General features: G+C 45.5%; 1 protein-coding gene, 4 long non-coding RNA genes and 1 pseudogene across 21 annotated transcripts; all 6 read right to left on the bottom strand.

Annotated features, from left to right (window-relative positions):
- Positions 1-20037: 20037 nt before the first annotated feature.
- LOC119301986 lies at positions 20038-47723 on the bottom strand (annotated as a pseudogene).
- Positions 22004-24313, bottom strand: LOC119301988. The gene is made up of 6 exons (XR_005147292.1): positions 24182-24313; positions 24033-24080; positions 23797-23914; positions 23544-23618; positions 22401-22622; positions 22004-22312 (listed from the first exon to the last, which is right to left on the bottom strand). It is a non-coding gene; the product is annotated as an uncharacterized LOC119301988 (long non-coding RNA).
- Positions 24475-29182, bottom strand: LOC119301987. 10 transcript variants are annotated; one of them, XR_005147283.1, is made up of 10 exons: positions 28953-29084; positions 28804-28851; positions 28568-28685; positions 28315-28389; positions 27172-27393; positions 26316-27083; positions 26024-26246; positions 25208-25357; positions 24806-25090; positions 24475-24724 (listed from the first exon to the last, which is right to left on the bottom strand). It is a non-coding gene; the product is annotated as an uncharacterized LOC119301987 (long non-coding RNA). The 10 variants fall into 10 exon arrangements; XR_005147289.1 differs by lacking the exon at positions 26024-26246 and adding an exon at positions 25492-25574 and having other exon boundaries at positions 27000-27083; XR_005147287.1 differs by lacking the exon at positions 25208-25357 and having other exon boundaries at positions 24806-25176; positions 28804-28898; positions 29065-29182.
- On the bottom strand, positions 29246-32372 carry LOC119301990. Of its 4 annotated transcripts, none has more exons than XR_005147301.1 (6): positions 31830-32372; positions 31538-31760; positions 31086-31174; positions 30794-31016; positions 29577-29861; positions 29246-29495 (listed from the first exon to the last, which is right to left on the bottom strand). It is a non-coding gene; the product is annotated as an uncharacterized LOC119301990 (long non-coding RNA). The 4 variants fall into 4 exon arrangements; XR_005147299.1 differs by having other exon boundaries at positions 29577-29947; positions 31086-31179; positions 31830-32369; XR_005147298.1 differs by having other exon boundaries at positions 29577-29947; positions 31830-32368.
- Positions 32492-36034, bottom strand: LOC119301989. 5 transcript variants are annotated; one of them, XR_005147295.1, is made up of 5 exons: positions 34906-36034; positions 34679-34777; positions 33948-34014; positions 33276-33515; positions 32492-32767 (listed from the first exon to the last, which is right to left on the bottom strand). It is a non-coding gene; the product is annotated as an uncharacterized LOC119301989 (long non-coding RNA). The 5 variants fall into 5 exon arrangements; XR_005147296.1 differs by having other exon boundaries at positions 32492-32736; XR_005147297.1 differs by having other exon boundaries at positions 32492-33316; positions 33437-33515; positions 34906-36032.
- A 1543-nt stretch (positions 47724-49266) lies between the features above and the next one.
- LOC119297501 lies at positions 49267-49900 on the bottom strand. Its single transcript, XM_037575268.1, has one exon. The coding sequence runs from the start codon at positions 49819-49821 to the stop codon at positions 49456-49458; it is 366 nt and encodes a 121-aa protein (XP_037431165.1). The 5' UTR covers positions 49822-49900; the 3' UTR covers positions 49267-49455.
- Between the last annotated feature and the right edge of the window lie 22189 nt (positions 49901-72089).

Raw genomic sequence — 72089 nt, 5'->3', positions numbered from 1 at the left:
TCAAATGGGAGGTCATTATTGTGTACGGACCGGCGGACCACCGCCGCTCCCCGGCCTTCCTAGCAGAGCTGCAGCTGAAGATCTCTAACTCCCTCCTCCCAGTTCTCGTGGGCGGAGACTTTAATCTCATCCGATCCCCGGATGAGAAGAATAATATCGGATTAACTTCCCCCGGATGCAATTATTCAACGATTGGATCGTAGAGCTGGGGCTCCGCGAACTTGATCGGACGGGTGCCAGGTTCACCTGGACGAACCAACAGATTGTCCCGACACAATCCGTCCTGGATCGTGTCCTAGTTTCCCCTGAATGGGAATTACGCTGCCCCCTGGCATTGCTCCGGGCTGTCACCCGGATCGGGTCTGACCATGTCCCCCTCCTCCTCTCCATCGCCGACGAGCGGCCCTCCACCCTGCCGCGATTCTGGTTCGAGCCCTTCTGGCTCAATCAGGCCGGCTTCCAGGAGGTTGTCGTCGCTCGCTGGATTTTTGCTCGCTCTGCTCCCCATCGCTCCATGTCCGCTGTCGACTCGTGGCACTTCTGCGCCAAGCTTGCCCGCCAATTCATGAAGGATTGGGGGACCAACCTGGGCCGGGACCTTAGAGAGCGCAAAAAGGCCCTCTTGATGGCTATCCAAGCCCTGGACACCCGCGCCGACTCGACCGGGATCTCCCCTGATGCGTGGATGCTGCGATACGATCTGGAAGACCAACTCTCCACCATTTACACAAATGAAGAGGCCTACTGGCGCCTACGTGGTACCCATAGGTGGGTACTTCAGGGAGATGCCAACACCGCCTATTTTCAGGCGGTGGCGAACGGCCGGCGTTGTCGCAATTCCATCCACTGCCTTTGGAATGGAGACACGCCGATCGTTCTCCCCTCGGCCATCCATACCCACGTAGACGGCTTCTATAAAGCCCTATTTACTCCCACCCCGCGGGGTGGGGCTAGTCTCGCCCCCGACATTTGGTCGGGTGCGCAATTGGTCTTGGTAGAGGCCAATGCGGCATTAGTTGCCCCTTTTGACGAGGACGAGGTCCTCGCAGCCATTAAGGGGATGAACCCCTCCTCGGCCCCGGGTCCTAATGGCCTGCCTGTGATGTTCTTTAAAACGTTCTGGCCTACCATCAAGCCGGAGGTCATGGCTCTGTTCGAAGAATTTTATTCGGGCTCCATGGACCTTGGGCGCCTCAATTACGGGATTGTGACCCTCATCCCCAAGGTCCCGGGCGCCTCGGACATCTGCCAGTTCCGCCCAATCATAGTGATTAATGTGATTTTCCGGATCTTGGCCAAAGGGTGCGCCAATAGGGTGACCCTCCTTGCTGACACGATTACCCATCCGAACCAATCCGCCTTCATACAAGGTCCATTTATTCTCGATGGAGTGTTAGTATTCCACGAGGTCCTCCACGAGGTCCGTCTAAAACGCCTCCGCGCGGTCTTCCTAAAGCTAGACTTTCACAAAGCCTATGACACGATACAGTGGCCATTCCTGCGTGAAGTGTTGCTTCGCAAGGGCTTCGACAACCGTTGGGTGACCCGCGTCATGCAGCTTGTCTCTTGTGGCCGGACCGCCATGAACATCAACGGTTACGTTGGGCCCTACTTCCCCACCCTTTGTGGGGTCCGTCAGGGTGACCCCTTCTCATCGTTCTTGTTCAACATGGTGGTTGATGCCCTGGCATCCATCTTGGAAAAGGCCAAGGCTGCTGGTCATATCCGTGGCTTAGTCCCCCACCTAGTCGGAGGGTGAGGGGTCTCCCTCCTTCAATATGCGGATGATACCATTATAATGGTCGAGGGATCCGCCCTAGATATCACTAAATTGAACTTCCTCCTCCTGTGCTTCCAACAAATGTCAGGCCTAACCATCAACTTCGATAAGAGCAAAGTGATGGTCCTCGGGTACCCCTTGGAGGAAACACAGGCTATTGCTGACCGACTAAACTGTCGGTTGGGTTCTTTCCCCACGACCTATCTAGGGATCCCCATTAGTGACTCGCGCCTCACCGTGGCTGATCTTCGCCCCACGGTGACCCGTACGCAACATCGCGTTGAGCCCTGGAAAGGGCGCTGGCTGTCGAAGGCTGCTCGCGTGATCCTTATCAACTCTTCGCTTGCTAGCCTCCTTTGGTTCCTCATGAGCTTTTATAGCCTACATGAAACCCTACACCAGGAGATCGCCAAATACCAATCCAGATTCTTCTGGGCTGGGGAGGGGGGTAAGCAGAAGTACCACATGGTCAGCTGGCCAGATGTATGCAAACCCAAGGACCAGGGCGGTCTTGGGATTTTGTCCTCCCGGCGCATGAACATTGCCCTCCTAACTCGTTGGCTCTGGCGCATTGCCAATGGAGATGGAGGTATCTGGCTTACTATCATCCAGAACAAGTACCTGCGTGGGCAGCCTCTCGCATTTTGTCAGCGCTCAGGCGGCTCCCAGTTTTGGCAGGCCGTCGTCCAGCTGCTGCCTGTTCTGCGCATTGGCACATCCCTTTCGATGGGTACTGGGTCCTCGACCCTGTTCTGGCTTGATAGGTGGCTAGGCGACACCCCCCTAGCCGTGTGCTTCCCAGTTCTCTTCGACATCATTGTTGACCCTCGGGTCTCTGTCGAGACGGCCCTTATTGACTTAGGGCGCCTCGCTTTCCACCACCCCTTTGGTCCCCTTGAGGTTGCAGCTTGGGATGCCCTCCTCCAGGACATCGCACTCCTCCCTATAGACGTTGCCGACTCCCCGGACGTCATCTCTTGGCGACTGGAACCCTCCGGCTGTTTCTCCACCAAATCTCTCTACGCGGCTATCGCCCCATCGACGGCCCCCGAGCCCTTTAGTTTGATTTGGGACATCCGCCTGCCCCTGAAGATCAGGATCTTCCTGTGGTAATGGATCCACGGCCGCCTCCCGTCCGGAGTTGAGGTCCTTAAGCGTCATGGACCTGGAGATGGGATGTGCCCCATGTGCGGCACGATAGAGGATGCCAACCACATCTTCTTCTCGTGCTACACGGCACAGTTCCTCTAGTCATGTTTCCGCGAAACGGTTGGGGGCCAGTGGTGCAACACCAACTTCCCTGACCTGCTTGCGGAAATTCAGGCCTCACCCCCTCGCTACAGGCATATTAGATGGTTGTGCGTGGGGGTCCTTTCTTGGACGCTGTGGACTGTTCGCAATAAGCTTGTGATACAGAAGGTGCCTCTTCGGCGTGCTACTGACTCCATTTTTAAAATGTGTGGTTACTTGCAGCTCTGGCGGCAGTTTAGCCGCCCACAGGACCGGGACATCATCAGCACCCTCCTCGCCGACCTTCGATCTATGGCCTTCCGCTTGGCGCCCCTGCTCCCCCCGCCACCCCCGGAGCCCGACTAGATGTTGTGTCACTCCCGGCGCGTGTGCCTTTTTGTTTTTCAGGGCTTGTTGAGCTGTGCCCTCAGCATTAACCCTTCCACTACTTATCTGTCTGGATCTTGCGTGTGTGTGTGTGTTTGTGTGCTTGAACCTTGTTGGATGTTGGCTTGGGCATTTGCTTTATAATATAAAGCGGGGCGAAAGCCTTTTTCGGTAATATTGTGTCATGGGCCCACCTCCTAGGGATATTTATAGATTTTCTTGAACAAAGTACAGACGTAAGCGCTCATATATACACGCATACACTCATCCCTATGAACGTACACACACACACCCTACCCCTTTGAGCACCTCCGAGAGACTGAGCCGACATATCATTCTGAGATTTTACGAAGTCACTGTAGGCGCCTCGTAGTCGATGGAACGTCTCCTTTCACTGAACACGCATCTCCGGAATTTCTGAAATAAATCCCGGATAAATGCGAGCATCAGGACTTGAACCCTAATTGGCTGGGGATACCACTGTCCACCTAATGATCCAACCACAGGTTGGTTCGCAGGTATCTATATAGTTGAGGTCGTGACTCCTCTTGTACTCCCTCCGGTCCTTTTTAGTTCGCATATAAGATTTGACCGAAGTCAAGCCTCGTAAAGTTTGACCAACTTTATAGAAAAAAGTACCAACATTCACAGTCTGAAATCAATATCAATAGATGTGTCATGACTTAAAGTTTCATACTTCCTCTGTAAACTAATATAAGAGCGTTTAGATTACTAAAGTAGTGATCTAAACGCTCTTATATTAGTTTACGGAGGGAGTACTATATAACTTTAGCATGTCAGATGTTGATTTTTTTATATAAATACGGTCAAACTTTGTGAAGTTTGACTTTAGAGAATTCTAATATGCAGAGTAAAAAGGACCGGAGGGAGTACATGATATATACGTGCCTAGTGCACCCGATCAATGCATTGCATGTTGCACACCCTAAACCTAGTCTTCTACATGGTATCAATTTTGCTCACGATCCTACCCTAACCCTGGCCGCCACCGCCGCTTCCTACCGCCGACACACACCGTAGCCGCGCCGCTACTCTCATAGCTGCCGCCGGCCCCTGTCGCCGCCGCCTCCCTCCCCTCCATCGCTTCCGCCACCCCTTCCCCATCTATAGCTGCCGCCGCCGCTCTCCCCTACAACCGCAGTCGCCGCCCATCCCTCTCCACCCCTCCCTTCCCCAAGCCGCCCCTCCTCCCGTCGCCTCCCCACTGCCATGAACTCCTCGGGCTCCTCCATCTCCTCTGGCACCAACCACTTTGTCAGTCCGGATGTCACCCTCGTTCACGATCTCAACATCCACAAGCGCGTCCCGGTGGTCCTTGATCAATCCACCGCCTACTACTCCGCTTGGAAGTAGTACTTATCCTTGGTGTTTCGCGAGTATTTGCTCCACGGTTATGTCGATGGCACCGTGGACTCCAGCTGTTGGGGAACGTAGTAATTTCAAAAAAATTCCTATGCACACGCAAGATCATGGTGATGCATAGCAACGAGAGGGAGAGTGTTGTCTACGTACCCTCGTAGACCGCAATGGAAGCGTTGACACAACATAGAGGAAGTAGGCGTACGTCTTCCCGATCCGACCGATCCAAGTACCGAATGTACGACACCTCCGAGTACTGATCCAGCCGAGTGTTGAGGGAGAGTTTCGTCAGCACGACGGCGTGATGATGGTGATGATGTTCTACCGAAGCAGGGCTTCGCCTAAGCACCGCTACGATATGACCGAGGTGGAATATGGCGGAAGGAGGCACCGCACACGGCTAAGGAACGATCATGAAGATCAACTTGTGTGTCATGGGGTGCCCCCCTGCCCTTGTATATAAAGGAGGGAGGGGGAGGTGCGGCCGGCCCCTAGGCATGCGCCTGGAGGAGTCCTACTCCCACCGGGAGTAGGACTCCCCCATCTTGCCTTGTTGGAGAAGGAAAGGGGAAGCGGGAAAGAGGAAAGGGCCCCCCCTCCTTATCCTATTTGTACTAGGGGGGAGGGGGCGCGCGGCCTGCCATGGCCGGCCCTCCTCTTCTCCCTTAGGGCCCATGTAGGCCCATTAACCCCCGGGGGGGTTCCGGTAACCCTCCGGTACTCTGGTAAAATCCCGATTTCACCCGAAACGATTCCGATATCCAAATATAGGCTTCCAATATATCAATCTTTATGTATCGACCATTTCGAGACTCCTCGTCATGTCCGTGATCACATCCGGGATTCCTAACAACCTTCGGTACATCAAAACACAAAAACCCTAATTACAATCGTCACCGAACTTTAAGCGTGCGGACCCTACGGGTTCAAGAACTATGTAGACATGACCGAGACACATCTCCGGTCAATAACCAATATCGGAACCTGGATCCTCATATTGGTTCCTACATATTCTACGAAGATCTTTATCGGTCAAACCGCATAACAGCATACGTTGTTCCTTTGTCATCGGTATGTTACCTGCCCGAGATTCGATCCTCGGTATTCCAATACCTAGTTCAATCTCATTACTGGCAAGTCTCTTTACTCGTTCCGTAATACATCATTCCGCAACTAACCCATTAGTTTCTATGCTTGCAAGGCTTAAGTGATGTGCATTATCGAGAGGGCCTAGAGATACCTCTTCGACAATCGGAGTGACAAATCCTAATCTCGAAATACGCCAACCCAACAAGTACCTTCGGAGACACCTGCAGAGCACCTTTATAATCACCCAGTTATGTTGTGACGTTTGGTAGCACACAAAGTGTTCCTCCGGTAAACGGGAGTTGCATAATCTCATAGTCATAGGAACATGTATAAGTTATGAAGAAAGCAATAGCAACAAACTAAACGATCAAGTGCTAAGCTAACGGAATGGGTCAAGTCAATCACATCATTCTCCTAATGATGTGATCCCGTTAATCAAATGACAACTCATATCTATGGTTAGGAAACATAACCATCTTCGATCAACGAGCTAGTCAAGTAGAGGCATACTAGTGACACTCTGTTTGTCTATGTATTCACACATGTATTATGTTTCCGGTTAATACAATTCTAGCATGAATAATAAACATTTATCATGATATAAGGAAATAAATAATAACTTTATTATTGCCTCTAGGGCATATTTCCTTCACCAGCTTCATGGTGAACGATGAGGAGTGGATGATCCTCGACACCATCATCATCCGCTGGTTCTACCTCACCATCTCGCTCCAAGGACCTCTTCCACACGGTGGTGGACGACGACGACGATGCTCACAATGTCTGGACCAAGCTCAACAAACTCTTCACCAACAACCACCTCCAACGCAAGGTCCTCCCCCACGGCTAGTTTTATGGGTGGCAGCAGCTTGACTCGCCTCAAAAAGCTTGTTGATAAGCTCCATGATCTTGTCGAGACGGTCGGCAACGAGCTTCTTATCAGCACCCTCACTGTTGGCCTCAACGAGGACTTCAGGAACGCCGCCTCCAACCTAACCCTTATTCCAGACCCGACCTTCGCGAAGGTGGTGGCGTACCTGAAGCTGGAGGAGCACCGGATGAAGATGATGAGGTCCCGGGCGATACAGATTACCCTAGATGCCGTCACCTCTCGCGGCGCCCCCCGCCGCCCGCCTCGGCTCCTTCCAAGCCGCGGCCTGAAGGAAATATGCCCTGGAGGCAATAATAAAGTTATTATTTATTTTCTTATATCATGATAGATGTTTATTATTCATGCTAGAATTGTATTAACTGAAAACATAATACATGTGTGAATACATAGACAAACAGAGTGTCACTAGTATGCCTCTACTTGACTAGCTCGTTGATCAAAGATGGTTATGTTTCCTAACCATAGACATGAGTTGTCATTTGATTAACGGGATCACATCATTAGGAGAATGATGTGATTGACTTGACCCATTCCGGTAGCATAGCACTTGATCGTTTAGTTTGTTGCTATTGCTTTCTTCATGACTTATACATGTTCCTATGACTATGAGATTATGCAACTCCCGTTTATCGGAGGAACACTTTGTGTGCCACCAAACGTCACAACGTAACTGGGTGATTATAAAGGTGCTCTACAGGTGTCTCCGAAGGTACTTGTTGGGTTGGAGTATTTCGAGATTAGGATTTGTCACTCGGATTGTCGGAGAGGTATCTCTGGGCCCTCTCGGTAAAGCACATCACTTAAGCCTTGCAAGCATTGCAACTAATGAGTTAGTTGCAGGATGATGTATTATGGAACGAGTAAAGAGACTTTCCGGTAACGAGATTGAACTAGGTATTGAGATACCGACGATTGGATCTTGGGCAAGTAACATACCGATGACAAAGGAAACAACGTATGTTGTTATGCGGTCTGACCGATAAAGATCTTCGTAGAATATGTGGGAGCCAATATGAGCATCCAGGTTCCGCTATTGGTTATTGACCAGAGACGTGTCTCAGTCATGTCTACATTGTTCTCGAACCCATAGGGTCCGCACGCTTAAGGTTTCGATGATAGTTATATTATGAGTTTATGAGTTTTGATGTACCGAAGGAGTTCGGAGTCCCGGATGAGATCGCGGACATGACGAGGAGTCTCGAAATGGTCGGGACGTAAAGATCGATATATTGGACGACTATATTCGGACATTGGAAAGGTTCCGACTGATTCGGGTATTTTTCGGAGTAACGGAGAGTTACGGGAATACATATTTGGCCTTATTGGGCCATACGGGAAAGAAGGAAAAGGGCCTCAAGGGTGGCCGCACCCCTCCCCTTGGTCTGGTCCGAATTGTACTAGGGAAGGGGGGCGCCCCCTTCCTTCCTTCTCCTTTTTCCTTCCTCTTTTCCTATTTCATATGGGAGGTGGAATCCTACTAGGACTAGGGAGTCCTAGTAGGACTCCACACTTGGCGCGCCCCCTCCTAGGGCCGGCCTCCTCCTCCCTTGCTCCTTTATATACGGGTGCAAGGGGTCACCCCAAAGACACAACAATTGATCCTTGAGATCTTTTAGCCGTGTGCGGTGCCCTCCTCCACCATAATCCTCGATAATATTGTAGCGGTGCTTAGGCGAAGCCCTGCGATGGTAGAACATCAAGATCGTCACCACTCCATCGTGCTGACGGAACTTTTCCCTGACATTCTGCTGGATCGGAGTCCGGGGATCGTCATCGAGCTGAACGTGTGTTAGAACTCGGAGGTGTCGTAGTTTCGTGCTTGATCGGTCGGGCCGTGAAGACGTACGACTACATCAACCGCGTTGTGCTAATGCTTCCGCTTCCGGTCTACGAGGGTACGTAGAGAACACTCTCCCCTCTCGTTGCTATGCGTCACCATGATCTTGCGTGTGCGTAGGAAATTTTTAAAAAATTACTACGTTCCCCAACAGTGGCATCCGAGCCTAGGTTTTATGTGTTGATGTTATATGCACGAGTAGAACACAAGTGAGTTGTGGGCGATATAAGTCATACTGCTTACCAGCATGTCATACTTTGGTTCGGCAGTATTGTTGGATGAAGCGGCCCGGACCGACATTACGCGTACGCTTACGCGAGACTGGTTCTACCGACGTGCTTTGCACACAGGTGGCTGGCGGGTGTCAGTTTCTCCAACTTTAGTTGAACCGAGTGTGGCTACGCCCGGTCCTTGCGAAGGTTAAAACAGCACCAACTTGACAAACTATGGTTGTGGTTTTGATGCGTAGGTAAGAACGGTTCTTGCTAAGCCCATAGCAGCCACGTAAAACTTGCAACAACAAAGTAGAGGACGTCTAACTTGTTTTTGCAGGGCATGTTGTGATGTGATATGGTCAAGACGTGATGAGATATAAGTTGTTGTATAAGATGATCATGTTTTGTTGAAGTTATCAACAACTGGCAGAAGCCTTATGGTTGTCTCTTTATTGCATAAGATGAAAGCGCCAAATAATTGCTTTACTTTATCGCTATGCGATAGCAATAGTTGCAAGAGCAATAGTTGGCGAGACGACCATGTGACGACACATTGATATAGATCAAGATGATGGAGATCATGGTGTCATGCCGATGAAGATGGAGATCATGACAGTACTTTGGAGATGGAGATCAAAGGCGCAAGATGATCATGGCCATATCATGTCACATATTATGATTGCATATGATGTTTATCTTTTATGCATCTTATTTTGCTTAGTTTGACGGTAGCTTTATAAGATGATCCCTTACTAAAAGTTCAACGTATAAGTGTTCTCCCTGAGTATGCACCGTTGCCAAAGTTCGTCGTGCCCAGACACCACGTGATGATCGGGTGTGATGAGCTCTACGTCCATCTACAACGGGTGCAAGCCAGTTTTGCACACGCAGAATACTCAGGTTAAACTTGACGAGCCTAGCATATGCAGATATAGCATCGGAACACTGAGACCGAAAGGTCAAGCGTGAATCATATAGTAGATATGACCAACATAATGATGTTCACCATTGAAAGCTACTCCATTTCACGTGATGATCGGTTATGGTTTAGTTGATTTGGATCACGTGATCACTTAGATGATTAGAGGGATGTCTATCTAAGTGGGAGTTCTTAAGTAATATGATTAATTGAACTTTAATTTATCATGAACTTAGTCCTGGTAGTATTAGCATATCTATGTTGTAGATCAATAGCTCGCGATGTTGCTCCTCGTTTAATTTTTATTTGTTCCTAGAGAAAACTAGGTTGAAAAATGTTAGTAGCAATGATGCGGATTGGATCCGTGATCTGAGGTTTATCCTCATTGTTGCATAGAAGAATTATGTCCTTGATGCACCGCTAGGTGACTGACCTATTGCAGGAGCAGATGCAGACGTTATGAACGTTTGGCTAGCTCAATATGATGACTACTTGATAGTTTAGTGCACCATGCTTAACAGCTTAGAATCGGGATTTCAAAGACGTTTTGAACGTCATGGACCATATGAGATGCTCCAGGAGTTGAAGTTAATATTTCAAGTAAATACCCGAGTTGAGAGATAGGAAGTCTCCAACAAGTTCTATAGCTAAAAGATGGAGGAGAATAGCTCAAGCAGTGAGCATGTGCTCAGATTGTCTAGCTACTACAATCGCTTGAATCAAGTGGGAGTTAATCTTCCAGATAAAATAGTGATTGACAGAATTCTCTAGTCACCATCACCAAGTTAGTAGAACTTCGTGATGAACTATCATATGCAAGGGATAACGGAAATGATTCCCAAGCTCTTCGTAATGCTGAAATCGACGAAGGTAGAAATCAAGAAAAATATCAAGTGTTGATGGTAGACAAGGCCACTAGTTTCAAGAAAAGGGCAAAGGGAAGAAGGGGAACTTCAAGAAGAATGGCAAGCAAGTTGCTGCTCAAGTGAAGAAGCCCAAGTCTGATCCTAAGCCTGAGACTAAGTGCTTCTACTGCAATGGGACTGGTGACTGGAAGCGGAACTGCCCCAAGTATTTGGCAGATAAGAAGGATGGCAAAGTGAACAAAGGTATATTTGATATACAGATTATTGGTGTGTATTTTACTAGTGTTCGTAGCAACCCCTCGGTATTTGATACTGGTTCAGTTGCTAAGAGTAGTAACTCGAAACGGGAGTTGTAGAATGAAGAGAGACTAGTTAAGGGTGAAGTGACGATGTGTGTTGGAAGTGGTTCCAAGATTGATATGATCATCATCACACACTCCCTATACTTTCGGGATTAGTGTTAAACCTAAATAAGTGTTATTTGGTGTTTGCATTGAGCATGAATATGATTTGATCATGTTTATTGCAATACGGTTATTCATTTAAGTAAGAGAATAAATTGTTATTCTGTTTACATATATGGTTACACACCCAATGAAAATGGTTCGTTGGATCTCGATCGTAGTGATACACATATTCATAATATTGAAACCAAAAGATGCAAAGTTAATAATGATAGTGCAACTTATTTGTGGCATAGCCGTTTAGGTCATATTGGTGTAAAGCGCATGAAAAAACTCCATGCTGATGGACTTTTGGAATCACTTGATTATGAATCAGTTGATGCTTGCGAACCATGCCTCATGGGCACGATGACTAAGACTCCGTTCTCTGGAACAATGCAGCAAGCAACAGATTTGTTGGAAATCATGCATACTGATGTATGTGGTCCGATGAATATTGAAGCTCGCGGCAGGTATCATTATTTTCTAATCTTCACAGATGATTTGAGCAGATATGAGTATATCTACTTGATGAAACACAAGTCTGAAACATTTGAAAAGTTCAAAGAATTTCAGAGTGAAGTGGAGAATCATCATAACAAAAATAAAAGTTTCTACGATATGATCACAGAAGTAAAATATTTGAGTTACGAGTTTGGCCTTCAGTTAAAAACAATGTCAAATAGTTTCACTACTCACGCCACCTGGAACACCATAGCATAATGGTGTGTCCGAACGTCATAACCGTACTTTATTAGATATGGTGCAATCTATGATGTCTCTTACCGATCTACCACTATCGTTTTGGGGTTATGCATTAGAGACAGGTGCATTCACGTTAAATAGGGCACCATCTAAATCCGTTGAGACGACACTGTAGGAACTATGGTTTGGCAAGAAACCTAAGCTGTCGTTTCTTAAAGTTTGAGGTTGCAATGCTTATGTGAAAAAGTTTCAACCTGATAAGCTCTAACCCAAATCGGAGAAGTGCGTCTTCATAGGATACCCAAAAGAAAATGTTGGGTACACCTTCTATCATAGATCCGAAGGCAATATATTCGTTGCTTTGAATGGATCCTTTCTAGAAAAGGAGTTTCTCTCGAAAGAAGTGAGTGGGAGGAAAGTAGAACTTGATGAGGTAATTGTACCTGCTCCCTTATTGGAAAGTAGTTCATCACAGAAATCTGTTCCTGTGGTTACTACACCAATTAGTGAGGAAGCTAATGATGATGATCATGTAACTTCAGATCAAGTTACTACCGAACCTCGTAGGTAAACCAGAGTGATATCCACACCAAAGTGGTACGGTAATCCTGTTCTAGAGGTCATGTTACTTGACCATGATGAGCCTACGAACTATGAGGAAGCGATGATGAGCCCAGATTCTACGTAATGGCTTGAGGCCATGAAATCTGAGATGAGATCCATGTATGAGAACAAAGTATGGACTTTGATTGACTTGCCCATTGATTGGCGAGCCATTGATATTAAATGGATCTTCAAGAGGAAGACGGACGCTGATAGTAGTGTTACTATCTACAAAGCTAGAATTGTCGCAAAAAGGTTTTCGACAAGTTCAAAGGGTTGACTACGATGAGAGTTTCTCACTCGTATCTATGCTTAAGTCTGTCCGAATCATGTTAGCAATTGCCGCATTTTATGAAATCTGGCAAATGGATAAACAAAAATGCATTTCTTAATGGATTTATTAAAGAAGAGTTGTATATGATGCAACCAGAAGGTTTTGTCAATCCTAAAGGTACTAACAAAATATGCAAGCTCCAGCGATCCATCTATGGACTGGTGCAAGAATCTCGGAGTTGGAATATACGCTTTGATAAGTTGATCAAAGCATATAGTTTTATACAGACTTGCGGTGAAGCCTGTATTTATAAGGAAGTGAGTGAGAGCACTACAACATTTCTGATAAGTATATGTGAATGACATATTGTTGATCGGAGATAATGTAGAATTATTCTGCAAAGCATAAAGGAATTTTTGAAAGGAGTTTTTCAAAGAAAGACCTCGGTGAAGCTGCTTACATATTGAGCACCAAGATCTATAGAGATAGATCAAGACGCTTGATAAGTTTTTCAATGAGTACATACCTTGACAAGATTTTGAAGTAGTTCAAAATGGAACGGTCAAAAAGGAGTTCTTGCCTGTGTTACAAGGTGTGAAGTTGAGTAAGACTCAAAACCCGACCACGGCAGAAGATAGAGAGAGAGAATGAAAGTCATTCCCTATGCCTCAACCATAGGTTCTATAAAGTATGCCATGTTGTGTACCAGACCTATTGTATACCCTGCCCTGAGTTTGGCAAGGGAGTACAATAGTGATCTAGGAGTAGATCACTGGACATTGGTCAAAATTATCCTTGGTGGAATAAGGGTATGTTTCTCGATTATGGAGGTGACAAAAGGTTTGTCGTAAAGGGTTACGTCGATGCAAGTTTTGACACTGATCCAGATGACTCTAAGTCTCAATCTGGATACATATTGAAAGTGGGAGCAATTAGCTAGAGTAGCTCTGTGCAGAGCATTGTTGACATAGAAATTTGCAAAATACATACGGATCTGAATGTGGCAGACCCATTGACTAAACTTCTCTCACAAGCAAAACATGATCACACCTTAGTACTCTTTCGGTGTTAATCACATAGCGATGTGAACTAGATTATTGACTCTAGTAAACCCTTTGGGTGTTGGTCACATGTCGATGTGAACTATGGGTGATAATCATATGGTGATGTGAACTATTGGTATTAAATCACATGGCGATGTGAACTAGATTATTGACTCTAGTGCAAGTGGGAGACTGAAGGAAATATGCCCTAGAGGCAATAATAAAGTTATTATTTACTTCCTTATATCATGATAAATGTTTATTATTCATGCTAGAATTGTATTAACTGGAAACATAATACATGTGTGAATACATAGACAAACAGAGTGTCACTAGTATGCCTCTACTTGACTAGCTCGTTGATCAAAGATGGTTATGTTTCCTAACCATAGACATGAGTTGTCATTTGATTAACGGGATCACATCATTAGGAGAATGATGTGATTGACTTGACCCATTCCGTTAGCATAGCACTTGATCATTTAGCTTGTTGCTATTGCTTTCTTCATGACTTATACATGTTCCTATGACTATGAGATTATGCAACTCCTGTTTACCGAAGGAACACTTTGTGTGCCACCAAACGTCACAACGTAACTGGGTGATTATAAAGGTGCTCTACAGGTGTCTCCGAAGGTACTTGTTGGGTTGGCGTATTTCGAGATTAGGATTTGTCACTCCGATTGTCGGAGAGGTATCTCTGGGCTCTCTCGGTAATGCACATCACTTAAGCCTTGCAAGCATTGCAACTAATGAGTTAGTTGCAGGATGATGTATTACGAAATGAGTAAAGAGACTTGCCGGTAACGAGATTGAACTAGGTATTGAGATACCGACAATCGAATCTCGGGCAAGTAACATACCGATGACAAAGGGAACAACGTATGTTGTTATGCGGTCTGACCGATAAAGATCTTCGTAGAATATGTAGGAGCCAATATGGGCATCCAGGTCCCGCTATTGGTTATTGACCGGAGACGTGTCTCGGTCATGTCTACATTGTTCTCGAACCGTAGGGTCCGCACGCTTAAGGTTTCGATGACAGTTATATTATGAGTTTATGAGTTTTGATGTACCGAAGGAGTTCGGAGTTCCGGATGAGATCGGGGACATGACGAGGAGTCTCGAAATGGTCGAGACGTAAAGATCGATATATTGGACGACTATATTCGGACATTGAAAAGGTTCCGAGTGATTCGGGTATTTTTCGAAGTACCGGGGAGTTACGGGAATACGTATTGGGCCTTATTGGGCCATCAGGAAAGAAGGAAAAGGGCCTCAAGGGTGGCCGCACCCCTCCCCTTCGTCTGGTCCGAATTGGACTAGGGAAGGGGGGCGCCCCCTTCCTTCCTTCTCCATCCTACTAGGACTAGGGAGTCCTAGTAGGACTCCACACTTGGCGCGCCCCCTAGGGCCGGCATCCTCCTCCCTTGCTCCTTTATATACGGGTGCAGGGGGCACCCCAAAGACACAACAATTGATCCTTGAGATCTATTAGCCATGTGCGGTGCCCTCCTCCACCATAATCCTTGATAATATTGTAGCGGTGCTTAGGCGAAGCCCTGCGATGGTAGAACATCAAGATCGTCACCACTCCGTCGTGCTGACGGAATTCTTCCCCGACATTCTGCTGGATCGGAGTCTGGGGATCGTCATCAAGCTGAACGTGTGCTAGAACTCGGAGGTGCCATAGTTTCGGTGCTTGATCGGTCGGGCCGTGAAGACGTACGACTACATCAACCGCGTTGTGCTAACGCTTCTGCTTCCGGTCTATGAGGGTACGTAGACAACACTCTCCCCTCTCGTTTCTATGCATCACCATGATCTTGCGTGTGCGTAGGAATTTTTTTGAAATTACTACGTTCCCCAACACAGCCGCCGGCCTCTTACCCACCGCCACCATCGCCGGGCTTGGCTCCTTTGGATCGCCATCGGGGCGGTCGTCGCGGCCGCAAGCAGCAACAGCCCGGCGCCCAGGGAGGGGAGCCCGCACTGCGCGACAGCAGCAGCCGGCGCCGTGGTACGCCGGGCAAAACCCGTGGACCGGTGTCGTGCATGCTTATTCAATGCCGGTCCGGTGTGCGCTTGTGCCCGGCATCCTCGGTCCTCGGCCCTCCTCCCATCAGGCATTCTACGACGCGCCCCAGCCATATGTGACGCCCTAGGGGGTGTTCTCCTACGGTCAGCAGCTGCCGCCAAGTGGGCCGCCGCTGCTGCCCCCCGTGCCCCACCGCAACAGCCCTACGCTGCGCCCATGCCCTCGCTTCCATCGGTGCCCTGGGACCCGGCTCTTCTGGCGGTCCTTCACTCCGCCCCCACCCTGGCCAACTACAATGGCGGCGGTGACTGGTACATGGACACCGGAGCTACCGCTCACATGTCCTCCCACCCCGGTAACCTCCACACCTCCTACCCTGTCCACATATCTACTCGCATCACCGTCGGAGATGGTTCTTCTCTCCCGATCACTCACATAGGACATGCATCTTTTCCATCATCATCTACACCATTATCCTTGTCTATCAGGCCTGCAAGGTTTACACTTTTCTTGTGTGCACGTCCTCTTATGTGACTCCACTTGTTGCCTCTCAAGGATGAACTGGAAGCTGCGAGGTAGATTCGCTGATTTGTGACAGGCTTAGTAGTTAGAGCATCTCCACTCATTCTGCCCCCCAACGCAAAGGCCGGTGCTCTTTCAGGCGCCCGTCCGGCAATTTTAAGGCCGTGAGACGATCTAGGTCCCAGCCACGCCCCTAGGCGCCGCTCCCAAGGCATCACAAATTCAAACGGGTCCATTTCCCGCCCCCATAAAACGCCACAAGTCCGGCGATCACGTTGCCACAGTTCGGCGTGCAAAAAAAAGAAAGGACTCGACACATCAAACGGCAGAGTCGGCCTCCGGCGTCGCATGAGTCAGCGTGCGCGGGCTCGGCGGTGTCAGTGCGGCTTCTTCTGTGCAGCAAGGTGTCGGCGCGGCTTATGTGCTACTGGGCATCGTGGAGGCATCATCGCTTAGGCTTGGCGGCGGCGTTGGCAGCGGCGTGGGAGTTGGCGGCGCCGTCGACGACATCTGGTTCAGGATGAGGCCGTGCTCCGCCATGTACCACGCCTTGACCTGCTCGTCCATCGCCGACATGTCCGCTCGCCCATCAGGAAAGCCAGGTCGGTGTTCCTCTTCTTCGCGGCGACGTTGGTCCGGAGCAGGTCGAGCTTGACAGCGTTGTTCGTCATCAACGCTGACCACCGCGCCTCGGTCTTCTCCTCCCGCTGGGCGGCCCGGGTCTTAGTGTCGTCGAGGCAATGCTCGATGGACTCGTGCACGTGTGCGTGCCGACTCGGCGTGTTTCCCCTTCTTGCCCCCTTTGTTGCCGTCTGGGCGCCCATCTTCCGCGCCCGGCATCGGTGCGTCGGACTTGTACGTCTCCTTGGCCTTGGCAAGGGTGCGCCGGACATCTGCCCACTTCTCGCACTTCTCGATCCGCTTGAAGACGTGGAGGTACTTGAAGTCTTGGTCACTACTGTCCTGGCAAAACATGGCGAACATCCGCACCAGCTGCGTCGAGAAACAACAGTCGGCAAGCGTGCACAAGCCTAAACGAGAAGGGAGAGCCCGGCGTGGCATACCTGATCCTCGATGCTGGCGCCGCTCTCCCGCCGAGCCGCGATCTCCTTGACGATCCCATGCCATTTGTTGCATGCCGTTTGGATGAGCTCCCAATGGTTCGTCATTGCCTTCGACCCGCGTTGCATGTGCACACCTTTGAAGTAGGGGTTCACGAGCTTGCGCTCGTCGAACTCGGCCTTGATGCGGTCCCAATACGTGTCGATGCTCTGGTTTGTGCCAGAGATCGGGTCGAGGCAGACGACTTTCCACGCTTCGGCAAGGCACTCGTCCTCCTTGGATGCCCACTTGATGCGTGGTTCGCCGGTCCTGGCCCCCTTCTTCTTCTTCTTCTTCCCTTTCCTCGCCGGAGCAGGCGCCGGCTCCTCCTCCTCCTCCTCCTCCTCCTCCTCTGGCTCCTCCTCGCCTTAGTCGAGCTCGCCGTCCATGTCACCGTTGAGGTGCATTGTGTCGTCTTGGGTGGTGAACCCAGGGGAGACGGAGGCGGTGGCCGAGCCGGTCGTGATGATGTCATCCATGTCGGCCTCCGTCGCGTCGGTGTCGCCGAGATGTGACGAGGAGGCTTGTGAGTAGAGCAGCGTGCCACGGAGGAGAGGGGCGTCGGGGAGGCTGCGTAGGCCGGCGACAAATAGGTGTACGGAGGGTACTGCATGCCGACGAAAGCGGGCGAGGGCGTGCGCTGGGCCGGATGACCATGGGGGAAGGTGATGTTGGGGTTGAACCCACCGTGCGCGTCACCATCGGCGTAGCCCGGTGACGGCGTGCAGCCCCAGGGCTGTGGCGACAACGAACAGCAGGCCGGAGACCCGACGCTTTCCTGGCTCGAGGACGCGTACGGGCCATGGCCGCCAGGTGGATTCATCATCCCCGCGCGAGCCGCCTCGGCTTGTTCGGCCGAGCGCTCCGCCTGCTCCGCCACCGCCGAAGCCGCGAGCGCCGCGCTGTCCCGGGCCTTCTTGGCGTAGGCCCTGTTCCGTCGGTCGGTGGTGACAGCCTCCCGGCGCTGAACTTCGGCCCTCCAGTCGGCGTTAGACATGCCCGGGGGCTTGGACGGCGGCGCCCTTTGCTTCCTATGCTTTGGCTGGGCGACGGCGGCGGTGGCATCCGTCGCGGCGCGGGGACCACGTACTTCTTCGGCGGCATGGCGGCCGGCTGGGAGGGGAGGAGGAGGAGATTGACGGGAGGAATGGAGAATGAGAGGGAAGCCGAGGGGGGAAAGCGGGAGGAAAGGCGGGAAAAGGCCCTCCTCTCGCCGACAGAGCGGGCCCATGCCCCTTTTCGCTTCTGTCGGCGCCCCCAGGCGACCCCCAGACTCTTGGATTCGGCTCGGGTGCGCCGGCTGTTATTTCGGCCTGAACCGGCGCTAAATGTGATTCTGGGGATATGACTGGGCCGATTTTCGTTCGCCAACGCTATAAAATCGCCTGGGGAAGGGGGGTGGCTTGCTGGGGCGCGGCTGGAGAGGCTCTTAATTTATTCTTCCTCGCTAGACTTTGGGGCTTCAGCCGGAGTTGCCTCCGGATAAATAAATCCTTTGCATGCATGGGACGGGAAGAGGAAACAAGATACATGACGAATACTGTCGATGGAATCTATCCTTGGACGATCAACGCGTTTTGACATCTCCGAGGGCCGGGTGCCGACGTGTCTTGGACCCTCAATTTGTTTGCCCAAACGAATGATTTTTATTTTTATGAAAATGGTAATGAGCAAATCGTTCTCTGGGAATGGTTCTTTCAGCGAACAACCCGTGGTGCGTCCGGTTTTCGTGCTCAATGCATGACGATTCCCGTGGGGCACCGTTCGCTCCATCCACCCTCAGAGCGAACGATGTACTACACGAGGCTGACCGAGTGCGTCAAGAGGGTCAGCGGCGGCTCCGCTCTCAACAAGGACCTGGTCTCCATATCCACCATCCTGTACGAGATCAAGAAATACTCTAGGACCTTTTAGTAGCCACTGCTTCATCCCTGGCCCTGCCATGCCCTGCCATGTACACACACTGTAATGGAAACTCTGATTCATGCTATGCTACTTGAAAAAAGAATGTCCGTCGGGTTTCGCCCCTTTGTAAGTACAGAGCCATGTGTTCTTCCGCGGTTATAGGTGTACTGCCAAGTGCTCAAGTGTTTGTTTACCGGGGTTATTCGATTGTAATGTGATTTTGCAACAAGGGTGTATGTTAGTTATCCTGAGATTTCTTGGACCCCCATGGCCCGGCTTGAGACAGCCATCCGTGTGGCTTAGACAACAATTCATTTTTTTATTATTATTATGTGGAGCATAGAACAAAGATTACCACTAACCAACCGTTGCAAGATATGAAATTAACACCTACGACAAAGTTGACTTCATTCACGGCAACACATTCAAGACGTCCTCACACCATACTCTGTTATGTCAAGGACCACGGTATTTTATAGCTGACAGTCTAAATTACTGTAGTTTTTTGATACTTTGATTTTTACATACAATACTTAACTATCACACATAGCCTTAGCTTTTTCAGCTGCTCTGTGGGCCGAGCGATGCCTGAAAGGCTGAAGCAAATTTACTTGATTCCGCATGCATGGCCAATTCCTCCGCAGTTGTTCATCTTGGAGCCTGAAAGGTGAACTTTGCTCAGTTTGGAACTAACTTGAGTGACCTACCACTTTTGCCTCCCTATGAATAATTTGCGCACATAAAGAGTTGGTAATGTTGCCTTCTTATTTTGGGTGTGTGTGCATGCATCTACTGCCTGGTAAGCTGGTCACCATTTCCGTTCGAACTGTGAGGCACTGACAATGTTGTTTGGCTCTCCGTCAATTCAGTTCCCTCTCCATTGCTGTTTTGATCTCCTTGTTCTTCCATTTTCTTCTTTTCCTGCCCAGGTCTAGATTCATTTTGGTCATCCCGTTTGTTCCCTGCATTTTGTTGACGTTTTTTATAGCGGCTCATCAGCATGGCTACTAAAAGGGAACCGGTTGTCACAATTCCAGATATGAGGAATAATCCCCCACAACTTTCGAAGTTGATAGTGCCTGAACCATCAGGCATGTCATCATTTTCATGGCTATTTTGACCTATCCATTTCTTTTCAAACTGATTGATAGTATCTCCTCCGGTTATGTTGAGTATTGCAGTCGACATTTCAGGACGTAGCGGAGAATTCTTGGGAAGCGCCTAATCAGCAAAGAGATCATTGTCATAAGGCGCACATGGTAACATATAATGTTCCAATGACAATTTCATACAATAGTAGGTGGTCAATATGATGGTGCTATTATTTAAACAAACAACACTCAAATGCAAATACTATTTTATTTGGGAAAAGGAGATAGAGAAGCACCTAAAATGTCTAAAAGTAAACCAAACCAACATATATTATTTCTCACAATCCACTAGAATTCCAAACAGAGCATTAATGTGATCAATTGCAAATACCAGTTCATGTTGATGTTTCTGATGTAAAGGTATGGATCTATGTTGTGGTTCTCCAAGCCTCTTGTATATAAGTTATCGTGTATAGTACTCCCTCCGTCCCAAAATTCTTGTCGTAGATTTGTCAAGATACGGATGTATCTAACACTAAAACTTAACTAGATACATCCGTGTTTAGAAAAATCTAAGACAAGAATTTTGGGACGGGGGGAGTAGTTAGATTTATAAAAAGTGATATTGTGTTACTTCTGTTATTTATTTCATCGTCTGGCCTTTTTTACTAGAGCTACTTGCAGCAATTTCTTATCCTAAAATTGCATCATTCCACTCGGAGATACATTTATTCACTTTTGCTATTAGATAACCATACCAACCATTTTTGTTATCCTAAAATTATTTTGAAACTGCAATCTTATGGTGACATGATAGGTAGAATTAAAGGAAACATATAATCATATCATTTGCGTGGCTCACTAGCAATCTTTTCAAGAGAATAGTGAGTGTAGTTAAACTTACAAATGCAAACCCGCACTCTTGTAAATAGGCCTCACCATTGTGTAACCTTTGTTGTACTTTGTGAGAAACAATTTAATATATGGGACTTCGAGTACAACCGCAGCAATGCTTCCGTTAGAAAGAGCACTATAGAAATCATCAGGTGTAGCATAGCCCTTGATCTTTGATGTATCAAAACCAATCTCCACCAGTAGACCATCTATATAGGAACCTTGGTGGAACCCTACATATTCTCAATTCTTCTGGAGTTCATGAACATCAGTCACTGTTGGTGAAAGCTGCTGTACAGTAAGCATTGCTGCAGAGCTTGTTGTATAACTTGATGCAAGTACCAGAAGAACAACCATCCATACACGTAGAACAGTTCTAGCTAGAAAGTGTTCCAGCTCCTCCTCTGCAGAAATAACAATCAAGACTTTATTGAGGCACTAAAATTCTTATAAGCTCTGCAAAACACACCATTTCAATTTAATTAGGTGATCAACGCAATCCATATTGTCAGTTTCTAACTGATACAAACTAGGATTAGTTCATTTCCACACTCTGATTCTATACTGCCTTTGTTAAGCACTGTTAATTAGATAGATCTAAGTTATTTTGTGGAATTTTTAAAGATAAATTTAACTGGCTCATAGAGATGTTTATCCGGATCAATGTACTCTTGCATTAATCTTTCGAAGATTCTTCCTACTAGATGACTCATTGCGCCAATGGCGCAAAGGCCGAGGGAGAGCCAAGTATTGTGAGAATAGTTAGACACCCAAATCGAAAACCAAATGTGGCCAACACTCCCGCATCCTCTACTTGGAAGCCGCCTTTTCTCACCGGATCTAACATAGATACATGATTCTTCAAGAGCAAATTTCAGAGAAAATATAAAGCGAAGGCTTTAAGTTGTACTACTGAGACCATACCACCGTATCTTCATTTAGTTTCTTTGGAAATCTAAAGGTTTAAGAGGACAGTATATGTGAGAAGCTGTGAATCAACAACAAAAAACTAACCTAACTTCCAAACAAACATTTCAAGTTTGGAAGCCACAAAGAAGCCCATATCTCTCATTGTAGTGCAGGTACATGTCCTTAATCCTGCATCCATAACCCATAATTTTTCAGCACCCAAATCCACGAAATCCAACCGAAGGGAATCATGGCAGATACATGCGCAGTGGCTTACATCTCCGAGAAAGACTTCTTGGCATTTTTGTGCAGGTTGGACACAGCAATCCTCGCTGCGAGCTGCAGAAGAACCACACAGGCACCTTCCTTCACCTTGCCCTTGGGGAGGAGGGGGCAACACTTGCAGCGCCGCGACAAGGCCTCATTAGATAAACCTTTACTCTTGTAATCTACGTTGGTGAATCCACTGATACCTTCCTTTACCATATGCTCATTGAACCTTCAAAACAATATAAGTGGTCAGACCTATCAAGACTAACCGTTTCAAGTGACCAAAAAGAGAAATCAAAGCTAGCAGAAAAACAGATGATAGACATCCAAGAAAGAAACTTGTATGTACAGCCATGTCAATTGTTGCTTCAAAAGGCCAGTATTTCTCTGGAACTTCTTTCACCGCAAGCCCAATGTTTTTTCACACGACTACACGGCAATGTACTTGGGACAAAAGCAGGCCCAATAGAGTGCAATGAACATATCAAAGTCAAAGATGCCAACATATACGTAGGAAAACATGAAGTAATGATCTTGGATTAAATTTCATCCTAAAACCTGAACACGCATGTTGAATGTACCAAGTTGACAGTACGTCGCCAACGGCCATTTAATAGGTAAAAAACAAATTAGGTGAACGCTCACACTTATCTTACTACTTTATATTTCATCCTGACAATTAATAAAATCAAGCATCATCACTTTTATTGCCTCTTGCAGCAGGTTCATTCATCAGAATGTTACACACTGTATTTGTGTCTTATTTACTTATTAAGAAACCGTTCTCTTATCAAATTCTACAATTCTTTTGGTGATGTGAATTTTCAGGCCCCCACTGACTGTAACTACAACAGAACACAATTTTCTATTAGAGAAGAAGCATACAGAAACAATCATAGTTCAACAAAAATCTGTCGAAGCTACTGTTCGGCCGTTTTAATAGCAGGTAAAACTTTAGTTGTCAGGAGACCTTCATAGTGAGTCTTCTCCAAGTTCACATATTCAGTGGAAGAAACTACCATCAGTATATACATGCTACGGAAGATTGAGTGATCACTATTTGGAAGTACTTATAGCTAACTGGTGGCCTTGGATGGAACTAAATCGAAACAGCAAAAATAGTTGAATATCAATAAATTTAAGTACGTACCTAGCAGAAGCAAAGGTTGCTATTCTCCTTCGGAATTAACTGCAGTCTTTGTCTCCTGAGAAACATGCATTTTATCTGACAAAGCACACACCAACTAAACATGTGTTATCATAACAATATTCAGTTGTTGAACCCTCTGTGCATTGTGTCGACAGCAGATGGAATCGAAAAATACATCGTTGTAGTGACAACAAAAACTGCAGTCTAGTGTAGCATCTTAAGGAAAAACAGGCAAGAATAATATAGCATTGACCTTGCGATATTACTTGTATGCAGATTTTCTCGGAATCTCACTTCAGTAGCACCTATCCATCCATACATACATACACATATAGCATTGACCTTGCAATATACTTGTATGCCTTCGTTGCCTATACATACATACACATATTCAGTTGACGAAGCATGGTTTACTTTATACTACACACATGATCCTAAATCTGAGAAATTAGAAATAGCCTAGCCAAGCTACAACCTTTGAGCACATACCTTATTTTGCCTGATGGTGTGCAGTGTAATGGCCACGAACAGCAAGACCTGAACAAGAATACCGAACATGATTCACATCAAAAGGCCCTGCCCACCTATATAAGGAAGCAAGTGAAGGCAAGTTCAAAAGCAAGCATGAAAAGCCATACATGATAACCGAGCAAATATGTACAGTGTTCACTAATACATTTTCTTCAGAAAGGGGATGACCCTGGCCTCTGCATAAGTGATGCACACAGAAAGTATTCACTAATACATTACCAAACATTTTGTCGCTTCACATCCCTGTGGCAGACTCCAGGAACAGTATGAATATACGCAAGCCCCGTGAATAGCCGCCACCAATGTAGAATTGACTTAGAATAGTTGCACAATGGCAGGCACACATTTCACATTTATTCACTGGCAATTCAAAAACCTGATAGGTGTAAAGCTTGACGTAGATAAGTGGCATCCCCTGTTTGGCATTACTGTAGTTCTTAAGCATACGGTAGAGTGTCTCCAGGACATACTCCATGACAAGGTTCAGAAACAGCTCATCTCTACTTGTGGTTGAGAAGAAGCAGTGCTTGAGGGAGAACAACATTGGAATGGTTAATCAAATGCATAAGCTGCAGCTCCCGGTTCTTGGACCGTCGGTCCTGCAGTACCTTCTTAATGGCCACCGTCTCCCCAGTTTCCAAGAATTTAGCCTACACATGCATCCATTTCGCTAAACATCAGGCTGGTAATCAACAACACAAACAGAGCAAAACAATGGTTAGAGCAATCACCTGAAAGACGATGCCAAATGAAGTGCCCACAACGCGTTAATAAGCTAACCGTTAAGGATAGGACGCGAATTCTGAATGAGATGACTGTGAGGTTGCCAAATCTGCTACTGCTTGAACAACTATAATTGTTATGATCAAAATCAGCATCTTAAGCTCCGTTGAGGATAGGACGTGAATTCTGAATGAGATGACTGTGAGGTTGCCAAATCTGCTACTGCTTGAACAACTATAATTGTTATGATCAAAATCAGCATCTTTTGCAACTAATGCAGAGGGTGAATTTCTCTGCACACAAAAAAGGCTTTGCAGATTCAGTATAGTTGATACAACCAAAATGCATTATCTGATTTCCTCAAGATCCCGTTATAGACCTGAAAATGTCAACCGTGAAATGATTGTTACCTCATATTCAGATAGTGAAAAGTTCAGGATCTACTGTTCTTAAACTATTCTCCATTCTCAACCCTCATGATCCAACCCACCAACATCACTTCATATTCTAAGTCATGGCAAGGGTGAAGGAGTGTTTTGTTGGCTGTTCCAAGTTTCCACCTAAGCAAGAAAAAATGACAAAAAAGTAGGAATATTGGCTACATGAACACTTTGCTGCCATTCTTGGAATTGCAATGGACAAATAAAGCATTCGAGGTAATCAATCAAAACCTTTTCAAACGTGACAAACTCACCCATAAAAAGAGACATACTGACAAAAGCATCCTCATTGAAAGCCTTCGAAGTATCCGTGGAAGAAAACTAATATTCAGTATTGCTTTGGTTATAGTAATGCCGTCAATCACATGCCAGAAATATGAAAATGGATAAGCTCTTGCTAGAGGTGCTTCGTTAAGGTTTGTACGGCTATAGAACACTTCTTACATAATCAAAAGTAAACCAACAGCTGATAGCAAACCAAGAGCTATTTATTCTCCTACGAATTAAAGAAGGGATAATTGAAATTATAAAAAAAATGGAAACTACCCAACATCATGCATCACTGCAAGACAGTACAAATTTCACACTCTAAATCTAATCAAAACTAAAAACCATATATCATATGGATAAATGCCAGCATTTAGAATCACATATTTGTTCTTCATCTTTTCTTTCTCAGATCTGCACATGCCATGTTCAGGAAAATAACAAATTAGGGGCCAATAACGTGAGTAAGAGAGGGGGAGGGGGGGCAGGAGGAGGAGGTAGAGGCAAACACTTAACAACCTCGAGCTGCTGGTGCTCCTCTTCCTCTGTGCAGCCCTCATCTCCAGAGCCGTCGACGCCATGGGAGGGCTCCTCCGCCTAGGGCCGCGTGCCGGCCCGTCTGCGCATCGGGGAATCGTCGGATCCGCCCGACCCGGATCCAGGCACAACGAGGGTCACCGGAGGAGCGGCGAGCCGAGCTCGGGACGGGCCTCCATGGTGGCCTCCTAGCAGCGGGGTTCGTCTGCGTGGGAGAGAGATGGGTGAGGGAGTAGGGGAGGAGAGGAGAGAGGGCGGTGGCGCAGGGGCTCACCATAGCCGCGGGTGTCCACGGCGGTCACCGCCGCCGTTGCCTCCCTTTGCCCTCGAGTGGAGCGCCGCCGCCTGCGCGCACCGGCCGGCCTGCACCTGATCTAAGGGGAGGTGGGTGCGCGGTGGAGCAGTAGAGGGTGGGTACTGGGTGGTGACGGCTAGGGTTGAGAGGGAGGAGACGGGAGAGAGGGAGGAGAGGGGAGGAGGCGATGGCGGAGGCGGAGGCGAGGGGAAAGTGGAAAAGAGAGAGGAGGGAAGATGGGGGCGCTCGGGACTCATCTCTCCAAGCGCTGCTACAGTAACCCGCGAAAAAAAGGAGACGTGGCCACAGCCGCTAGTTGGCCGCATTCCCTCATCCTTTATATGTTCAACTAGATGACTCGTTGCGCCAATGGCGCAAAGGCCGAGGGAGAGCCAAGTATTGTGAGAATAGTTAGACACCCAAATCGAAAACCAAATGTGGCCAACACTCCCGCATCCTCTACTTGGAAGCCGCCTTTTCTCACCGGATCTAACATAGATACATGATTCTTCAAGAGCAAATTTCAGAGAAAATATAAAGAGAAGGCTTTAAGTTGTACTACTGAGACCATACCACCGTATCTTCATTTAGTTTCTTTGGAAATCTAAAGGTTTAAGAGGACAGTATATGTGAGAAGCTGTGAATCAACAACAAAAAACTAACCTAACTTCCAAACAAACATTTCAAGTTTGGAAGCCACAAAGAAGCCCATATCTCTCATTGTAGTGCAGGTACATGTCCTTAATCCTGCATCCATAACCCATAATTTTTCAGCACCCAAATCCACGAAATCCAACCGAAGGGAATCATGGCAGATACATGCGCAGTGGCTTACATCTCCGAGAAAGACTTCTTGGCATTTTTGTGCAGGTTGGACACAGCAATCCTCGCTGCGAGCTGCAGAAGAACCACACAGGCACCTTCCTTCACCTTGCCCTTGGGGAGGAGGGGGCAACACTTGCAGCGCCGCGACAAGGCCTCATTAGATAAACCTTTACTCTTGTAATCTACGTTGGTGAATCCACTGATACCTTCCTTTACCATATGCTCATTGAACCTTCAAAACAATATAAGTGGTCAGACCTATCAAGACTAACCGTTTCAAGTGACCAAAAAGAGAAATCAAAGCTAGCAGAAAAACAGATGATAGACATCCAAGAAAGAAACTTGTATGTACAGCCATGTCAATTGTTGCTTCAAAAGGCCAGTATTTCTCTGGAACTTCTTTCACCGCAAGCCCAATGTTTTTTCACACGACTACACGGCAATGTACTTGGGACAAAAGCAGGCCCAATAGAGTGCAATGAACATATCAAAGTCAAAGATGCCAACATATACGTAGGAAAACATGAAGTAATGATCTTGGATTAAATTTCATCCTAAAACCTGAACACGCATGTTGAATGTACCAAGTTGACAGTACGTCGCCAACGGCCATTTAATAGGTAAAAAACAAATTAGGTGAACGCTCACACTTATCTTACTACTTTATATTTCATCCTGACAATTAATAAAATCAAGCATCATCACTTTTATTGCCTCTTGCAGCAGGTTCATTCATCAGAATGTTACACACTGTATTTGTGTCTTATTTACTTATTAAGAAACCGTTCTCTTATCAAATTCTACAATTCTTTTGGTGATGTGAATTTTCAGGCCCCCACTGACTGTAACTACAACAGAACACAATTTTCTATTAGAGAAGAAGCATACAGAAACAATCATAGTTCAACAAAAATCTGTCGAAGCTACTGTTCGGCCGTTTTAATAGCAGGTAAAACTTTAGTTGTCAGGAGACCTTCATAGTGAGTCTTCTCCAAGTTCACATATTCAGTGGAAGAAACTACCATCAGTATATACATGCTACGGAAGATTGAGTGATCACTATTTGGAAGTACTTATAGCTAACTGGTGGCCTTGGATGGAACTAAATCGAAACAGCAAAAATAGTTGAATATCAATAAATTTAAGTACGTACCTAGCAGAAGCAAAGGTTGCTATTCTCCTTCGGAATTAACTGCAGTCTTTGTCTCCTGAGAAACATGCATTTTATCTGACAAAGCACACACCAACTAAACATGTGTTATCATAACAATATTCAGTTGTTGAACCCTCTGTGCATTGTGTCGACAGCAGATGGAATCGAAAAATACATCGTTGTAGTGACAACAAAAACTGCAGTCTAGTGTAGCATCTTAAGGAAAAACAGGCAAGAATAATATAGCATTGACCTTGCGATATTACTTGTATGCAGATTTTCTCGGAATCTCACTTCAGTAGCACCTATCCATCCATACATACATACACATATAGCATTGACCTTGCAATATACTTGTATGCCTTCGTTGCCTATACATACATACACATATTCAGTTGACGAAGCATGGTTTACTTTATACTACACACATGATCCTAAATCTGAGAAATTAGAAATAGCCTAGCCAAGCTACAACCTTTGAGCACATACCTTATTTTGCCTGATGGTGTGCAGTGTAATGGCCACGAACAGCAAGACCTGAACAAGAATACCGAACATGATTCACATCAAAAGGCCCTGCCCACCTATATAAGGAAGCAAGTGAAGGCAAGTTCAAAAGCAAGCATGAAAAGCCATACATGATAACCGAGCAAATATGTACAGTGTTCACTAATACATTTTCTTCAGAAAGGGGATGACCCTGGCCTCTGCATAAGTGATGCACACAGAAAGTATTCACTAATACATTACCAAACATTTTGTCGCTTCACATCCCTGTGGCAGACTCCAGGAACAGTATGAATATACGCAAGCCCCGTGAATAGCCGCCACCAATGTAGAATTGACTTAGAATAGTTGCACAATGGCAGGCACACATTTCACATTTATTCACTGGCAATTCAAAAACCTGATAGGTGTAAAGCTTGACGTAGATAAGTGGCATCCCCTGTTTGGCATTACTGTAGTTCTTAAGCATACGGTAGAGTGTCTCCAGGACATACTCCATGACAAGGTTCAGAAACAGCTCATCTCTACTTGTGGTTGAGAAGAAGCAGTGCTTGAGGGAGAACAACATTGGAATGGTTAATCAAATGCATAAGCTGCAGCTCCCGGTTCTTGGACCGTCGGTCCTGCAGTACCTTCTTAATGGCCACCGTCTCCCCAGTTTCCAAGAATTTAGCCTACACATGCATCCATTTCGCTAAACATCAGGCTGGTAATCAACAACACAAACAGAGCAAAACAATGGTTAGAGCAATCACCTGAAAGACGATGCCAAATGAAGTGCCCACAACGCGTTAATAAGCTAACCGTTAAGGATAGGACGCGAATTCTGAATGAGATGACTGTGAGGTTGCCAAATCTGCTACTGCTTGAACAACTATAATTGTTATGATCAAAATCAGCATCTTAAGCTCCGTTGAGGATAGGACGTGAATTCTGAATGAGATGACTGTGAGGTTGCCAAATCTGCTACTGCTTGAACAACTATAATTGTTATGATCAAAATCAGCATCTTTTGCAACTAATGCAGAGGGTGAATTTCTCTGCACACAAAAAAGGCTTTGCAGATTCAGTATAGTTGATACAACCAAAATGCATTATCTGATTTCCTCAAGATCCCGTTATAGACCTGAAAATGTCAACCGTGAAATGATTGTTACCTCATATTCAGATAGTGAAAAGTTCAGCATCTATTGTTCTTAAACTATTCTCCATTCTCAACCCTCATGATCCAACCCGCCAACATCACTTTATATTGTAAGTCATGGCAAGGGTGAAGGAGTGTTTTGTTGGCTGTTCCAAGTTTCCAACTAAGCAAGAAAAAATGACAAAAAAGTAGGAATATTGGCTACATGAACACTTTGCTGCCATTCTTGGAATTGCAATGGACAAATAAAGCATTCGAGGTAATCAATCAAAACCTTTTCAAACGTGACAAACTCACCCATAAAAAGAGACATACTGACAAAAGCATCCTCATTGAAAGCCTTCGAAGTATCCGTGGAAGAAAACTAATATTCAGTATTGCTTTGGTTATAGTAATGCCGTCAATCACATGCCAGAAATATGAAAATGGATAAGCTCTTGCTAGAGGTGCTTCGTCAAGGTTTGTACGGCTATAGAACACTTATTACATAATCAAAAGTAAACCAACAGCTGATAGCAAACCAAGAGCTATTTATTCTCCTACGAATTAAAGAAGGGATAATTGAAATTATTAAAAAAAAAGGAAACTACCCAACATCATGCATCACTGCAAGACAGTACAAATTTCACACTCTAAATCTAATCAAAACTAAAAACCATATATCATATGGATAAATGCCAGCATTTAGAATCACATATTTGTTCTTAAACTTTTCTTTCTCAGATCTGCACATGCCATGTTCAGGAAAATAACAAAGTAGGGGCAAATAACGTGAGTAAGAGAGGGGGAGGGGGCAGGAGGAGGAGGTAGAGGCAAACACTTAACAACCTCGAGCTGCTGGTGCTCCTCTTCCTCTGTGCAGCCCTCATCTCCAGAGCCGTCGGCGCCATGGGAGGGCTCCTCCGCCTAGGGCCGCGTGCCGGCCCGCCTGCGCGTCGGGGAATCGTCGGATCCGCCTGACCCGGATCCAGGCACAACGAGGGTCACCGGAGGAGCGGCGAGCCAAGCTCGGGACGGGCCTCCATGGTGGCCTCCTAGCAGCGGGGTTCGTCTGCGTGGGAGAGAGATGGGTGAGGGAGTAGGGGAGGAAAGAAGAGAGGGCGGTGGCGCAGGGGCTCACCATAGCCGCGGGTGTCCACGGCGGCCACCGCCGCCGTTGCCTCCCTTTGCCCTCGAGTGGAGCGCTGCCGCCTGCGCGCACCGGCGGGCCTGCACTATAGAACACTTCTTACATAATCAAAAGTAAACCAACAGCTGATAGCAAACCAAGAGCTATTTATTCTCCTACGAATTAAAGAAGGGATAATTGAAATTATAAAAAAATGGAAACTACCCAACATCATGCATCACTGCAAGACAGTACAAATTTCACACTCTAAATCTAATCAAAACTAAAAACCATATATCATATGGATAAATGCCAGCATTTAGTATCACATATTTGTTCTTCATCTTTTCTTTCTCAGATCTGCACATGCCATGTTCAGGAAAATAACAAATTAGGGGCCAATAACGTGAGTAAGAGAGGGGGAGGGGGGCAGGAGGAGGAGGTAGAGGCAAACACTTAACAACCTCGAGCTGCTGGTGCTCCTCTTCCTCTGTGCAGCCCTCATCTCCAGAGCCGTCGGCGCCATGGGAGGGCTCCTCCGCCTAGGGCCGCGTGCCGGCCCGCCTGCGCGTCGGGGAATCGTCGGATCCGCCCGACCCGGATCCAGGCACAACGAGGGTCACCGGAGGAGCGGCGAGCCGAGCTCGGGACGGGCCTCCATGGTGGCCTCCTAGCAGCGGGGTTCGTCTACGTGGGAGAGAGATGGGTGAGGGAGTAGGGGAGGAGAGGAGAGAGGGCGGTGGTGCAGGGGCTCACCATAGCCGCGGGTGTCCACGGCGGCCACCGCCGCCGTTGCCTTCCTTTGCCCTCGAGTGGAGCGCCGCCGCCTGCGCGCACCGGCCGGCCTGCACCTGATCCAAGGGGAGGTGGGTGCGCGGTGGAGCAGTAGAGGGTGGGTACTGGGTGGTGACGGCTAGGGTTGAGAGGGAGGAGACGGGAGAGAGGAAGGAGAGGGGAGGAGGCGATGGCGGAGGCGGAGGCGAGGGGGAAGTGGAAAAGAGAGAGGAGGGAAGATGGGGGCGCTCGGGACTCATCTCTCCAAGCGCTGCTACAGTAACCCGCGAAAAAAAGGAGACGTGGCCACAGCCGCTAGTTGGCCGCATTCCCTCATCCTTTATATGTTCAACTAGATGACCAGTTGCGCCAATGGCGCAAAGGCCGAGAGTAAGCCATGTATTGAAAAAATGTACATTAATATTATTCGGGCACATATTGAAACATATGAAAATAAGTATTTATTGCTGGTAGATAGATGCTTAGTGATGATACATAATGTTCTAAGAAGCTTACGATTAATTATTTACAATGTTATTAGCAAAGAAAGTAGATAGTCACATATAGGCGCTATGAAGTGATAAATATTAAACAAAGTCATCGCTGTATGTTTGACCATGACGCAAAAAGCGAGAGCGAGCCAAGCATTCAAAGCATGTGTATGAGATTGATTTAGAATCAACTTAAAATACTTATATTCCATTACACGAAAGCTTGATGCTTGAAAGAAAATATTCAGATCACTTGGTGATAGCATACATTGGCTTTACAAAACAGGCTATATTAGCATAGATGAATGGTGCATATAGTGCTTGCCCGTTAACCGCTCGAGTCTTGTACCCGCCGTTGGCAGGAAGGAAAGAACCTACGACCCAGACGGACGAACAACCTAGCCGCACACTGCAAACATGATCAGAGGCCTATAGAGGAACAAAAGAATCAAGCGACTGTGTATAAAACAATAAGCAGATGGTACACTTTATTAATTATTTTTCTAGCTGTTTTTCCTTTATCACCAAGCAGCACGTATTAGTTGGGTAAACAATAACCAGGTGGTACATTTGATATTGGAACCCCCATACATTTATTATCTCTACTCATTTAAAGAACTAACCCGAGCAGGCATTGCAAGACTATTAAGAATCGGTATGAAACTAAGAAAAGTGGGCATCCTCTGTAAACATGGATATCGACCAATGGCATATGAGCACACAATCACCCAGGAAGAAAACCACCAAGACAAGCATAAGTAATCAAGAACACATTTTTTTTCTAACAAGATCTGAAGGAAAACCCATACAAAGCACGACAAGCATAATAAGGTGAACCCCGAAACACATAGACAGGCAACCTAGCCGCACAAATGCAGGAGTTCACGGCCTATATTATCAAGAAGTAATAACCCAAGGCAATCTGAGTAGACCTAACCTTGTTGGTTAACGGCATGGTCGAACGAACCAACAAAGAACCTGCACAGGCAGAGAAACATGCAATGCAAAATGTTTCAGCTCACAGGCATTTCATCGAACAGGAGACGGCATGAAAGATATTACCACATCTTGCAAGAATATAAGGGAAAGAAACCCCACATTAGCTTAGGAAAACCAAATGTGGCCGAGACTGCCGCATCCTCTGCTTAGGCGACATCCAGCAGAGCATAGTGCAGAACTGCAGATTCAGAACATGCAGATCATGTTAAGTTAAATACCCGTATATATGTGCAAATATATCACTTCTAAATTTCACCAGTAAGTCATGACAACAGTTTGGCATTAACAATAGTGTAAAAAAATAGCAGGAAGCATACTTAGTTAATCGAATACATCACAAGCTTCAATTGCTGAAACAAATAGTCCAATGATCAAATTCAAGAGAAGTAATTTGGGTTTCTGTATTAATAGATATCATTGAAGGAGCTGATGGTAGCAATTAAAAAAGTCATCATAAACCTGTCTGGAAAGCTGAATTAAAGCTTTGAAGCAATGGGTGCCAATAGCATGAAGTAAAGAAAAAAAACTTGAGGCGGGCTCAGGATAATCTTCGAAATTTTTAGTAATCATCTGGCCAGACCGAACAATCAAACAAGGTTGTAATTCCTACCTCAACGGTACACTGGAAAACAGCCTCGAATATACGAGGCGCATCATCAAGCATTTCAGCTTTGTACCTTCAGTATAAATACAAAGATTAGAAATGATGTACAATAACATCAGAGTATTAAGTATTAACAATAAATAACTGGATATGGAACCTAGATGACTGAGAGAAGAATCTTCATACAGACTACCACTCACTACTTAGAGAACATTTTAGTTCCCAGCTAGAGAAAAAAAATGGGTATCAAATTCAAGGCAATACTTTTTTTGCTTTAAGAGAAACTGGCCAATGTTCTGATATTGTGCCAGAAGTAATCGGACCAATGTACTGATATGTGCTAAGATTTCTTGAGCGAATGTGACTGGTGAGGAGCAAGTGTGTGCTGCTCTGAACCTTTTTGCTTTACAAAAGAGAAACTGGCCTGCACTTTCCCACTGCATGGACATATAATATTTAGTGCTGGTACAAGGGTTTGTTGCTGCTGACTGATAGAAATTCAGGCACAAGCGGTGGTGATCTTAGTGGGAACAATCAAAACAGAAGCAGCAAATGAATCCTAGTAGACCCATGTCAGAATAATATATTTGCAATAGAATTTAGCATGTTAATTCTGTAGATAAATGCAGCAGAGACACATGTATATTCGACGGCAATGGGTCTTGCACGCATTGCATGAAGGGAAGGGAACGAGCCGGCTTAACCAACAGAACGAATGTGTGTAGCCTGCATCGTACCTTGCGATAGAGCTCGTATCCGGCCTTGATCCTGACGTCTTGGCCCTTTCTGAAGTCGAGTATGGTCTAGGCGAACTCGACGGCGCCGCTCTTCCTCTTCTGCAGGCAGGCAGGAACAGAGGAACGACAAGGTTCAGGTTTAGGTACAGGTAATACAAAATCAAGATGGTTATGGCCATGAAGGCAAATGCTGATGGTTGGGGGAATGGGCAGTGATTCTACTGTACCAGCTTGAAGTTCTTCTCTGCGAGAAGGCGGCCCTTGATGTTGAGGCCGAGGAGGCCGTCATCGGTGAATGAGACGGCCGGGGCCCGAAGCAGCCGCTCCCGCCTCTGTGGTCTCGCGCCCGAGCGGCACCTCTTCGCAGCTCAACGCCGCAACCACCGCTCCTCTCGCCTCTTCGCAGGTCGACGCCCGCATCCGTCGCTCCCATGCCTCGATCCAACCCTGCATCAGCCGCTCCCCCGCCTCAAGCCAGTGCCACCGTCGCTGGGAAGCTCGCCTCCACACCCGGGGCGGACGAGGGGTCAATACTATAATGCTGAAAATGCATGTAGATCAACAAAACTGCACTGCAACCACATATACACAACACTGAAATTGTGTGAGCATCTAGAACTATGTTAGTCTATCTCTGCCTGGACCATTTTCTCGACCATCATTCCTACAGACCAGACATACACAACACTGAAAACTTCACTACAACATCATTTCTCTCCTATTGATATACAATAAATATGGGGGGGAATTTCTATAGAAAGAAAGGTTGGTCTGCTCAAACATGATCTACCTTCTCCACTGTACCATCTCTGCCTGGACCACTGTGAAAAGGGGAAGGAAATAAGATCACCTAGTCTTGTCGAAGTCAGGGGGCGTGTGGGTCTGTATGAGACGCAGTCCGTCGAGCTCCCCTCTCCTTCCTTTAGCTGCTAGTCACCAGAAGCGGGGGGGCGGCAAGCTCAGGTTGAGAACGATGGCCGGCAGCACCGCCTCCATGAGGGTCGGTCAGACGGAGCTGCGGCGTCATCCCGCAGGACGTAAATAGAGGCGGCAGCGGCGGCGAGCACGGAGAGAGGAGTCGGAGCGGCGGCAGCGGCGAGGACGGAGGAAGGAGTCGAAGAGGCACTCATTAGCTCGTCGTCACCTCGCATCGGTCGAGCCACCGCCGGGATGCCCGGATCTCCTCTTCCTCCTCCAGATCCTGCCTCCCTCCTCTTCCTCCAGATCCGGGGCAGGCGGCGCGGGGAGGAAAGAGACGGCTGGGGCGAGATTTAGGGTTAGATGAGGGAACGGGGATGGAGGAGAAAGAGGACGGGCACGGGGCTCACCACGGCCGTCGAGCGCGTCCCTCGCGCGGTGCGGTGATTTTTTCCTCGCGTGGTGCGCTGCATCCTGGCTGTTTTTTTTCACGCGCGGGGCGATGCGGTGGTTTTTTTCCTCGCGTGGTGCGGTGCGCTCGAGGCATCGGTTGTGACTAGGAGTCTAGGAGGCTTTATATGTTAGATTTTGATATGGTGCAACATATGCTTTGTCTATGCAACTGAAATACTTGTTCAAAATTGTAAAGAGATCTAAGAAACTGTAATGTTTACTCAACTCTGTTCACAAATGGAGAATATTGTAATCGCCAATTGTTTGAGTGATAGGGGACCATGAACATGTTCATTGCCATTTAGATACTCCAGCAGCCAGACAGCAACTCCCGTGTATATAAAGAATATGATGCTTCCAAACCACATCTCAATGCTCAATGGTTTCAAGAAAAGCCACATATCCGTATTCACTTTTTCCTTGAATGGAACAATCATCCCTACTCCGGATTCTGTGTATGGTACGGTGAAGTCGACATACAGTGATCTATTGTATCTTATAGTAATGTCTGCAACAGCTATGTCGTATTCCTGCAATGCCATTAGCCAGATTTATATATTTAAGCAAAGAAAAGGAACATCCACTTGATAATATTCATTACACAGTATAAGCTCAGTTGTTAAACAAACAGAAATATTTTAGCAAGCAATATACTTTTGATTTTCTTTGCTTTGAGAAAAAAATAGAGCGAGACTTTCAGGTTGACATCATTTTGTCTATAAAATGATATAATTGCAACCTGAAAGCAGAACAAATACTGGATGGAGATGCAAAGACAATTAATTCATTGAAAATGTTTAAACTACCAGAGTTTTTTTCTTAACAATGAAATGTATGCAACTTCAATTGCCGTTTATACAATATTTCTTACCCCACGATAGACTTGATAAACAAAATCACTGTAGCTCCCCGAAGTTTTTGTACCAGCTGTGTCAAAATTTAGGTACTCATAAGAAAATGGATGATGTAGCCTCTTTACTGCCTCCTCAAATATGCCAATTACCAGTCCACTCGCTGTTGTTACATTTGCGGCAGGATTTTTATATGTGTTTATAAACTTTGGATTTTCGCTCGAGCACACACCAACTCTAAGCTTCTTACCAACCGTAGGAATTCCCCAGCCCATTGGTATTTCGGTGGACTCTCCTGGCCAAATTACAGGATTTAGGTCAGGCATTGAGTCCGGTCCTGTCTTTTCGAAGTATTCTTGCTTTAACTGCCGTGAAAGTCCACTATTCATAGTCCAAAACCCGATTTCTCTACAACCTCTCCCAACCACGTTTATTATTTGGAACACAGAAACTTTAAGTTGTCTGCCTGTAAGGTCAAAGTCACCACTTAAACCTCTGAATTTGTTTTATACGACCGCCTTTAAGAGTTCAGGACCCTTAGTGGAAATAACCATTGATTCCAAGCATGTGGAGTTTTTAATGGACCATGGTTGCTTATTTCTGGCACCGGATATCCCAACATTTTCTGCTGCTTGTGCCAATGCCCATACCGTATCATAGCCCCATAGTCCAAAAATGCTTAGTTTATTAAAGGGTGACTCCTCCGGGTTATCGTGTTGGTACATTCTGTTCCACCTTATGGATAAGTTGTCAAGTTCTTGTGATCTGGGAACATAATATCTTACTCCTAGCACACCATTCATTGCCTCAATGACACTTGGATTGAGTGAGTCGATGATGTTTGCCACTCCATTTGTGGCGATCCACACAAATCCCTTGTTCATCATCCCTACCTCTTTTGCCTTGGTAAAAAGAAGGGAAGTCGTAGTGGATGACATATGAACAATAAATACCCTTGTTTGTATTGCCATCAACCCATTGAGTTCTTGCACAATGTTCTCATTTGTTGCCGCTGAAGGGATGACACTGCAATGTGCAATGTGGGCATCAATTTCATGAAGTGCATCAATGAGGTATGGTAGAATGCCTCTCCCATAGTCAGTGTCCTCATATATTGCCACCACTTCTCTCCATCCATAGGCTTGTACAAGCGAGGCAATGCTATTCACCTGAGCTGAGTCATCCAGTGTTGCTCGTACAAAATACGGCCTACTATCAGAAGTGAGAGAGGGATTTGTTGTTGTGAATGATACTATGGGGACTTGGGTTAAATTCCCAAGATTTGATATGAACACAGCTTCTGATGATTTCTGGGGACCAATGATGGCTTGCACTTTGTATTTCTCCAGTAACTCAATAGCTGTCAGAAGGGAAAATGAAAGAAAGTGATGGTCAGATAATATATGTGGAATAATCTTTAGTACTCAACATCATAACTGGTTCTTTCGAAGATTTGAAAAAGGTTAAGAAAATATAGTTTTGGACTTTCTTGTTATATTAGTCAATACTCTAATTTACATTCTTGCATCTATGCTTCCTCATAATAAATAGCCAAGTGATGCCACAAGAAGATAGTATATGGCAAAAAACACAAGTGTGCAAGGAGATACAATATTTAACCTCTTAGTGGGTACATACTTACATATATATTAAAATTATAAGGGTAACAATGTAATGCTATGGGGAGATTAAGAAGATTGCGTTCAGAAGTTTGCCACAAAAAAGAGATTGTGTTCACTAGAAATATGAACCCACCCATTAAGAAATGCCGGAGATGAGTTTCTGAGGTATTCTAACTCTTAGCTAACCTAGAAGGAATATTATGAGTACAATTTACTCGTTCCATTGCAAAATGTAATGTGTCATTTGTTTCGTGAAAGACAAAGCTTGTGCCTCGACACAATAATAGTAAGAACTTGTGTCTATCACTATGTCTCATTTGACGGCGTTCTAGCTTCTTGTGGATGTCGGGTACCATGTATTCCGACTCACTAATTTTGACCCTGATAGTAATTCCAAATTACAAAATACAATCACAAGAAATCACATTATAATACAAATCTGAATTCCAATTGCATCGAGTTTATATAACATAGCCCACGTATTATTGGATTAATTTTGGTCAGTGCATGCATTTGGACACCTAGCTTTCTGTGGCAGACAATGAAATTCTTACAGCTCCTTTCGAAGAAAATGAGGTTTGGGAGGCTATCTCTCAAATGAAACATAATAAAACACCTGTAGAAGATGGATTTTTGAGTTTTACCAAGTAATGTGGGAGGTAATCAAAGATGAAGTGATGGATTTATTCCATGCATTTCATAGCAGTGACTTACCACTATATACTCTCAACTTTGGGGGTAAATGAGTTTATTCCAAATTATAGGCCACACGAATTCAACAATTGGTCACATTTGCCTGCTAAATGTGAGTTTCAAAGTATACAGGTAGGTGACCAAAAAGAAAGAAAGAACATATCCTTTTGTGGATTACGTGGTTCGTCCAATCCAAATGGCGTTCATGAAGGGCAGAAACATTCTTGAAGGGGTTCTAATTCAGCATAAGATTGTTCATGAGCTCCATCAAAAAAGTTGGGAGGAGTAGTTTTTTAAAATTTACGTTGAGGAGATGTATTGAAAATTCAAGTGGCATGTTCTTCTTCAAACCCTTCACATGAAAGGATTTTCACCTCTTTGGTGAAAGTGGTTGGAATCATATCTGCTGGAAGTTTTGGTATCGAAGTTAACAATAATTTAGGGATATAGTTCCAAATAAAGAGAGGCCTTCGTTTGGGAGGATCTTTCTCCCTGCATGAGCCAAGTTAGAGGATCTTATGAATGGGATGGTGCTTCATCTACTGGATGACATGTAGTTTTTTTACAGTACTCGGATGTGAAGGAAATATGCCCTAGAGGCAATAATAAAGTTGATATTTATATTTATTTATATCATGATAAATGTTTATTATTCATGCTAGAATTGTATTAACTGGAAACTTAGTACATGTGTGAATACATAGACAAGCAGACTGTTACTAGTATGCCTCTACTTGACTAGCTCGTTAATCAAAGATGGTTAAATTTCCTAGCCATAGACATGAGTTGTCATTTGATGAACAGGATCACATCATTAGAAAATGATGTGATTGACTTGACCCATCCGTTAGCTTAGCACTATGATCGTTTAGTTTATTGCTATTGCTTTCTCCATAACTTATACACGTTCCTATGACTATGAGATTATGCAACTCCTGAATACCGAAGGAACACTTAATGTGCTATCAAACGTCACAACGTAACTGGGTGATTATAAAGATGCTCTACATGTGTCTCCGATGGTGTTTGTTGAGTTGGCATAGATCGAAATTAGGATTTGTCACTCCGATTGTCGGAGAGGTATCTCTGGGCCCTCTCGATAATGCACAAGCCTTGCAAGAAATGTGACTAATGAGTTAGTTATGGGATGATGCATTATGGAACAAGTAAAGAGACTTGCCAGTAACGAGATTGAACTAGGTATTGAGATACCGACGATCGAATCTCGGGCAAGTAACATACCGATGACAAAGGGAGCAACGTATGTTGTTATGCGGTTTGACCGATAAAGATCTTCGTAGAATATGTAGGAGCCAATATGAGCAACCAGGTTCCGCTATTGGTTATTGACCGGAAGTGAGTCTCGATCATGTCTACATAGTTCTCGAACCCGTAGGGTCTGCACGCTTAACGTTCGATGACGATCGGTATTATGAGTTTATGTGTTTTGATGTACCGAAGGTTGTTCGGAGTCCCGGATGTGATCACAGACATGATGAGGAGTCTTGAAATGGTCGATACATAAAGATTGATATATTGGATGACTATATTTGGACACCGGATGAGTTCCGGAGGTCACCAGATATATATCGGAGTGCTAGAAGGGTTATCAGAACCACCGGATAAGTAATGGGCCTTATTGGGCCTAGGGGAGAGAGAAGGGGCTGCCAAGGGCTGGCCGCCCCCCCCCCCCAATGGGCCTAGTCCGAATTGTACTAGGGGAAGGGGCGGCGCCCCCTCCTTCCTTCTCTCCCCCCTCCTTCCTTCTTCTCCTAGTAGGACTAGGAAAGGGGGGGTCCTACTCCTACTAGGAGGAGGATTCCTCCCCCCTTGGCGCGCCTATGAGGGCCGGCCGGCCTCCCCCTTGCTCCTTTATATACGGGGGCAAGGGGGCACCCTAGGACACACAAGTTGACAATTGTCTCAGCCGTGTGCGGTGCCCTCCTCCACAGATTTCCACCTCGGTCATATTGTTGTAGTGCTTAGGCGAAGCCCTGCGTCGGTAACTTCATCATCACCGTCATCACGCCGTCGTGCTGACGAAACTCTCCCTCGGCCTCAGCTGGATCAAGAGTACGAGGGACGTCACCGAGCTGAACGTGTGCAGATCGCGGAGGTGTCGTATGTTCGGTACTTGATCAGTTGGATCGCAAAGACGTTCGACTACATCAACCGTATTTCATAACGCTTCCGCTTTCGGTCTATGAGGGTACGTAGACATACTCTCCCCCTCTCGTTGCTATGCATCTCCTAGATAGATCTTGCGTGATCGTAGGAAATTTTTTGAAATACTGCGTTTCCCAACAGGATGATACCATCCTATTTATGGATCATGACACTGAAAAAGCGAAGAAAACATGCACTGCTTGGCACATTCGAGAGTTTGTCTGGTTCAAAAGCACATTTTCCATAAAAGTGAGATCTTTTGCTCTGGCAAGGCGCATGAAACAGCTTATGAACACTAGCATGTTTAGATGTGAACAAGGTTCAGTTACATTTGGGTGTCTTAGAATCCCATATTCATGCGAATTGGCGGGAAATAGAGGAGCATCATGAAAAATGACAGGAGTGGGTATGCTAAGTCATGATGAATTTGGTTTTTAGCAGTTTGATGGCATTTTTCTTCCACGTCCCTAAAGGAGTGCTAAAATGGCTAGATTGTTTCTGGTCTAGATTCTACTGGCTAGTGGACAATCAAAAGAAAAAATGATGTCTCATCAAATGGATTTTGTTATGTAGGCCAAAAGATCAAGGTCCCCCTCCCCTACATCCAAGATATTGCAACAAAACATGTCAGTCTCTTAGCAAAATGGATGTTTAGAACGAATCAGTGAGGATGGTATGTGTGACATGAAATTAACTTTTTTGTACGGAAAAAACGTCCAATATTTGGCTTGAGATCAAAGATTGATCTCAAGTGAGATTCTAATAGGATATTTGGCTGATACACGTCACTCAACTAGCAATATCAATGACTTTAAAACATGTAAAGGGTAGAAAATACCTCGATTGCTTTGGTTGTGATCACAATGAACCAAAATGTAGATGACCAGGATAACTTATGTGATGGTTGCATAACTTATGTGATTATCATAGGGATATCTAGTTCTAAGACGACCATGATACCTTTAGATGAAATTTGCACAAAAATGATCAAGTATACAACTTTGTAACACTAGATGACACCCCACGCGTTGCTGCGGGAATTTGTAGTATAAGATAGGTATAGGTTGTATAGGTTGTATAGTGAGAAATAATGATATGGAATTTGTAGTACTAAATAGGTATTTGTAGTACCTTTTATGGGATTTTTGGTACTAAATATATGCTTTTTGAACCTTTTATGGAATGTTATGCGAAGTCGGTTCTTAAAAGAGAAGTCAAGAAGTTTTTTGTATTACAAAGCGTCTCTCCATATTTGCTTAATTCGTCAAAACAGAATAGAAGGAACACATAGTTTGATAAGATTTTACTTAAAATAATTCAATATAATACAATTTGATCGTCTATTAGAAGTGCATTGCAGAAAAAAGGAAATATCATCCTAATTCATTAGCCTTGAGGTGTAATGCACTAAATGGGTATTAGGTTCTACCTAATATCCATTTAGGCTAATACCCTTGAGTAATGAGAATTTTCTTTTCCCCCGCAAAAAAATGGGTATTAGGTCGAGTTGTCCACCATTTTTCATTTTGAGAGAATAACCGAAGGTGTAAAAAAAGGCATGGTTTCTTGAGTAGGACAACATATACACTCCATTTTGTGACACATTTTTTAATAGGCTGCCAACCGGCATAGAACAATTAAAGCAAATGATGATCATAACGGGACATACTTGATCCTCTCAGCAAGCAGGAACCTTTTAGGCTATGAGTGTCATCAAACCAGAACAATCATATAGTGATATTGTAACGACAGAAAAGAATTATTCTTACACATTTCAAGAGATGCTATAGGTTTGAAGACATAATATCCCAATTGCTCAGCCTTATAGAAGATTCTTTGATTGTAATTATACATTTATACATTCACATGCTTGAAACTGAAAATCAGTTACTATTCCAGCGTCCATCTCAAAGCAAACAAAATCAGATAAACAATAATTAGAGCTCCTTGCCTTCTTCTTTTGGATGCAATACTCAAGCCTCCGGATGCCGAGCAGCAATCAAACGAAACCTTTGGTTCTGAACACGTACAGTAGAAGAACAATAATGTCACTGAAATAATACCTTCAGGAAAGAACATACTGGAGATGAACTGCATTGTCATATGCTCTGATTTTGCAAATCAATCATAAGTAAGCAAAAAAATACCAATATGATTCATACTAGTGTGTGTGTGTGTGTGTGTGTGTGTGTGTGTGTGTGAGAGAGAGAGAGAGAGAGAGAGAGAGAGAGAGAGAGAGAGAGATGCAGGACTGGAATTGCAAGTAGTACAGGTAAGTGGCTGGTTGCATGTTGATTAGTGATGTGGATAGGCTGCATGTCAAGAGAAATGAGATATTAGGGATGAACTATTTAGGTATTATAGATTTCGATATCCCATCCAAAACCGACAATTGTGGAACTGAAAATCCCGCTAGTAACCAAAATATTCATATGGTATATGTGCATGGGCGTTAGTAACCAAAGGTAATCTTCTTACATGAATTTGGCAAGGGACAGCTAAATGTAGCTTTTGAAGTGATGACAAATCAATCCGATATGGGAAACGTTTTCCGCCGACAGACCGGCTGAACGCTCGGCCGGTCACTCACGAGAGCCGCAGGATGGATTGCAATGATACGATACACAGCGCGCCGCTCTACCCAGGAAATTTCTCGCCCAACTAGTACTATCCTTTTCCTTTTCCTTCGGTGTTCCTTCCCCACCACTCACTCCCAATCTCTCACAGAGGCATGGCTGCCACAAAGCTATTGCGTTGCTTCCACCGTCCTCCTCCTCTATACCCAGTTCCTCGCTGCTGACCCACCGGCAAGGCTGGATGCGGGGCGCTGCCGGTGCTTGGTGTTGGTCGTTCAGGTGGCGCGCGGCAGGAGCGGGGAGACTATGTGCTGCGCGCGGCCGGGACGGTGCTGCCGCAAGCCTGCGGAATCGCGAGCGACGGGGAGCGCTAAGATCAACTACCCCAGGGGTTGCTGGAACCACTTCATTTTTTGCTGGAACCACTTCATTTTTTGCTGAAGCCCTTTTTTTGATTTTGCTGCAATTGATAGGTTGGTGGTGCCGTCGCTGCCATGGCTTCTTTTGCTACATCAATTTTTTGATGGAACCTTTTTTTATATTTTCTGCAATTGATAGGTTGGCGGTGCCGTCGCTGCTATGACTTCTTTTGCTACATCAATTTTTTGCTGGAACCACATCGATTTTTGCTGGAACCAGCTCTTGACTTTGCTGCATTAGGCGAAGATGGTGGTGGGCTGCGATGGCAGTGCCCGCCATGTTTTATTTTTGTTGGAATCACTTAAGATTTTTGTTGGAACCCTTTTTCTTTTTTGCTACAAATCGAGAGGAGGTTGCCGTCATTTTTTGCTACAATTTTGTTTTTTGCTGGAATCATATATGATATTGGCTGGAACCGTATTTGATTTTTGCTGGAACCAGCATTTGATTTTCCTGTAGTAGGCGAAGATGCGCTCCGGCGGCGATGAATGGTGGCACCATGTTTTATTGCTGGAACCACCTAAGATCTTTGCTGGAACCCCTTCTCTATTTTGCTACAAATCGAGAACATGTTGTTATCGCTATCACGATTTTTGCTACAATTTTGTTTTTTGCTAAAACCATATTTGATTTTGCTGGAAGTAGCAATCGTTTTTGCTACAACCAGCCGAAGCAGAGCTGGAACCGTTACGGCGAGGCTGCACCCGGGCACGACAGCATCGACAATGGGAGTGTCCACCGGAGTTGCAAGCAGGCGGAGCGAGGTAGACGGAGGCAGAGGAGAAGGCAGAGGCAGGAGGGCTCATCGGGTGGCAGAGGCGAAGTCGGGACAAAGTCAATCCGGTGCGGGGCGAGGTGGACAAAACGGGAACGGCAGATCGAACGGTTATAATCGCTGAAATCGGGCGGTTGTGCATTAACCGGTCCAAATTGGGCCGGTCGTCCGCCGCCTAGTACTCGCCATCCGATATATGCTTTTTTTATTGTCATTTCGCTCATGCCAGGTGGCGTGTTGTCCAGGTCAAATGTATCTAACTTATCATTGGTCAAAGGGGTTGCTAGTATGTTTGGTAATTGGTTGAGGGGCTATCAAATATACGTATTGGCTCGGTACCTCGTCTATTCTTCAACGACATGAGGCCAGAAAGCTAGTGCTGGCGGCAATGCATGCAACTGTGTGGAGGAGTTATTTTTTCAACATGGGTGAGAACTTAAGGTCTGTTTGTTTTGGCTTTTGCTTATGTTTTTGTAGATTTTTCCACTTTGGCAAAAAACCAAAAAAGCTCCTAAATATGTGTTTTTTTGCTTGGGCTTGTGGCTTATACTATCATTTAACATTATTGATTCATAAATGTGTAATACCTAGCATCCTAAATTTGTACCAGGTTTGTTTCTGTTTGCATGCTTGTATGTTGGTGGGTGTGTGCATCTATGATGCAGAGACTGAAAGTCGAATTTACGGCATCGTCTGAATGCATGGTTAAGTAAAAAAAAAGTAATACTCTCCTCTGTTCATAAATATAAGATATTTTGAATATTTCAATATGGATAAGATACAGACTAAAATGAATGAACAAATATACTAAAACATGTTTTTATAAATATGATTCAAAAAGAAGTTAAATTTTCTTACTTTCATTTCCAAGAAAACTTGCTAAACGAGAAATAGACTGGACTAAAACCAGGTAATAAATACCTTTATTTGGAACTGTATATGTCTAGTTTAAAAATATATAAGAGTACTTCTGAAATATATAGTTTCAAATAACGACAGAAATATAAGAGCATCTTCACTAGGCCCCAGGAAGCCTCCCAGGAGCACTTTTTCAGTGCCGGTGGTCGAAAAATGTTCCATTCATGCCCCCACGACGTCAATTAGCGCCGGATTTGGGGAAAAACCTGGCCGGCACTCCCACCCCAAACCCAGGATCCCGGGGGGCGGCTGGGGAAGGAGAGAGAGTGTTTTGCATGCAGTTGGGCCCGCCGTAAACCTCCCACTCCCTCTCTCCCCACTTTTCATCCGGGGTCCATCCACGTGCTTCTCTCTTCTCTTCTCCTTCTCTCCACCCAGGGACGGAGCAGGGCGGGCAGCGGGGCGAGAGGTGCGGGGTGCAGGCTAGGGGCACGGGGCCACGACGGACGGTGCGGGGAGGCGGCGGACGCCCTCGACCTCCTCGTCGTCTCCTCCGGCGACGCTGTGGGCGAGCGCGGGCGGCGAGGCCTGCTCTGGACGCAGCTTCTGGGCCGGCTCGGAGTGAGCAACAGCGGCTCATCAAACCACATCGACGAGGGAAGGCCTTAGCGGCAGCTTGCAGGCAGTGGTCGGGCGAGGATCGTGGCCGGCCTAGGCGAGGACCGCGGCAGCGGTAGCACGAGGCAGCACGGGGCGGGTCGCGTGCGGCAGATGCGGGCCGGCTCGCGGGCGCGAGCAGAGGCGACAGGGCAGTTGGCGCGGTGGACCGGCGAGCCGGCAGCTGGCTTCGCGGGCGGCGAACCGAGCCAGGGCGGCCCGAGGCCCGCGGAGCGCGAGGCAAACTGGCGTCGGCCTCAGGCGCAGAAGAGGCCTCGGCCGCCGTTCGAGTCAACGCGAGCTGGGACTCGGGGATGCGGTCGTGGATGGAGCAGGACAAGATGGGACGGCGGCTCGACCGCGGTGGAGGCCAGGCGGTCTCGCGGGCGGCCTCGGAGGCAGTTTGGCGGCGGAGGGCGAGCAAGCCGGCGTGGCGGGACGAGCTGCAGGGGCGCGCGGGCGCGGGGAGCAAGCCGGCGGGGGCGACATGGCAACGGCCGCGGCGAGCAGGCCGACGTGGTGGTGGTGGTGCGGTGGAGTGAGGGGGATGAGATGGCGCACGGGGGAAGAAGAAACAGAAGTGCTAGGTGGGGGGACGGCTGAAAGAATCTTCGTCCTCGATGTAAAATTTTCGTCGGTGCCTCTTTAAGAGGCCGAAAAAACGCCTCCTGAAGCACAACGGCTGGAGATGCTTTAAGCGTACTGTATATTTTCTCTTATATTTCTTTACCGAGGGAACATTGTAATAGAAACAAAGCCTTTTGGTTTTCCTGAATTCTGACAGACGCTCGTACCTGCTGATGCAGCCTGGACATAGCTGCCCATGGAGTCCCTAATATGGAGAACGAGCTTCGTGCTGTAGTTCCGGTGGACGGCGTAGAAATCTTGGACGGCCAGCAGAACGCTGGTCCGCGCCACTTTGCCCACCGGCGATCCCAGGTCTAGGATCACCCCGACGTGGAATCCATCTGCTTCGCCGGCGGTGGCGTTTCGTGCTACGGCAGCGAAATCGACGAGGAGTAGCAGGAAGAGGATGGCTGCGCGTGCTTTCCCCATTACACTTTTCTTGTGCTGAGATGCTGCTCATCGTACCCTCTCATATATACGTGACTATTTGTTGCTGCTTGTTAACGATGATGCCGGTGGTCTTCATGGCTGGAAGTTGCGAGGTAGATTCTCTGATTTGTGACAGGTTGATTGTTTACGAAAATGTTAACGCTCATACGTGTGGGTGTTTGCATCTCGCCCACACGCATGGATCCGCGTTCGTTCATGAACGCACGAATCTTGGCACGTATTTAGTGCCATGTAGGACTGGCCTGGTGTGTGGGCGTTCAGCCGGTCGTCCACACGGCCGTTTCATCACACAGGAGGGGCTGGTGTGTGCGCGTATAGCAATTCGTCCACATGTCATTTTACACGCACACACAAAGGCTAGTGTGTGGGCATTTGCCATCTCGCCCACACGCCCGTCTTCTCTCCCACAACCAAACTGCTAGTTGCCATGTGTTTTGCAGTGCACATGATAACTGCTCCTAGTGTGCTTTATAAGCAGGTGGCAACTCTCTCTTTTTACCCGAGTTTGCCATGTGTTTTGCAGGGTACACGGCAACTGTCTAGTGCGCACGTAAGCAGATGGCAACTCTCTTTTACCGAGTTGCCATATGTTTTTATATGATACATGACAACTGCCCTAATGTGCATGTACATGGCAACTGCCCTAACGTGCAGGTAAGCAGATGGCAACTTTTTCTTTTTACATGGCAACTGCCCTAACATGCTTGTAAGCACATGACAACTCTTTCAACTGCCTAGCGTTAGTATGTAGCAACTTCTAAAATTATGAAATTATGACAACTACATTAGATCAGACCATACATGTCAACTGCAGTTGAGCAACCATGGCAACTGCAATTGTCCGACATGGCAACCGTAGTTCAGCGACATGGCAACTGAAGTTAAACGAACATGGACGAGGGTCTAGACCATGGCAACTGCGGGCGCACAATGACGTGCGGGACCAGGAGGTACGAGGCCTGACATACGGACGTGTGGGCGTTATCAACTTCGCCCACACGCACACGTGTGAGAGGGATCGGAAGGAAAAAAAACATGTGGATGGTAATTGTTTTGACCACACGTAAATGTGTGGGCTGTTCCTTTGTACACCACACAAAATGTGTGGACGAACTCCCTAACACCCACACGTGTGGCACTTATCGGCGTCCATTGTTTATGCATCCTCTCGGCGTCCATTGTTTATGCTTCCTCTCGCTGGATTTTTTATCTGCAGCAAGGTGCGTGGAACTTTAACCGGAATTGTATCCGCGTAAATAAATCCTTGCATGCATGAGACGAGAAGAGGAGACAAGATTCATGACGGATACGGTCGATGGAATCTATCCTCGCACAAGAAATCGCGTATTGACATCTCCGAGGTGGCGTGCCGACTTAATTGGTGTTGTTTTAGATCGGTGCAAGCTTTCGTTAATCTGGCCTCTGCATCAGAGGTGCCGATGAGTGTAGATCAAATCAATTTAAGCACTTAGATTTTGAGCCCATTAGGAGCACGTACGCGACCCGAACGAGGACATACAACCAGTGCAAGTTGGAAGCTCAAAGCTCTTGGAAGATGTTTTTTCTGGACGCAAACTGTTACAGTGTTACACTATGCTGTAGACAAGCTTTGCCAGCGATTTTACATTACCACTTTATTCATTTTTCCCCACGCGGCACTGAGCACTACGTGGATAACCTCCTCAAGCTAGCTAGACAGCCTAGCCATGAACTACGGCACGCCGTGGCGGTTGATGGCGTCGGTGGCAGCCTCGTCGTCGTCGGTGCGGCGAACGCCAGCGCCTCCTCCCTGGGCACCCCGCTGCGTCTGCTGGCGCCCGTGCAGATTCAGGTGCTGCGTCGGGAGCGCGGTGCCAGGGATGGTGGGCGCGTCGGTGCCGGAGCCGTGGGGGACGTCGGAGACGGGGAGGTGGCCCTGCGCGCCGTAGGCACGCATCTTGTAGTCCTCCAGGCCGTCGTCCTTATTGTACTGCACGTACGGGCTCGTCTCCGTCGGCAGCTGCACCGAGTCGCCCCCCTCGCCGGCGCCGGTGGCCTTCCGCTCCTGCTGCTCCCGCCTCTCCTTCGCCGCCTCCATTGCTCACGGCCTCACGTGCGGATTGCTCTGGTTTTTCTGGATTGGATGCTCGATCTGATGACAGCGAGTGAGTGTGTGTGTCCCTATCCAACACGGCGTGGTCGCCCATGGATTTATACGAGCTAGGCATGGGACGGTGGAGTCGATCTGATCACGTGAGCTGCTGCAGGTCCCGAGGCCACCTAAGCCATTGCAGGACACGCGGTGGCAAGCGGAGGGTGCGGCTACATCTACGCGTGGCGTGCGACGGTGCTTGGGCGACACGTAGCTCGCGTCGACTAGGCCGGGTACACTGATCTGCGCCGCAGAAAACGGCGCACACGCCAGGGCGACGACGCTAGGGCGACGACGCTGTACCGGTTGAGTCAGATGAAATAAAACAAAAATTAAGTGTAACCTTTGTGGGTAACATTTGTTATTTAATTTATTTTTTTAGGATCAAAATGCTTAGGTTTTTGCCTAAAAATTTATAGGTAGCATTGATGTGTGACCATGAACATATTTTTTTAGACATTTACAAAATTCATTTTGGGCGCGCAGGAGCATATGCTCCTTAGCTAGAGCCAAATTGGATTTTCGTTCCGGCAAAGCTTAGCCAACGATCTGAAGTCTTCGAACTCGTTCTACTTATATTGTGCTAAACTCTAGATGTCAGTGTTTTTGAGTAACCCTTGCTAATATCTTAAATCCGCCTCTTAAGTTTCTTGAAATTAAGCTTCAGGCTGCTAAGTTTTACTACTTTGTGAGTGATTGACTGCAAATTTTTCTTCTGATCAACGCCTTGGATCTGACAATTGGTATTTAGAGCTTGGTTTAGTCCTCCGCGGCGAGTGGATCTGCATGCCGAAGAGGAGTTGGAGGTGCCTAAAATCCTTCTCTTCTCTCCCGATCTAGGCGGTCATGCGGTTCCTGAGTTGTTGTTGGTGGTGATTTTATACGAGACGTGTTTGGCCAGTCGATGGTTTATAAAGCACATTGCTTTCTTTGTAAAACCCCACCCTTCCACCCAAATTCGGTGTACTCATGGTGGTATAGCACGTATTAAATAGACTTATGCAGTTAGTTAAGAGCATTACCTTTTCAAATAGCCTCTTTTCAAATAGCCTCTACGTTCATTCATGATCTCAAAGCGAACAATGATTGCATTATTGGTAACTCTTCTCATTTCTTCTTTCTCTTTCCACATAGCAAACAAGGTCGTGATTGTTGGGGAACGTAGTAATTTCAAAAAAATTCCTACGCACATGCAAGATCATAGTGATGCACAGCAATGAGAGGGGAGAGTGTTGTCTACGTACCCTCGTAGACCGAAGCGGAAGCATTGATGCAACATAGAGGAAGTAGTCGTACGTCTTTCCGCTCCAACCGATCCAAGCACCGTTACTCCGGCACCTCCGAGTTCTTGACACACGTACAGCTCGATGACGCACCCCGGGCTCCGATCCAGCAAAGCCTCGGGGAGGAGTTTCGTCAGCATGACGGCGTGGTGACGATCTTGATGTTTAACCGTCGCAGGGCTTCGCCTAAGCACCGCTAGAATATGATCGAGGTGTAATATCGTGGAGGGGGGCACTGCACACGGTTAAGGAACGATCACGAAGATCAACTTCTGTGTTCTAGGGTGCCCCCTGCCCCCGTATATAAAGGAGCAAGGGGGAGGCCGGCCGGCCCTTGGGTGCGCCAAGGAGAGGCGGGAGTCCTTCTCCTAGTGGGAGTAGGACTCCCCTTTCCTAGTCCAACTAGGAATAGGGAGGGGGAAGGAAAGAAAGGGAGAGGGAAAGGGGGGCCGCCCCCCCCCCCCTCCTAGTCCTATTCGGACTCCCCATGAGGGGGGGCGCGCCACCTCCTGGGCTGCTGCCCTCTCTCTCCCCTCAGGCCCAATAAGGCCCATTACTTCCCCGAGGGGTTCCGGTAACCCCTCCGGCACTCCGGTTTTATCCGAAAACACCCGGAACAATTCCGGTGTCCGAATATAGTCGTCCAATATATCGATCTTTATGTCTCGACCATTCCGAGACTCCTCATCATGTCCATGATCACATCCGGGACTCCGAACAACCTTCGATACATCAAAATACATAAACTCATAATAACTGTCATCGTAACGTTAAGTGTGCGGACCCTACGGTTCGAGAACAATTTAGACATGACCGAGATACGTCTCCGGTCAATAACCAATAGCGGGACCTGCATGCCCATATTGGCTCCTACATATTCTACGAAGATCTTTATCGGTCAGACTGCATAACAACATACGTTGTTCCCTTTGTCATCGGTATGTTACTTGCCCGAGATTCGATCGTCGGTATCCAATACCTAGTTCAATCTCGTTATCGGCAAGTCTCTTTACTCGTTCCGTAATACATCATCTCACGACAAGTACCTTTGGAGACACCTGTAGAGCACCTTTATAATCATCCAGTTACGTTGTGACGTTTGGTAGCACATAAAGTGTTCCTCCGGTAAACGGGAGTTGCATAATCTCATAGTCATAGGAACATGTATAAGTCATGAAGAAAGCAATAGCAACATACTAAACGATCGGGTGCTAAGCTAATGGAATGGGTCATGTCAATCAGATCATTCAACTAATGATGTGACCTTGTTAATCAAATAACAACTCTTTGTTCATGGTTAGGAAACATAACCATCTTTGATTAACAAGCTAGTCAAGTAGAGGCATACTAGTGACACTCTGTTTGTTTATATATTCACACATGTATTATGTTTCCAGTTAATACAATTCTAGCATGAATAATAAACATTTATCATGATATATGAGGAAATAAATAATAACTTTATTATTGCCTCTGGGGCATATTTCCTTCAGTCTCCCAACGGATTTTGATGGTGGCCTATTTAACGTGAATGCGGCCGTCTCTAAAGCATAACCCCAAAACGATAGCGGTAAATCTGTAAGAGACATCATAGATCGCACCATATCTAATAAAGTACGATTACGATGTTCAGACACACCATTACGCTGTGGTGTTCCGGGTGGCGTGAGTTGCGAAACTATTCCACAATTTTTCAAATGTACACCAAACTCGTAACTCAAATATTCTCCTCCACGATCAGATCGTAGAAACTTTATTTTCTTGTTACGATGATTTTCAACTTCACTCTGAAATTCTTTGAGCTTTTCAAATGTTTCAGACTTATGTTTCATTAAGTAGATATACCCATATCTGCTTAAGTCATCTGTGAAGGTGAGAAAATAAGGATATCCACCACTAGCCCCAATATTCATCGGACCACATACATCTGTATGTATGATTTCCAACAAATCTGTTGCTCTCTCCATAGTACCGGAGAATGGTGTTTTAGTCATCTTGCCCATGAGGCACGGTTCGCAAGTACCAAGTGATTCATAATCAAGTGGTTCCAAAAGTCCATCAGTATTGAGTTTCTTCCTACGTTTTACACCGATATGACCTAAACGGCAGTGCCACAAATAAGTTGCACCATCATTATCAACTCTGCATCTTTTGGCTTCAACATTATGAATATGTGTATCACTACTATCGAGATTCAACAAGAATAGACCATTCTTCAAGGGTGCATGACCATAAAAGATATTACTCATATAAATAGAACAACCATTATTCTCTGATTTAAATGAATAACCGTCTCGCGTTAAACAAGATCCAGATATAATGTTCATGCTCAACGCTGGCACCAAATAACAATTATTTAGGTCTAATACTAATCCCGAAGGTAGATGTAGAGGTAGCGTACCGACCGCGATCACATCGACTTTGGAACCGTTTCCCACGCGCATCGTCACCTCGTCCTTAGCCAATCTTCGCTTAATCCGTAGTCCCTGTTTCGAGTTGCAAATATTAGCAACAGAACCAGTATCAAATACCCAGGTGCTACTGCGAGCATTAGTAAGGTACACATCAATAACATGTATATCACATATACCTTTGTTCACCTTGCCATCCTTCTTATCCGCCAAATACTTGGGGCAGTTCCGCTTCTAGTGACCAGTTTGCTTGCAGTAGAAGCACTCAGTTTCAGGCTTAGGTCCAGACTTGGGTAGCTTCTCTTGAGCAGCAACTTGCTTGCCGTTCTTCTTGAAGTTCCCCTTCTTCTTCCCTTTGCCCTTTTTCTTGAAACTAGTGGTCTTGTTGACCATCAACACTTGATGCTGCTTTTTGATTTCTACCTCCGCAGCTTTCAGCATTGCGAAGAGCTCGGGAATAGTCTTATTCATCCCTTGCATATTATAGTTCATCACGAAGCTCTTGTAGCTTGGTGGCAGTGATTGGAGAATTCTGTCAATGACGCAATCATCTGGAAGATTAACTCCCATCTGAATCAAGTGATTATTATACCCAGACATTTTGAGTATATGCTCACTGACAGAACTGTTCTCCTCCATCTTGCAGCTATAGAACTTATTGGAGACTTCATATCTCTCAATCCGGCCATTTGCTTGAAATATTAACTTCAACTCCTGGAACATCTCATATGCTCCATGACGTTCAAAACGTCGTTGAAGTCCCGATTCTAAGCCGTAAAGCATGGCACACTGAACTATCGAGTAGTCATCAGCTTTGCTCTGCCAGACGTTCATAACATCTGGTGTTGCTCCAGCAGCAGGCCTGGCGCCCAGCGGTGCTTCCAGGATGTAATTCTTCTGTGCAGCAATGAGGATAATCCTCAAGTTACGGACCCAGTCCATGTAATTGCTACCATCGTCATCGGCGTGACACCTTGATCTCCATCGTAGCATCGTTGTCATCTCTCCAAGCTTGTGCTTCTACGACTATCGCTACCGCTTAGTGATAAAGTAAAGCATTACAGCGCGATTGCATTGCATACAATAAAGCGACAACCATATGGCTCCTGCCAGTTGCCGATAACTCGGTTACAAAACATGATCATCTCATACAATTTAGCATCATGTCTTGACCATATCACATCACAACATGCCCTGCAAAAACAAGTTAGACGTCCTCTACTTTGTTTGTTGCAAGTTTTACGTGGCTGCTACGGGCTTAAGCAAGAAGCAATCTTACCTACGCATCAAAACCACAACGATAGTTTGTCAAGTTGATGCCATTTTAACCTTCGCAAGGACCGGGCGTAGCCACACTCGGTTCAACTAAAGTTGGAGAAACAGTCACCCGCAAGCCACCTATGTGCAAAGCACGTCGGGAGAACCGGTCTCGCGTAAGCGTACACGTAATGTCGGTCCGGGCTGCTTCATCCAACAATACCGCCGAACCAAAGTATGACATGTTGGTAGGCAGTATGACTTATATCGCCCACAACTCACTTGTGTTCTACTCGTGCATATAACATCAAACCATAAAACCTAGGCTCGGATGCCACTGTTGGGGAACGTAGTAAATTCAAAAAAAATTCCTACGCACACGCAAGATCATGGTGATGCACAGCAACGAGAGGGAAGAGTGTTGTCTACGTACCCTCGTAGACCGAAGCGGAAGCGTTGACGCAACGTAGAGGAAGTAGTCGTACGTCTTCCTGGTCCAACCGATCCAAGCACCGTTACTCCGGCACCTCCGAGTTCTTGACACACGTATAGCTCGATGACGCACCCCGGGCTCCGATCCAGCAAAGCTTCGGGGAGGAGTTTCGTCAGCACGACGGCATGGTGACGATCTTGATGTTTAACCGTCACAGGGCTTCGCCTAAGCACCGCTACAATATGATCGAGGTGTAATATCGTGGAGGGGGGCACCGCACACAGCTAAGGAACGATCACGAAGATCAACTCTGTGTTCTAGGGTGCCCCCTGCCCCCGTATATAAAGGAGCAAGGGGGAGGCCGGCCGGCCCTTGGGTGCACCAAGGAGAGGGGGGGATTCCTTCTCCTAGTGGGAGTAGGACTCCCCTTTCCTAGTCCAACTAGGAATAGGGAGGGGGAAGGAAAGAGAGGGAGAGGGAAAGGGAAAGGGGGGCCGCTCCCCCCCTCCTAGTCCTATTCGGACTCCCCATGAGGGGGGCGCGCCACCTCCTGGGCTGCTGCCCTCTCTCTCCCCTTAGGCCCAATAAGGCCCATTACTTCCCCGAGGGGTTCCGGTAACCCCTCCGGCACTCCGGTTTTATCCAAAATCACCCGGAACAATTCCGGTGTCCGAATATAGTCGTCCAATATATCGATCTTTATGTCTCGACCATTCCGAGACTCCTCGTCATGTCCATGATCACATCCGGGACTCCGAACAACCTTCGGTACATCAAAATACATAAACTCATAATAACTGTCATCGTAATGTTAAGTGTGCGGACCCTACGGTTCGAAAACAATGTAGACATGACCGAGATACGTGTCCGGTCAATAACCAATAGCGGGACCTGGATGCCCATATTGGCTCCTACATATTCTACGAAGATCTTTATCGGTCAGACCGCATAACAACATACGTTGTTCCCTTTGTCATCGGTATGTTACTTATCCGAGATTCGATCGTCGGTATCCAATACCTAGTTCAATCTCGTTATCGGCAAGTCTCTTTACTCGTTCCGTAATACATCATCTCACAACTAACACATTAGTTGTAATGCTTGCAAGGCTTATGTGATGTGCATTACCGAGAGGGCCCAAAGATACCTCTCCGACATTCGGAGTGACAAATCCTAATCTCAAAATACGCCAACCCAACAAGTACCTTTGGAGACACCTGTAGAGCACCTTTATAATCACCCAGTTACGTTGTGACATTTGGTAGCACACAAAGTGTTCCTCCGGTAAACGGGAGTTGCATAATCTCATAGTCATAGGAACATGTATAAGTCATGAAGAAAGCAATAGCAACATACTAAACGATCGGGTGCTAAGCTAATGGAATGGGTCATGTCAATCAGATCATTCAACTAATGATGTGACCTTGTTAATCAAATAACAACTCTTTGTTCATGGTTAGGAAACATAACCATCTTTGATTAACAAGCTAGTCAAGTAGAGGCATACTAGTGACACTCTGTTTGTTTATATATTCACACATGTATTATGTTTCCGGTTAATACAATTCTAGCATGAATAATAAACATTTATCATGATATATGAGGAAATAAATAATAACTTTATTATTGCCTCTAGGGCATATTTCCTTCAGTGATTCAATGCATCATCACTAAGACAATTGCGCAAAAATGCCTTCATAATTTTCATGCCTGAAAAACAACTTTCAACTGTAGCAATGGCAATATGCAGTACAAGTGGTAGATTCACGAGCCGACAACCCAAAGGATACACAATAACTTTCTTCGTCTCCCCCATTTTTTGAGAGAGCTCATAAATATTATTTGTGCTAGAGAATCGATCATCTACTTGACCATTGGCAATGTAAAGATGGGGTGATGTGTAAGGTCCCTCAGGTCTTCATCATCAAAATCTTTTGGATAAAGTCTAGCTAGATCCATCAAAATCTCTAAATTGAAACCTTCGAGTGATTCTTTTGGGCTCAAAGCAACTAAGCATATTGGTAGCTTAGATTTTTTTCTCATTAAAGCGGCTATCATGTTCTTGAAGTAGTAAATCAATAACATCACTGAAACAATCCACTTCATAATGATGCTAATTAGTGATACCTATTTTTTGATGTGCCTTCTTTGGATTGTCATATTGCTCTTCCATCTCCAACATGAAAATCTCTTGTTTGTCACAAAAGGCATACACTTCACCCAAGACTGATTCCATTCATTCCTCCTTAAATTGCTCAAGGAGTTTTTGGTTGACTGCACATAATGTACGACATTTACAATGTCTTAATTCTTCTTTGTAGGGCCATTGATAACGTGTTTGTGATAGTCAATATAGTGGACATAAGCTGCAGATATAACACAAAATCAACTGATTGGAAAAACAAGAGACCACATGCTTGCCATCTATTTGCGTCATCCTTGTCTTCTTCTTCCACATTATAGAACTTTGATAATTGTAGGGAACAAATCAATCAAACTCTTCAGAGTCCTCTGGTGAGAACTCCATGGAGTGCCTCCGGGTCTTTGAAGTGCTAGCTCTTTATTTAATCATGTCCCACTTTAAAGTACATCAAAACCTATGGCTCCACACACTTGTTCGATGTTGTGTGCGATGATGAAATCAAAAGGATGTGGCAGTTGGAGGTGTTTAAGTTGGCGGGCCTACCTAGATAGGAGGGTTAAGGGCGTCTCCAACAGTCGTATGATCATCATTTGTAAAATTATCACCCAGACTATTTTGATGACATGACACATAATAAAAGAAGAAAGAGAAGGAAATCATATGAACCTGAAGCAACGCTTGAGGCACAAGCTCCAAAGCAAGCCTGTTCATATCTTCAACATTTAGTGGCCCCGCCTATTTGTTTAACATACGCTTAACATATGCCTTATTGAAGAGCCTGTATGATGTGCTGATGGCTGCTGATCTGAATACTTATACCAACAATTGAACATACAAACTGTTGCAGATGCTCTAAAGGGTGGTGGGGTGTCTTATTTAATGGAGGGGTTAATTAGGATGGGTCGGGGATTGGCTATGCCATGGAAAAATGGGACCATAAGGTTAAGGAGGTGAGAGAGTGGTTAGGATAACCAATGGCGAGAGAAGTAAGAGGAAGAAAGAGAGGAGCTTGTTGGAGAGGAAGAAGAAACTTAAGGAGGGGAGCTAATATATCAGTTGTGCCCACTTATGCGACCTAATTAATGGCGGGCGCCGCGTATGGCCCGCCACTGCTAAGTGTTGTCGACTGTGCCTTGCACAAGAAAATATCTTGTGGGCGGCGAAAACAAGTATACCCGCCACTGTTGTTTGTCCTAGAAGTGGCAGGCAGAAACTGGAACCCGCCACAACCATTTTTTTGCAAACTTTGGCCTGCGCGAAAGGATATCTTGTGGCGGGTGATAAATATTGCCCACCACAGCTAAGCTAAACTACTAAAGGCCTATGGTGGGCCCTTTTTTCGCCCGCCATTGAAGAGCTTTGCCAATGACTCCATTCTGAAAGAATTTATGAGTGGCGGGTGGCAAGAACTACTCGCCACTATAGTTCAAGTCACAATGGAAGGCACAACTCTGAGGCCTACTCTGAGGCCTCAAGTGTTGGGGAACGTAGTAATTTCAAAAAATTTCCTACGCACAAGCAAGATCATGGTGATGCATAGCAACAAGAGGGGAGAGTGTTGTCTACGTACCCTCGTAGACCGTTCGCGGAAGCGTTATATCAACGCGGTTGATGTAGTTGTACGTATTCATGTCCGACCGATCCAAGTACCGAAAGCACGGCAGCTCCGAGTTCTGCACACGTTCGGCTCAGTGACGTCCTCGCCTTCTCGATCCAGCAGGAGGGGCGAAGTAATCGATGAGTTCCGACAGCACGACGGTGTGGTGACGGTGTTGGTGAAGAACAATCTCCGTAGGGCTTCGCCTAAGCACTACGAAAACTATGACGGAGGATAAACTAGAGGGGATGGGGTTGCCGGCACACGGCTTGGTGTTTCTTGATGTGTCTTGGGTGCTATCCCTACCCCTCTATTTATATGTTGAGCCTTGGGGTCGAAACTTGGAGTAAAGGCCTCCACAAAGTTGGTTTCACCCGAAAGGCAAGAGTCCTTCTTGGACTCCAGGGCCAGACGCCAGGGTTCCTGACGTCTGGACCCAGACGCTAGGGACCCTGGGGTCTAGCCCCTGGACTCCGCAAAACTTCCTTTTGCGCTTTCTAAAAACCTTGTGGGCTTTCCCCTTTGGCCCAAATAAAGTGTTCTCGTACCCAAACTTTTCGGGAAACATCCGGAACCCCTTCCGGTGAATTCCGGAACCCTTCCGGTGACCAAACACTATTATCCCATATATCAAACTTTATCTCCGGACCATTCCGGAGTTCCTCGTCATGTCCGTGATCTCATCCCGGACTCCGAAAAACATTCGGTCACCAACATACATAACTCATATAGTACTATATCGTCAACGAACGTTTAAGCGTGCGGACCCTACGGGTTCGAGAACTATGTAGACATGACCGAGACACCTCTCTGGTCAATAACTAATAGCGGGACCTTGATGCCCATATTGGCTCCTACATATTCTACAAAGATCTTTATCGGTCAGACCGCATAACAACATACATTGTTCCCTTTGTCATCGGTATGTTACTTGCCCGAGATTCGATCGTCGGTATCTCAATACCTAGTTCAATCTCGTTACCGGCAAGTCTCTTTACTCGTTCCGTAATACATCATCCCGCAACGAACTCATTAGTTGCAATGTTTGCAAGGCTTATAGTGATGTGCATTACCGAGTGGGCCCAGAGATACCTCTCCGACAATCGGAGTGACAAATCCTAATCTCGAAATACGCCAACCCAACAAGTACCTTCGGAGACACCTGTAGAGCACCTTTATAATCACCCAGTTACGTTGTGACGTTTGGTAGCACACAAAGTGTTCCTCCGGTAAACGGGAGTTGCATAATCTCATAGTCATAGGAACATGTATAAGTCATGAAGAAAGCAATAGCAACAAACTAAACGATCAAGTGCTAAGCTAACGGAATGGGTCAAGTCAATCACATCATTCTCCTAATGATGTGATCCCGTTAATCAAATAACAACTCTTAGTCTTTGGCTAGGAAACATAACCATCTTTGATCAACGAGCTAGTCAAGTAGAGGCATACTAGTGACACTCTGTTTGTCTATGTATTCACACATGTATCATGTTTCCGGTTAACACAATTCTAGCATGAATAATAAACATTTATCATGATATAAGGAAATAAATAATAACTTTATTATTGCCTCTAGGGAATATTTCCTTCAGTCTCCCACTTGCACTAGAGTCAATAATCCAGTTCACATCGCCATGTGATTTAACATCAATAGTTCACATCACCAAGTGATTAACACCCATAGTTCACATCGACATGTGACCAACACCCAAAGGGTTTACTAGAGTCAATAATCTAGTTCACATCGCTATGTGATTAACACCCAAAGAGTACTAAGGTGTGATCATGGTTTGCTTGTGAGAGAAGTTTAGTCAATGGGTCTGCCACATTCAGATCCGTAAGTATTTTGAAAATTTCTATGTCAACAATGCTCTACACGGAGCTACTCTAGCTAATTGCTCCCACTTTCAATATGTATCCAGATTGAGATTTAGAGTCATCTGGTTCAGTGTCAAAATTTGCATCGAGGTAACCCTTTACGACGAACCTTTTTGTCACCTCCATAATCGAGAAACATATCCTTATTCCACTAAGGATAATTTTGACCAATGTCCAGTGATCTACTCCTAGATCACTATTGTACTCCCTTGCCAAACTCAGGGCAGGGTATACAATAGGTCTGGTACACAGCATGGCATACTTTATAGAACCTATGGCTGAGGCATAGGGAATGACTTTCATTCTCTCTCTATCTTCTGCCGTGGTTAGGTTTTGAGTCTTACTCAACTTCAAACCTTGTAACACAGGCAAGAACTCCTTCTTTGACTATTCCATTTTGAACTACTTCAAAATCTTGTCAAGGTATGTACTCATTGAAAAACTTATCAAGCGTCTTGATCTATCTCTATAGATCTTGATGCTCAATATGTAAGCAGCTTCACCGCGGTCTTTCTTTGAAAAACTCCTTTCAAACACTCCTTTATGCTTTGCAGAATAATTCTACATTATCTCCGATCAACAATATGTCATTCACATATACTTATCAGAAATGTTGTAGTGCTCCCACTCACTTTCTTGTAAATACAGGCTTCACCGCAAGTCTGTATAAAACTATATGCTTTGATCAACTTATCAAAGCGTATATTCCAACTCCGAGATGCTTGCACCAGTCCATAGATGGATCGCTGGAGCTTGCATATTTTGTTAGCACCTTTAGGATTGACAAAACCTTCTGGTTGCATCATATACAACTCTTCTTTAATAAATCCATTAAGGAATGCAATTTTGTTTATCCATTTGCCAGATTTCATAAAATGCGGCAATTGCTAACATGATTCGGACTGACTTAAGCATAGATACGAGTGAGAAACTCTCATCGTAGTTAATACCTTGAACTTGTCGAAAACCTTTTGCGGCAATTCTAGCTTTGTAGATAGTAACAATACTATCAGCATCCGTCTTCCTCTTGAAGATCCATTTAATCTCAATGGCTCGTCGGTCTTTGGGCAAGTCAATCAAAGTCCATACTTTGTTCTTATACATGGATCTCATCTCAGATTTCATGGCCTCTAGCCATTTCGTGGAATCTGGGCTCATCATCGCTTCCTCATAGTTCGTTGGTTCGTCATGGTCAAGTAACATGACCTCCAGAACAGGATTACCGTACCACTTTGGTGCGGATCTCACTCTGGTTTACCTACGAGGTTTCAGTAGTAACTTGATCTGAAGTTACATGATCATCATCATTAGCTTCCTCACTAATTGGTGTAGTAGTCATAGGAACAAATTTCTGTGATGAACTACTTTCCAATAAGGGAGCAGGTACAGTTACCTCATCAAGTTCTACTTTCCTCCCACTCACTTCTTTCGAGAGAAGCTCTTTCTCTAGAAAGGATCCATTCTCAGTAATGAATATCTTGCCTTCGGTTCTGTGATAGAAGGTGTACCCAACATTTTCTTTTGGGTATCCTATGAAGACACACTTCTCCGATTTGGGTTTGAGCTTATCAGGTTGAAACTTTTTCACATAAGCATTGCAACCTCAAACTATAAGAAACGATAGCTTAGGTTTCTTGCCAAACCATAGTTCATATGGTGTCGTCTCAACGGATTTAGATGGTGCCCTATTTAACGTGAATGTAGCTTTCTCTAATGCATAACCCCAAAACGATAGTGGTAAATTGGTAAGAGACATCATAGATCGCACCATATCTAATAAAGTACGGTTACGACGTTCAGACACACCATTACACTGTGGTGTTCCAGGTGGCGTGATTAGTGAAACTATTTCACATTGTTTTAACTAAAGACCAAACTCGTAACTCAAATATTTTACTTCTGCGATCATATCGTAGAAACTTTTATTTTTGTTATGATGATTCTCCATTTCACTATGAAATTCTTTGAACTTTTCAAATGTTTTAGACTTGTCGCGAGCCTTAATATTCATTGGACCACATACATCAGTATGTATGATTTCCAACAAATATGTTGCTCGCTCCATTGTTCCGGAGAACGGAGTCTTAGTCATCTTGCCCATGAGGCATGGTTCGCAAGCATCAACTGATTCATAATCAAGTGATTCCAAAAGCCCATCAGCATGGATTTTCTTCATGCGCTTTACACCAATATGACCTAAACTGCAGTGCCACAAGTAAGTTGCACTATCATTATTAACTTTGTATCTTTTGGCTTCAATATTACGAAAATGTGTATTACCATGATCGAGATCCAATAAACCATTTTCATTGGGTGTATGACCATAGAAGGTTTTATTCATGTAAACAGAACAACAATTATTCTCTAACTTACATGAATAACCGTATTGCAATAAACATGATCCAATCATATTTATGCTCAACGCAAACACTAAATAACTTTTATTTTAGGTTTAACACTAATCCCGAAAGTATAGGGAGTGTGCGATGATGATCATATCAATCTTGGAACCATTTCCAATACACATCGTCACTTCACCCTTAACTAGTCTCTCTTCATTCTGAAACTCCCGTTTCGAGTTACTATTCTTAGCAACTGAACCAGTATCAAATACCGAGGGGTTGCTATAAACACTAGTAAAGTACACATCAATTACATGTATATCAAATATAGCATTGTTCATTTGCCATCCTTCTTATCCGCCAAATACTTGGGGAAGTTCCGCTTTTAGTGACCAGTCCCTTTGCAGTAGAAGCACTTAGTCTCAGGCTTAGGTCCAGACTTGGGCTTCTTCACTTGAGCAACAACTTGCTTGCCGTTCTTCTTGAAGTTCCCTTTCTTTATCTTTGCCCTTTTCTTGAAACTAGTGGTCTTGTCAGTCATCAACACTTGATGTTCTTTCTTGATTTCTACCTTCATCGATTTCATCATCATGAAAAGCTCGGGAATCGTTTTCATCTTCCCTTGCATACTATAGTTCATCACGAAGTTCTACTAACTTGGTGATGGTGACTAGAGAATTCTGCCAATCACTATTTTATCTGGAAGATTAACTCCCACTTGATTCAAGCGATTGTAGTACCCAGACAATCTGAACACATGCTCACTGCTTGAGCTATTCTCCTCCATCTTTTAGCTATAGAACTTGTTGGAGACTTCATATCTCTCAACTCGGGTATTTGCTTGAAATATTAACTTCAACTCCTGGAACATCCATATGATCCATGACGTTCAAAACGTCTTTGAAGTCCCGATTCTAAGCTGTTAAGCATGGTGCAATAAACTATCAAGTAGTCATCATATTGAACTAGCCAAACGTTCATGACGTCCGCATCTGCTCCTGCAATAGGTCTGTCACCTAGCGGTGCATTAAGGACATAATTCTTCTGTGCAGCAATGAGGATAAACCTCAGATCACGGATCCAATCCGCATCATTGCTACTAACATCTTTCAACTTAGTTTTCTCTAGGAACATATCAGAAATAAAATAGGGGAGCTAAACGCGAGCTATTGATCTACAACATAGATATGCTAATACTACAAGGACTAAGTTCATGATAAATTTAAGTTCAATTAATCATATTACTTAAGAACTCCCACTTAGAAAGACGTCCCTCTAATCTTCTAAGTGATCACGTGATCCAAATCCACTAAACCATAACCGATCATCACGTGAAATGGAGTAGTTTTCAATGATGAACATCACTATGTTAATCATATCTACTATATGATTCACGCTCGACCTTTCGGTCTCAGTGTTCCGAGGCCATATCTGCATATGCTAGGCTCGTCAAGTTTAACCTGAGTATTCTGCATGTGCAAAACTGGCTTGCACCCGTTGTAGATGGACATAGAGCTTATCACACCCGATCATCACGTGGTGTCTGGGCACGACAAACTTTGGCAACGGTGCATACTCAGGGAGAACACTTTTATCTTGAAATTTAGTGAGAGATCATCTTATAATGCTACCATCAATCAAAGCAAGATAAGATGCATAAAAGATAAACATCACATGCAATCAATATAAGTGATATGATATGGCCATCATCATCTTGTACTTGTGATCTCCATCTCCAAAGTACCGTCATGATCACCATCGTCACCGGCGCGACACCTTGATCTCCATCGTAGCATCATTGTTGTCTTGCCAATCTTATGCTTCCACGACTATGGCTACCGCTTAGTGATAAAGTAAAGCATTACAGCGTGATTGCATTGCATACAATAAAGAGACAACCATATGGCTCCTGCCAGTTGCCGATAACTCGGTTACAAAACATGATCATCTCATACAATAAAATTTAGCATCATGTCTTGACCATATCACATCAGAACATGCCCTGCAAAAATAAGTTAGACGCCCTCTACTTTGTTGTTGCAAATTTTACGTGGCTGCTACGGGCTTAGCAAGAACCGTCCTTATCTACGCATCAAAACCACAACGATAGTTTGTCAAGTTGGTGCTGTTTTAACCTTCGCAAGGACCGGGCGTAGCCACACTTGGTTCAACTAAAGTTGGAGAAACTGACACCCGCCAGCCACCTGTGTGCAAAGCACATCGGTAGAACCAGTCTCGCGTAAGCGTACGCGTAATGTCGGTCCGGGCTGCTTCATCCAACAATACCGCCGAACCAAAGTATGACATGCTGGTAAGCAGTATGACTTATATCGCCCACAACTCACTTGTGTTCTACTCGTGCATATGACATCTACGCATAAAACCTGGCTCGGATGCCACTGTTGGGGAACGTAGTAATTTTAAAAAAATTCCTACGCACACGCAAGATCATGGTGATGCATAGCAACAAGAGGGGAGAGTGTTGTCTACGTACCCTCGTAGACCGTTCGCGGAAGCGTTATATCAACGCGGTTGATGTAGTCATACGTATTCACGTCCGACCGATCCAAGTACCAAAAGCACGGCAGCTCCGAGTTCTGCACACATTGAAAGTGCGTTATATTGACTAGAGGGGGGTGAATAGGCGATTTTTATGAAATTCTTCACTAAGGAATTTGCCGGTGAGGAAATTCCTTAGCAAAGAACTACTAGCAGCGGAATAAGTACTCAAAGGTAAACATAACAGAATACAAGCATAGTCATCATGATGAAATGAAGACAGGCACAGAGTACAGGAAGCGTAATCACAGGATAACACAGGATGAAGACAAACAGACTGAACAAATTGAACTGAGGAAATTGAGAAAGTCTTCAGTCAAAGTCTTCAAACACAGATATGAACAAACACACAACATAGTTATGAGGAAATGAAAGAGTTGAGGAAATAGAACCAGTAAGCTCGGTGAAGACAATGATTTGGTAGACCAGTTCCAACTGCTGTCTCAGTTGTACGTCTGGTTGGAGCGGCTGAGTATTTAAACCCGAGGACACACAGTCCCAGACACCCAGTCAAGGACACTTAGTCCAAGACACCCAGTCCTCACCGTATTCTCCTTGAACTAAGGTCACACAGACCTCATCCAATCACTCGTGGTAAGTCTTCAGGCGACTTCCAAACCTTCACAAACTTGGTCACTCAGCGATCCACAATTCCTCTTGGATGCTCTAGACCATGACGCCTAACCGTCTGGAAGAAGCACAATCTTCAAAGGTAACAAGCGTCGGATCCACTCAGGATCAATCTCTTCAGTGATGCTCAATCACTTGGGTTTTGTAGGTGTTTGGGTTTTGGGTTTTTGGTTTTTCCTCACTTGATGATTTTCGTTCAAAGTCCTCGGAGGATGGGTTGCTCTCAAATGACAAGTGTTAGTTTCTCTCGGAGCAGCCAACCAGCTAGTGGTTGTAGGGGGCGGCTATTTATAGCCTAGGGAGGAGCCCGACATGATAAGACATAAATGCCCTTCAATGATATGACCATTAGGTGGATAGATATTTTGGGCCAGCTGGCGCATAGCACAGCAACGGTCATAATTTTGAGTAGTAAAATCCTCAGGGCTATCATGTTCCTCACTGTGTAGGCAATCCACACTGGCGAATTCCTAACTCCTCAGTCAAGACAAATTCCTCAGAGACCAAAAGAACTTCGTCTCTGTCACTGAAGAAATTGACTGAACTGTATGAGATTTCCAATGGCTTCACTTGAAGGGATTGGTAGGTGTAGGATTTTGAGTTGAGCATCACATGGAAATTTTTCCTTAGTATTTCCTCGACTCCCTTTAATAGTACGGTGTTTCCTATGACTCAAGAAAGAGAAAAACAAAACTATGAACACGAAAGTCTTCAGGCTTCATATTTCTCGCATGAATATCAAGTCTTCACGGACACACCAATTTCTTCACTTTCAAAGTCTTCATGAAAGTCTTTAGAAATACCAAAATCTTCACTCGAAGATATTCATTTTTAGGGGTCGACTTTTCCTGTAAATATCAAACTCCTCATAGACTTATAGACCTGTGTACACTCACACGCATTAGTCCCTTAACCTATAAGTCTTCAATACACCAAAATCACTAAGGAGCACTAGATGCACTTACAATCTCCCCCTTTTTGGTGATTGATGACAATATAGGTTAAGTTTTCAACGGGGATAAACATATGAAGTGTAAATACTGATATTGAGGAATTTGATTGCAAGATATAGAAGAACTCCCCCTGAAGATGTGCATAGTGTGGAATTTGCTTTTGAAGCAATGCACACTTGAAGAGTTGAATCATGGAGATCTCCCCCTATATCTTGTAATTCATACACGCATTTAACATATAATATGAAGAATTTGAAATGCATGATGAAGTATGGTGCCTGATGAAATTCAGCATGCGTGCAATAATATTAACGAGGAATAAGCATGTAGAATAGTGCAGCAAGAGTATCAGAGCACAGTGCATCAAAAGTATCAGAGCACCATCGGGTTTAAGATTACAACTCGATCCAATAAAGTTTCAGAAGAACGAGAGTTGTAACTTAGCAGATAAAAAACGCCCATATAGTAGACCCGCTTAAAGACTAACTCATATTTCTCCCCCTTTGTCATCGAATGACCAAAAGGATCGAAAATGAGGACTAACGCCCCTGAAGATAATCATGTTGATGAAGGAGCGCCAGCGTTGTTGGGGTCGTTTGTTGATGTAGGACCTGCCGCAGTGTCGTCCAAATCTTCATATTCATCAGTGTCGCGCGATGAAGAATATGAGCTGGTCACCAGAGAAGGAACCTTGACCTTCTTGAATTTCTTCGGTGGAGGTGCAGACCAGTCAAAATCTTCATTAAGACCCATGTTCTTCAGATCTTCTTCACCATACAGATGTGACAGGATTGCCCAGGTGCGACCAAAGACTTGATGGAGATAGTAGTGGTTTTTCTTCACTGAATTGTGTGTGGCAGTCATGTTGTGAAGAAGTGAACCAAACTGACGCTTAACCCATTTGTGATTTCGATCCACCTTCTGGTGAAGACTAATCAGAAGTTCACGGTTAGTCATCACGCGTGGAGCAGTGGCTTGAGGAGTGGACTTAGGTGCATTGGCAGAGTCATGTGTGGCAGAGTCATCATTGGTGGAATAAGATGCAGCTTTGCAAAACTGACCATCCAATGGATGAATGCCTTCATCTATTGCAGCTGGTGCCTTGCCCTTTCCATCAACTGAGGAATATGTCTGCTTGAGGACTTCAATTGGGGGCAAGTAGCTGAGATGATTCTAAAAATCAGCTTTGTAGTTGAGGGAAGACCTTGTCCTAAGGAATCTCTCAAGGAAATATGCCCTAGAGGCAATAATAAAGTTATTATTTATTTCCTTATATCATGATAAATGTTTATTATTCATGCTAGAATTGTATTAACCGGAAACATAATACATGTGTGAATACATAGACAAACAGAGTGTCACTAGTATGCCTCTACTTGACTAGCTCGTTAATCAAAGATGGTTATGTTTCCTAACCATGGACAAAGAGTTGTTATTTGATTAACGGGATCACATCATTAGTTGAATGATCTGATTGACATGACCCATTCCATTAGCTTAGCACCCGATCGTTTAGTATGTTGCTATTGCTTTCTTCATGACTTATACATGTTCCTATGACTATGAGATTATGCAACTCCCATTTGCCGGAGGAACACTTTGTGTGCTACCAGACGTCACAACGTAATTGGGTGATTATAAAGGAGCTCTACAGGTGTCTCCAAAGGTACATGTTGGGTTGGCGTATTTCGAGATTAGGATTTGTCACTCCGAATGTCGGAGAGGTATCTCTAGGCCCTCTCGGTAATGCACATCACTTAAGCCTTGCAAGCATTGCAACTAATGAGTTAGTTGTGGGATGATGTATTAAGGAACGAGTAAAGAGACTTGCCGGTAACGATATTGAACTAGGTATTGGATACCGACGATCGAATCTCAGGCAAGTAACATACCGATGACAAAGGGAACAACGTATGTTGTTATGCGGTCTGACCGATAAAGATCTTCGTAGAATATGTAGGAGTCAATATGGGCATCTAGGTCCCGCTATTGGTTATTGACCGGAGATGTGTCTCGGTCATGTCTACATTGTTCTCGAACCGTAGGGTCCGCACGCTTAAGGTTTCGATGACAGTTATATTATGAGTTTATGAGTTTTGATGTACCGAAGGAGTTCGGAGTCCCGGATGAGATCGGGGACATGACGAGGAGTCTCAAAATGGTTGAGACGTAAAGATCGATATATTGGACGACTATATTCGGACATCGGAAAGGTTCCGAGTGATTCGGGTATTTTTCGGAGTACCGGGGAGTTACGAGAATATGGGGGGAGAAGTATTGGGCCTTATTGGGCCATACGGGAAAGAGAGAGGGGCTGCCTAGGGCAGGCCGCTCGCCCCCACAAGGCCTAGTCCAAATTGGACTAGGGGGAGGGGCTGCGCCCCCTCCTTCCTTCCCTTCTCCCTTCCCCTTCCTTGTCTCCTACTCCTACTACATGGAAGGACTTCTAGTTGGACTAAGAAAGGGGGAATCCTACTCCCGGTGGGAGTAGGACTCCCCTAGGGCGCGCCATATAGAGAGGGCCGGCCCTCCCCTCCTCCACTCCTTTATATACGGGGGCAGGGGGCACCCCATAGACACACAAGTTGATCTTCATGATCGTTCCTTAGCCGTGTGCGGTGCCCCCTCCACCATATTCCACCTCGGTCATATTGTAGCAGTGCTTAGGCGAAGCCCTGCGACGGTTGAACATCAAGATCGTCACCACGCCATCGTGCTGACGGAACTCCTCCCTGAAGCTTTGCTGGATCGGAGCCCGGGGAGCGTCATCGAGCTGAACGTGTGCCAAGAACTCGGAGGTACCGGAGTAACGGTGCTTGGATCGGTTGGACCGGGAAGACGTACGACTACTTCCTCTATGTTGCATCAACGCTTCCACTTCGGTCTACGAGGGTACGTAGACAACACTCTCCCTTCTCGTTGCTATGCATCACCATGATCTTGCGTGTGCGTAGGAAATTTTTGAAATTACTACGTTCCCTAACAGTGGCATCCGAGCCAGGTTTTATGTGTTGATGTTGTGCACGAGTAGAACACAAGTGAGTTGTGGGCGATATAAGTCATACTGCTTACCAGCATGTCATACTTTGGTTCGGCGGTATTGTTGGATGAAGCAGCCCGGACCGACATTACGTGTACGCTTACGCGAGACTGGTTCTACCGACGTGCTTTGCACACAGGTGGCTGGCGGGTGTCAGTTTCTCCAACTTTAGTTGAACCGAGTGTGGCTACGCCCGGTCCTTGCGAAGGTTAAAACAACACCAACTTGACAAACTATCGTTGTGGTTTTTGATGCGTAGGTAAGATTGGTTCTTGCTTAAGGCCCTAGCAGCCACGTAAAACTTGCAACAACAAAGTAGAGGACATCTAACTTGTTTTTGCAGGGCGTGTTGTGATGTGATATGGTCAAGACGTGATGAGATATAAGTTGTTGTATGAGATGATCATGTTTTGTTGAAGTTATCGGCAACTGGCAAAAGCCTTATGGTTATCTCTCTATTGCATAAGATGCAAGCGCCAAATAATTGCTTTACTTTATCGCTATGCGATAGCAATAGTTGCAAGAGCAATTGTTGGTGAGACACATTGATATAGATCAAGATGATGGAGATCATGGTGTCATGCCGGTGACGATAGAGATCATGACAGTACTTTGGAGATGGAGATCAAAGGCACAAGATGATGATGGCCATATCATGTCACATATTTTGATTGCATGTGATGTTTATCTTTTATGCATCTTATCTTGCTTTGATTGACGGTAGCATTTTAAGATGATCTCTCACTAATTATCAAGAAGTGTTCTCCCTGAGTATGCACCGTTGCAAAAGTTCTTCGTGCTGAGACACCACGTGATGATCGGGTGTGATAGGCTCTACGTTCAAATACAACGGGTGCAAAACAGTTGCACACGCGGAATACTCAGGTTATACTTGACGAGCCAAGCATATACAGATATGGCCTCGGAACACGGAGACCGAAAGGTCGAGCGTGAATCATATAGTAGATATGATCAACATAGTGATGTTCACCATTGAAACTACTCCATCTCACGTGATGATCGGACATGGTTTAGTTGATTTGGATCACGTGATCACTTAGAAGATTAGAGGGATGTCTTTCTAAGTGGGAGTTCTTAAGTAATATGATTAATTGAACTTTAAATTTATCATGAACTTAGTCCTGGTAGTATTTTGCAAATTATGTTGTAGATCAATAGCTCGCATTGTTGCTTCCCTGTGTTCATTTTGATATGTTCCTAGAGAAAATTGTGTTGAAAAATGTTAGTAGCAATGATGCGGATTGGGTCCATGATCTGAGGTTTATCCTCATTGCTGCACAGAAGAATTATGTCCTTGATGCACCGCTAGGTGACAGACCTATTGCAGGAGCAGATGCAGACATTATGAACGTTTGGCTAGCTCAATATGATGACTACTTGATAGTTTAGTGCACCATGCTTAACGGCTTAGAATCGAGACTTCAAAGACGTTTTGAACGTCATGGAACATATGAGATGTTCCAGGAGTTGAAGTTAATATTTCAAGCAAATACCCGAGTTGAGAGATATGAAGTTTCCAACAAGTTCTATAGCTAAAAAATGGAGGAGAATCGCTCAACTAGTGAGCATGTGCTCAGATTGTCTGGGTACTACAATTGCTTGAATCAAGTGGGAGTTAATCTTCAAGATAAAATAGTGATTAACAGAATTCTCTAGTCACCATC

This window comes from Triticum dicoccoides, chromosome 5A (assembly GCF_002162155.2).
Source record: "Triticum dicoccoides isolate Atlit2015 ecotype Zavitan chromosome 5A, WEW_v2.0, whole genome shotgun sequence".
Taxonomy (NCBI): Eukaryota; Viridiplantae; Streptophyta; class Magnoliopsida; order Poales; family Poaceae; genus Triticum; species Triticum dicoccoides.
This window is presented reverse-complemented; position numbering and strand designations above follow the sequence as displayed.

Bases quoted from the DNA above. Each gene is read 5' to 3' on its own strand.
- LOC119297501 (XM_037575268.1), bottom strand. From the start codon at position 49,821: ATGGAGGCGGCGAAGGAGAGGCGGGAGCAGCAGGAGCGGAAGGCCACC.